This window comes from Leucopleurus acutus (assembly GCF_964270905.1).
Source record: "Leucopleurus acutus genome assembly, chromosome: 3".
Taxonomy (NCBI): Eukaryota; Metazoa; Chordata; class Mammalia; order Artiodactyla; family Delphinidae; genus Leucopleurus; species Leucopleurus acutus.
Genome location: NC_139145.1, coordinates 6,569,199 through 6,626,361, shown reverse-complemented (window position 1 = coordinate 6,626,361; position 57,163 = coordinate 6,569,199). Strand labels below are relative to the sequence as shown.

The 57,163-nt window shown below is 41.0% G+C and overlaps 3 protein-coding genes across 4 annotated transcripts; all 3 read left to right on the top strand.

Annotated features, from left to right (window-relative positions):
- Positions 1 to 18,044: 18,044 nt before the first annotated feature.
- Positions 18,045 to 18,762, top strand: LOC309959968 (olfactory receptor 7E24-like; the record flags this gene model as incomplete). The annotated part of the gene is given in 3 exon segments (XM_082836507.1): positions 18,045 to 18,062; positions 18,065 to 18,113; positions 18,116 to 18,762. Coding segments are annotated over 3 exon segments (714 nt in total).
- A 7,050-nt stretch (positions 18,763 to 25,812) lies between these two features.
- ZNF558 (zinc finger protein 558) lies at positions 25,813 to 44,667 on the top strand. Of its 2 annotated transcripts, XM_082837092.1 has the most exons (8): positions 25,813 to 25,874; positions 26,682 to 26,764; positions 33,409 to 33,534; positions 34,091 to 34,179; positions 35,125 to 35,251; positions 40,765 to 40,860; positions 41,374 to 41,456; positions 41,965 to 44,667. In XM_082837092.1, exons 3-8 carry the CDS (start codon positions 33,504 to 33,506, stop codon positions 42,745 to 42,747), a joined length of 1,209 nt encoding a protein of 402 aa, XP_082693218.1. In that variant the 5' UTR covers positions 25,813 to 25,874; positions 26,682 to 26,764; positions 33,409 to 33,503; the 3' UTR covers positions 42,748 to 44,667. The 2 variants fall into 2 exon arrangements, with proteins under 2 accessions (XP_082693218.1, XP_082693219.1); XM_082837093.1 differs by lacking the exon at positions 25,813 to 25,874 and having other exon boundaries at positions 26,492 to 26,764.
- A 4,697-nt stretch (positions 44,668 to 49,364) lies between these two features.
- On the top strand, positions 49,365 to 50,615 carry ACTL9 (actin like 9; the record flags this gene model as incomplete). The annotated part of the gene is made up of 1 exon (XM_082837090.1): positions 49,365 to 50,615. One exon carries the CDS (start codon positions 49,365 to 49,367, stop codon positions 50,613 to 50,615), a length of 1,251 nt encoding a protein of 416 aa, XP_082693216.1.
- Between the last annotated feature and the right edge of the window lie 6,548 nt (positions 50,616 to 57,163).

The following is a 57,163-nucleotide window of genomic DNA, read 5'->3' as shown; positions in this document are numbered from 1 at the left end:
ACCATAAGTACATTTTTAAGAGCTTTGTTGAGGTATAATTGATATACAGTAAGCCACATGATTTAATAAGTTTTCACATGTGTATATACTTATAAAACCACCACCTTGGGCCTCCCTGCTGGCGCACTGGTTGGGAGTCCGCCTGCCAATGCAGGGAACACGGGTTCATGCCCCGGTCCAGGAGGATCCCACATGCCGTGGAGCGGCTGGGCCTGTGAGCCACGGCCGCTGGACCTGTGCATCTGGAGCCTGTGCTCTGCAACGGGAGAGGCCACAACAGTGGGAGGCCTGCGTACCGCAAAAAAAAAAAAAAAAAAACCACCACCTTACTCAAGATAATAAACGTATTCATCAGCCCCAGAAGTTTCCTCTTTGTCCAACGCAATTCCTCCTTGACAACCCTCTGCCTTTCCCATCAGGCAACCACTGATTGGATTTCTGTCACTATAGATTTTTTTACATTTTCTAGAATTTTAAATAAATGGAATCAGGAGGAGCTTCAAGATGGCGGAAGAGTAAGACATGGAGATCACCTTACTCCCCACAAATACGTCAGAAATACATCTACATGTGGAACAACTACTATAGAACACCTACTGAATGCTGGCAGAAGACCTCAGACCTTCCAAAAGGCAAGAAACTCCCCCACGTACCTGGGTAGGGCAAAAGAATAAAGAAAAAACAGAGACAATAGAATAGGGACGGGACCTGCACCAGTGGGAGGGAGCTGTGAAGGAAGAAAGGTTTCCACACACTAAGAAGTCCCTTCGCAGGCGGAGACTGTGGGTGGCAGAGGGGGGAAGCTTCGGATCCGCGGAGGAGAACACAGCAACAGGGGTGCGGAGGGCAAAGCAGACAGATTCCCGCACAGAGGATCGGTGCCGACCAGCACTCACCAGCCCGAGAGGCTTGTCTGCTCACCCGCCGGGGCGGGCGGGGGGCTGGGAGCTGAGGCTCAGGCTTCGGTCGGAGCGCAGGGAGAGGACTGGGGTTGGTGGTGTGAACACAGCCCGCAGGGGGTTAGTGCGCCACGGCTGGCCGGGAGGGATTCCGGGGAAAAGTCTGGACCTGCCGAAGAGGCAAGAGACTTTTTCTTGCCTCTTTGTTTCCTGGTGCGAGAGGAGAGGGCATTCAGAGCAATGCTTAAAGGAACTCCAGAGACGGGCGCGAGCCGCAGCTAACAGGGCGGACCCCAGAGACAGGCATGAGAAGCTAAGGCTGCTGCTGCAGCCACCAAGAAGCCTGTGTGCAAGCACAGGTCACTCTCCACACCTCCCCTCCTGGGAGCCTGTGCAGCCCGCCACTGCCAGGGTCCCGGGATCCAGGGACAACTTCCCCAGGAGAACACACGGCGCCTCAGGCTGGTGCAATGTCACTCCGGCCTCTGCCGCCGCAGGTTCGCCCCGCATCCTTGCCCCTCCCGCTCCCCGGCCTGAGTGAGCCACAGCCCCCAAATCAGCTGCTGCTTTAACCCCGTCCAGTCTGAGCGAAGAACAGATGCCCTCAGGTGACCTACATGCAGAGGCAGGTCCAAATCCAAAGCTGAACCCCAGGAGCTGTGCGAACAAAGAGAAAGGGAAATTTCTCCCAGCAGCCTCAGGAGCAGCGGATTAAATCTCCACAATCAACTTGATGTCCCCTGCATCTGTGGAATACCTGAATAGACAATGAATCATCCTAAACTGAGGAGGTGGGCTTTGGGAGCAACAATATATATTTTTTCCCCCTTTTTCTCTTTTTGGGGGTATGTATGTGTATGCTTGCAGTCTGTATAGCTTTGCTTTTACCATTTGTCCTAGGGTTCTGTCTGTCTGTTTTTTTGGGTTTTTTTTAGTATAGTTTTTAGCACTTGTTATCATTGGTGGATTTGTTTTCTGGTTTGGTTGCTCTCTTCTTTCTTTCTTTTTTTAAATATTTTATTTTTAAAAAAAATTTTCTTATTACTTTAACAAAATTTTTAATAATTATTTTTTATTTTAATAACTTTTATTTTACATTATTTTATTTTATCTTTTCTTTCTTTCTTTCTTTCTTTCTTTCTTTCTTTCTTTCTTTCTTTCTTTCTTTTCTTTCTTTCTTCTCTCCCTTTTATTCTAAGCTGTGTGGATGACAGGCTCTAGGTGCTCCAGCCAGGTGTCAGGGCTGTGCCTCTGAAGTGGGAGAGCCAAGTTCAGGACAATGGTCCACAAGAGACCTCCCAGTTCCATGTGATATCAAACAGCGAACATCTCCCAGAGATCTCCATCTCAACGCCAAGATCCAGCTCCACTCAATGACCAGCAAGCTACAGTGCTGGACACCCTATGACAAACAACTAGCAAGACAGGAACACAGCACCTTCCATTAGCAGAGAGGCTGCCTAAAATCATAATAAGGCCACAGACAGCCTGAAACACACCACCATATGTGGACCTGCCCACCAGAAAGACAAGATCCAGCCTCATCCACCAGAAGACAGGCACTAGTCCCCTCCACCAGGAAGCCTACACAACCCACTGAACCAACCTTAGCCACTGGGAACAGACACCAAAAACAATGGGAACTATGAAACTGCAGCCTGCGAAAAGGAGACCCCAAACACAGTAAGTTAAGCAAAATGAGAAGACAGAGAAACACACAGCAGATGAAGGAGCAAGGCAAAAACCCACCAGACTTAACAAATGAAGAGGAAATAGGCGGTCTACCTGAAAAAGAATTCAGAATAATGATAGTAAAGATGATCCAAAATCTTGGAAATAGAATGGAGAAAATACAAGAAACAATTAACAAAGAACTAGAAGAATGAAAGAGCAAACAAACAGTGATGAATAACAAAGTAAATGAAATTTAAAATTCTCTAGAAGGGATCAATAGCAGAATAACTGAGGCAGACGAACGGATAAGTGACCTGGAAGATAAAATAGTGGAAATAACTACTGCAGAGCAGAATAACAGAAAAAGAATGAAAAGAATTGAGGACAGTCTCAGAGACCGCTGGGACAACACTAAACGCACCAACATTCGAATTATAGGGGTCCCAGAAGAAGAAGAGAAAAAGAAAGGGACTGAAAAAATATTTGAAGAGATTATAGTTTAAAACTTCCCTAATGCAGAAAAGGAAATAGTTAATCAAGTCCAGGAAGCACAGAGAGTCCCATACAGGATAAATCCAAGGAGAAACGTGCTGAGACACATATTAATAAAACTATCAAAAATTAAATACAAAGAAAAAATATTAAAAGCAGCAAGGGAAAAATAACACACAAGGGAATCCCCATAAGGTTAACAGCTGATCTTTCAGCAAAAACTCTACAAGCCATAAAGGAGTGACAGGACATATTTAAAGTGATGAAGGAGAAAAACCTACAACCAAGATTACTCTACCCAGCAAGGATCTCATTCAGATTTGATGGAGAAATTAAAACCTTTACAGACAAGCAAAATTAAGGGAATTCAGCACCACCAAACCAGCTTCCCAACAAATGCTAAAGGAACTTCTCTAGGCAGGAAACACAAGAGAGGGAAAAGACCTACAATAACAAACCCAAAACAATTAAGAAACTGGTAATAGGAACATACATATCAATAATTACCTTAAATGTAAATGGATTAAATTTTCCAACCAAAAGACATAGACATACAAAAACAACACCTGGATACAGGCTTTCTACAAGAAACCCGCCTCAGACCTAGGGACACATACAGACTGAAAGTGAGGGGATAGAAAAAGATATGCCATGCAAATGGAAATTTAAAAAAAGGTGGAGTAGCAATTCTCATATCAGACAAAATAGACTTTAAAACAAAGACTATTACAAGCGACAAAGAAGGACACTACATAATGTTCAAGGGATCAATCCAAGAAGAAGATACAACAATTGTAAATATTTATGCACCCAACATAGGAGCAACTCAATACATAAGGCAAATATTAACAGCCATAAAAGGGGAAATTGACAGCAACACAATCATGGTAGGGGACTTTAACACCCCACTTTCACCAATGGACAGATCATCCAAAATGAAAATAAATAAGGAAACACAAGCTTTAAATGATACATTAAACAAGATAGACTTAATTGATATTTATAGGACATTCCATCCAAAAACAACAGAATACACATTCTTCTCATGTGCTCATGGAACATTCTCCAGGATAGATCATATCTTGGGTCACAAATCAAGCCTTGGTAAATTTAGGAAAATTGAAATCATATCAAGTATCTTTTCCGACCAAAACGCTATGAGACTAGATATCAATTACAGGAAAATATCTGTAAAAACTACAAACACATGGAGGCTAAACAATACACTACTTAATAACCAAGAAATCACTGAAGAACTCAAAAAGGAAACCAAAAAATACCTAAAAACAAATGACAGTGAAAACACAATGACACAAAACCTATGGGATGCAGCAAAAGCAGTTCTAAGAGGGAAGTTTATAGCAGTACAATACTACCTTAAGAAACATCTCAAATAAACAACCTAACCTTGCACTAAAGCAATTAGAGAAAGAAGAACAAAAAAACCCCCCAAAGTTAGCAGAAGGAAAGAAATCATAAATATCAGATCAGAAATAAATGAAAAAGAAATGAAGGAAACAATAGCAAAGATCAATAAAATTAAAGCTGGTTCTTTGAGAAGATAAACAAAATTGATAAACCATTAGCCAGACTCATCAAGAAAAAAAGGGAGAAGACTCAAATCAATAGAATTAGAAATGAAAAAGGAGAAGGAACAACTGACACTGCAGAAATACAAAGAACCATGAGAGATTACTACAAGCAATTATATGCCAATAAAATGGACAGCCTGGAAGAAATGGACAAATTCTTAGAAAAGCACAACCTTCTGAGACTGAGCCTGGAAGAAGTAGAAAATATAAACAGACCAATCACCAGCACTGAAATTGAGACTGTGATTAAAAATCTTCAAACAAACAAAACCCCAGGACCAGATGGCTTCACAGGCAAATTCTATGAAACATTTAGAGAAGAGCTAATACCTATCCTTTTCAAACTCTTCCAAAATATAGCAGAGGGAGGAACATTCCTAAACTCATTCTATGAAGCCACCATCACCCTGATACCAAAACCAGACAAAGATGTCACAAAGAAAGAAAACTACAGGTCAATATCACTGATGAACATAGATGCAAAAATCCTCAACAAAATGCAAGCAAACAGAATCCAACAGCAAATTAAAAGGATCATATACCATGATCTAGTGGGGTTTATCCCAGAAATGCAAGGATTCTTCAATATATGCAAATCAATCAATGTGATACACTATATTAACAAATTGAAGGAGAAAAACCATGTGATCATCTCAACAGATGCAGAAAAAGCTTTTGACAAATTCAACACCCAATTATGTTAAAAACCTTCCAGAAAGTAGGCATAGAGGGAACTTACCTCAACATAATTATAAGGCCATATATGACAAACCCACAACCAACATCGTTTGCAATGGTGAAAAACTAAAATCATTTCCTCTATATCAGGAACAATACAAGGTTGTCCACTCTCACAACTGTTATTCAACATAGTATTGGAAGCTTTAGCCACAGCAGGCAGACTAGAAAAAGAAATAAAAGGAAACCAAATCCAAAATGAAGAAGTAAAGCTGTCACTGTTTGCAGGTGACATGATACTCCACATAGAGAATCCTAAAGATGCTACCAGAAAACTACTATAGCTAATCAATGAATTTTGTAAGGTAGCAGGATATAAAATTAATGCACAGAAATCTCTTACATTCCTATAAACTAATGATGAAAAATCTGAAAGAGAAATTAAGGAAACACTCCTATCTACCACTGCAACAAAAAGAATAAAATACCTAGGAATAAACCTATCTAAGGAGACAAAAGACCTGTATGCAGAAAACTATAAGACACTTATGAAAGAAATTAAAGATGACACAAATAGATGGAGAGATATACCATGTTCTTGGATTGGAAGAATCAACATTGTGAAAATGACTGTACTACCCAAAGCAATCTACAGATTCAATGCAATCCCTATCAAACTACCACTGGCATTTTTCACAGAACTAGAACAAAAAATTTCACAATTTGTGTGGAAACACAAAAGACCGCGAATAGCAAAAGCAATCTTGAGAAAGAAAAACGAACCTGGAGGAATCAGGCTCCCTGACTTAAGACGATACTACAAAGCTACAGTCATCAAGACAGTATGGTACTGGCACAAAAACAGAAATATAGATCAATGGAACAGGATAGAAACCCAGAGATAAATCCATGCACATATGGTCACCTTATCTTTGATAAAGGAGGCAAGAATATACAGTGGAGAAAAGACAGCCTCTTCAATAAGTGGTGCTGGGAAAGCTGGACAGCTACTTGTAGAAGAATGAAATTAGAAAACTGCCTAACACCATACACAAAAATAAACTCAAAATGGATTAGAGACCTAAATGTAAGGCCAGACACTAAAAACTCTTAGAGGAAAACAGGCAGAACACACTATGACATAAATCACAGCAAGATCCTTTTTGACCCACTTCCTAGAGAAATGGAAATAAAAACAAAACCAAAAACAAATGGGACCTAATGAAACTTAAAAGCTTTTGCACAGCATGGGAAATGATAATCAAGATGAAAAGACAACGCTCGGAAAGGGAGAAAATATTTGCAAACGAAGCAACTGACAAAGGATTAATCTCCAAAACATACAAGCAGCTCATACAGCTCAATATCAAAAAACAAACAACCCAATCCAAAAATGGGCAGAATACCTCAATAGACATTTCTCCAAAGAAGATACACAGATTGCCAACAAACACATGAAAGGATGCTCAACATCAGTAATCATTAGAGAAATGCAAATCAAAACTGCAATGAGGTTCACCTCACACCGGTCAGAATGGCCATCATCAAAAAATCTACAAACAATAAGTTCTGGAGAGGGTGTGGAGAAAAGGGAACCCTCTTGCACTGTTGGTGGGTATGTAAACTGATACAGCCACTATGGAGAACAGTATGGAGGTTCCTTAAAAAACTACAAATAGAACTACCATACGACCCAGCAATCTCACTACTGGGTATATACCCTGAGAAAACCATAATTCAAAAAGAGTCATGTACCACAAAGTTCATTGCAGCTCTATTTACAATAGCCAGGACATGGAAACAACCTAAGTGTCCATCTATAGATGAATGGATAAAGAAGATGTGGCATATGTATACAATGGAATATTACTCAGCCATAAAAAGAAATGAAATTGAGTTATTTGTCTTGAAGTGGATGGATCTAGAATCTGTCCTACAGAGTGAAGTAAATCAGAAAGAGAAAAACAAATACAGTATGCTAACACATATATATGGAATCTAAAAAAAAAATTGTTCTGAAGAACCTAGGGGCAGGACAGGAATAAAGACGCAGATGTAGAGAATGGACTTGAGGACATGGGGAGGGGAAAGGGTAAGCTGGGACGAAGTTAGAGAGTGGCACTGACATATATACACTACCAAATATAAAATAGATAGCTAGTGGGAAGCAGCTGCCTAGCACAGAAAGATTAGCTTGGTGCTTTGTGACCACCTAGAGGGGTGGATAGGGAGGCAGGGAGGGAGAAGCAAGAGGGAGGGGATATGGGGATATATGTGTACATATAGCTGATTCACTTTGTTATAGAGCAGAAAGTATCACACCATTGTAAAGCAATTATACTCCAATAAAGATGTTTAAAAACTGTTTTTAAAAGAGGAGATTTAAATTAAAGATAATCTATCATCATATTTTCCTGTAAAAATACTTAATAGGTAAAACAGATATGTTTGTGTCTCAAGTATTATTTTTTTAAATATAGATGATTTAAAATAAAAAAGAAACAATAGTGCAGCCTTTGAGCAGGAATATACATAACAATATCTTTGAGTTGTTTTGCAGATACTGAAAACCCCACCAGGTGGAAGAACTTAACTGTGTGCTGCCCACAGGCACATAGACCTCAGATCGATTGGAACCAGAAGGTTGATGACAGTGACTCTCACTTCACCGTCAACCAATCAGAAGAATGTCCAGGAGCTGATCATGCCCTCTTTGAACCATATTGTAAAACTCCTCACTACCCACTCCAGGTTGGGACACACAGTTTTGAGGGCATTAGCCTGCTGTGGCCCCCTTTGTCTGGCAAAGCAATAAAGCTATTCTTTTCTACTTCACCCAAAACTCTGTCTCCAAGTTTTAATTCGGTTTTCGGTGTACAGAGGTCAGATTCAGCTTCAGCAGCTCTCACCACTCATACCTGGTAGCTTCACTACTAAAGAGGAACTGGATTCAACTTAGCTGCTCAGGACTAAAAACATATATCTATATCTATATCTATATCTATATCTATATCTATATCTATATCTATATCTATATCTATATCTATATCTATATCTATATCTATATCAGAAAAGAATTCTGATTGGTACAATCATGTCCTCTTTCCACGCTGGACAAATCAACTGTGGTCAAGAGACAATGTGACTGGCAGCCCCTTCAGAGCCACATTCACTTATTCAATTTATCAAACCTATTTTTAATGAGTATTTACTATGAGTCGATCATTATTTTAGGCTCAACTACCACAGGATAAAGAGAATCAGGAGCATGGGGAGGACAGGTTGTCCTAGTAAAAAAAGGGTGGTCCTAGTAAACTCATTGAGAAAGTTACATTGGTGAAGATGGTGAATGACTTAGGTGAGTGGCATCTGGGGAAAGAGTGCCCCAGGCAGAGGGTAAGGTTAATACAAAGGCCCTGAGGTGGGAGGTTGCCTGGGGGGAATGTAGCTGGAGCAGAGCGAGTGAGGGGGAGCAGACACATGACATGATCAGGAATTTTAAAAGATTATTCTGGATGCTGGGTTGAGTGTGGATTGTAGGATGTGAGGAAGCCTGCTTGGAGTTTACCTGTAGGCAAGCTAGGTGAGATATAGGTGGGTAGGACCAAGGTGGGGATAGCAGTGTGAGGGTTGAGAATCGGTCTGTTGAGCTATATTTTGAAGGCAGAGCCAAAAGGATTTGCTTCCAGGCAGGATACATGTGTGAGAGAAAGAGAGGAGACAAGAATGTCTCCAGGGTTGGGGCCGGAACAACTGAAAAAATGGAATTGCATCTATTGAGACAGGGAGGGCTGTGGGTGGAGCAAATTTGGGAAGGAAAGGGGACATTAGAGATTCAAGTTTGAAATGTCAAAATTGAGATATTTCAAATGGATATATATTATATGATTCCACTCACATGAGGTAGCAAGAGACAGAAAATAGAATGGTGGCATCCAGGGGCTGGAGGAAGGGAGGAAATAGCATTAGCATTTAATGGGTACAGAGATTCAGTTTGGGAAGATGAAAAAGTTCTGGAGATGGATGGTGGTGATGGTTGCCCAACAATGTGAATGTGTTTAATGTCAAGTGTACACAATTATACATTTAAAAATGCTTAAGATGGAGATGGATCCAAAAAATATTGCTGTGATTTATGTCAAAGAGGGTTCTGCATATATTTTCCTCTAAAAGATTTTTAGTACCCGGTCTTACATTTAAGTCTTTAATCCATTTTGAGTTTATTTTTGTACATGATGTTCGAGAATGTTCTAATTTCATTCTTTTACATTCATGTTATGTAACTTTGACCACAATAAAAAACATTAAGTAGTGCAAAATAATGGAGAAAGATTGAGATTTATTTCAGATAATGTTTTCAATGTCATTATAAAATAATAGAGATTGATTGGAATTTTTTAGATAAAAATTTTAATATCATTCCTCAACAGTCTAGACCAGGGTTTCTCAACCTCAACAATATTGATATTTTTGGTCTGTATTCTTCTTCATAGGGGACTGTCCTGTATATTGTATGATATTTAAAAGCACCCCTTACCTCTACCCACTAGATGCCAGCACTGAGTTATGATAAGCAGAAATGTCCCCTGTTATTGTGGGGTTAAGACTCACAGACTAAAGGATGGGGTTTTAAAAGTTCTAAAAATAATAAAGGGATAAAAAAGTGAGTTTAGAAATTTCCCAATTACACATCAAAAAATTAATGTGAGTAGGTTTGTGTTCTTTCAAAGATACTCATCATGTGTGGAGGAATTGAGAAAAACAAAAAGAAAAATAACGAATTGTACTGCATAAACATCAATATCTGTTTTTCATGTACCACTTCTTGTACGCTCATCTTTGGCAGTGACCCTAATATCTGATCTTTTCTACTCACAATGCTATAACTTCATTTTAACATTATTTTTGCTAAGGTCCAAACACATTAAAGGACCGCAGCATTTACCTCCAGTCTCTCCAATCCACCTTTGTTCACTTGGTATTTGGCCAAGGATACTCACCATGGAGGTGGGGGGGGGGGAGGGCACTGGGAATTGGGAAAAGAACAAAGCATACATCACATTATAGGGCACAGACATAACTACCTTTGGTTTTAATATCCCAATTCCTATAAATTCAACTTTGTCATTGACTCTAGTAAGTTATTCATTTTACTCTCTATGAAATAACTGCATTTTAGTAAAACATTTTTGCCGGGGATGAATTATTTTAAATATGTCAACACATAGTCTCTCCCTCTCATATCCACCTGTACCTATCCACCATGTGCTCTACCCTAAAAATACCCTGTCACTTATCCCCACAAGGTAAATAACATCCTTCTCTCCATATCCAATTTGATTTTGTTATAAAGTTTTCTTCATATCAATGACAAACCAATCTCTGCCTTCCTCAGAAAGAGGTCTCTGAGTCAGGAAGGCTGCATGGACAGGATTTAGAAGGTTACATCACTCCACTTTCCACCTACATCCCACTTTATACAGTAGAAAAAAACAGGTGAACCCAAGCACATTTTACTTATTAAAGTCTTAAAGATCTAAAACCACAATGAAATCTAATGAAAATATATATTCTGGAGTGAGTTGATTCATCTCTACTTAGAAGAAATCATGTTCACTGGGAACATTTGTTACGTTTGGCCATGGAATAGCTGTGGATTGGCTTGGTGTTGATAGAGGGGCTCTCCTAGTGCATCAGAAACAAGGGGGTCTACTTGAGACTGCATGACCTAAAGCAGTAGAGTGGGGTCTGTCGTACAAAATGCAGTACCCAATGGAGAGAAAGTTCTACCCATATGCTAGTTTGTGTCCAGGGAATTTTTTTGAGATCATGGTGGTGTGACTAATTTGGGGATATGCTGAAAAGTAGATGGACAGGGCCTGAGTCTTGAATTGCTTGGAGCACATAGTCTTTACAGAGGATGAGCCCTGTGTGGTGGGCAGTATCTGAGATACTCTCACTGATCCCAACTCCTGGTTTTCATTGCTTTGTGTATCTTACTCCCATTGAGGGTGAGATGTACATAGAGACCCACTTCCAACAATGAGAATGTGGAAGAAAGGTTGGGAAGTCCCTGCTGAGAATAGAGTAAAAAAAAATCTGGCTTTCTTCTTGCTGCCTCTCTCTTGCATTCTTGATGGCTTATATTGATAAAAAACAACTGCCCAACCCAGAGGCCATGTGTCAAGGAACTGAAAGAATTCTCTGGACAATATTCTGTGAACAGGTGAATCCTACCAACAGCCTCGTGAGTGTGCTTGAAAGTGGACATCTGCTGATCCAGTTTTGAGATGCCTTGCAGCCCTGGCTGATGTTGACTGCAACCTTCTGGGAGGCCCACTGAAATATTTAATTAAAGTATCAGGTATTAAAGAATAAAAGTCAATAGTTTTCTAATATGCCAATGTAATTCATTTAGAGAAAAAACTTAGAAATGAAGATTCATTCAAATTAGCACACACACACAAAAAAAAAGGAAAGAAAGAAGTCCAACCCAGTAATCTCTACCATATCTAATGCCAGCTGAGCGAGGGTAAAGAAATGAAAATAAGAAGTTATCCTTAGAGACAAATATTAACTGTGAAAATGGAAAGTATCACATCCTTGGTATAGACCTAGTGCTGCATAGATTTCATGATCGATACAATGGATTTGTAGATAACAAAACCACACATTGAGTGGTTAAACTGAGAAAAAAAGTCTGAGTTTTATGTTAGAATCCTGCAAGTTAGAAGTAAGAAGGAAGAGTACGGGTGAATTTCCTCTTGAGGAGAAGAGGGACCTAGATCCTTCCCAGGACATTCACTTTTATCCTTTTTCTGTTCCGTGAATATTAGCAAGTCTCCAGAGATTGGGACAATGTGGACCAACTGGCTAATTATGAGCTTTGGACATTGAGCCCTAAGGTCATACCATTGTAAATAATTGGCCAGTGTCTTCAGCTCATTAATTGGCCAGTTCTAACATTGTGGCTCCCCACCTGTGTCTCCATCCTTTGTAGGAAGCAGTATCAGAAGGTCCCAGCCTGAGCCTGTCTTCCTGCCAGTCCTGAGGGCACACCCTGAGACTTCATCACACAGCAGGCAGGAGAGGGGCAGTGAATCTGTGCTCCTTGGTCATGCTCCAGCAGAGATGCAGCCCAGCCCAGTAAGTGCTGAGGGAGAAAGTGATGGATGAAGGGAGTGTTGGGAGCATGATTTTTTCCTCAACAAGACAAACATGGCAGTTGGGACAGACAGTTGGGGGGACACCAGTATACAAATTTCAGATTAGAGCCCTATGACATTTATGTGCTTGGTTCTGGTTGGGATTTCCTCCTCAAGAGGACAAATGTGATATTTGGTATAGAAAGATGAGAGGGCACGAATACAAACAGTTTTGGAATAACGGCTTTTGAAGCTTAACGTTCTTTGTTCTGGTTGGGGTGTGAGAACTCTCATTCAGAGATCTGCTTCCACCCTCACTGGTTCTGGCTCTGGCTGGCATCTCCCCCACTGTAGCAGCAAATGGGTCTCTGGAACCTTCCCCCTAAGCACTTCAAATAGTTATGAAAGTGGCAATAAGGATGAGGAGGATGACATGAACCATAACATCAGTTATGATGTTATGTTATGTTATGTTATGTTATGTTATGTTATGTTATGTTATGTTATGTTATTGAAGGCTTCCTAAGTGTCAGGCTCTGAGGTATGACTTTTATGTTTCTTGTTTGATTACACCTGCATAATTTCTCCCAAATTATAAGTGCACACCTAAGTATTATTATAGTAAGAGGAAAGAAGCACAGCATTTTATGTAACAGGTACCAGGTCATGAGTTAGAAAGTGTTGAAGCCAGTCATTCTGGGCAGACTGAGTCCAGACACAGGGCATCTGGGCAGTTTTAGCCCTGCCATCCCAAACAGTCATGTTACTTTCCTGTCAGTCCTGGTAGAGATTCCCTGCTCACTTTGCCCTTCCTATTTGGAGTTTTCTGGAGGACACAGGGGAGGGCAGTAGGTAGCACTTGCTGCATCAACTATAGGAAGGATGTCTAAGAACACAGGTGAGGTCATAGAAATAATCGGCACCTGACATTTCAGGGTAGGTCTCTCTGTTGACCCTGTTCCTGGATTTCACGTCACCTGTCCACCTTCTCCTCTGTACTTATAATCGTCTGACTCAATCATGAAAGGAGACATAAAATCAGAGTCTTAAGGTTCATTCCTATGCAGGAAAATGAAAACAGTTTTAAAAATCTGCCCAAGATGCGTCTGTGGTTAGACTGCTGTACCTCTGCTTAAAACTTTCAGAAAGTCTGAAAACAATGACATTTAGGGCATGGAACTTAGGAGAATAAAAACTTAATTTTGGAGCAGCTGATTCGGGGGCTCTGGCAGAAACTAAACACACCATTGTAAAGCAATTATAGTCCAATAAAGATGTTTAAAAAAACAAAACTTAATTTTGAATCGTGTATGCTCCACTAATTCTTAGTGTGTTATGGGACAATTTCTTAGAATCCATGAGACTTAGTATTGTCAACTGAGTCGATTCCTCATTGATTCAAACCCACTGAATCAGGACTAAAAAAATAATGGTCGCCCTCTATGCAATAGCTCTGTGATGGATGCATAAAGAAAAGGCAAAATACATTTTTGATATTTTGTTACTAATAATGATAAAGCTAATGCTCGTGTCATTAGACTTAAATATCTGTTGATCTGATGTTATGGTTTCCCTACATCCTTGACAGGACACTTTATTTTATTTTATACAAGTACATTCTTCATAGATGAAAAGAAATGACTGAGGCTCATTTATTTCTGATTCCCCAGAGCCTATACCTTGTTGGCACAGAAGAGGCACCAAGGATTTAAAAAAAAAGAAAACTGTTAAGTGTTGAATAAACCGTGTGGGCAATATAGTTTCCACACGGTGGACCATTCATGCTGGTGTTTTCATCTTTTTCAGAATGTCGCATAGGAATAGAGATAAGATAAAATAGTGCTTGTATCTGTCTATGTCATGGACTTTCTAAGGGACATATTTTCTTTTCATTTAATAGCATATGCAGGATTCAATCATTGAAAAGCCATTGCAGAAATTTTCATAAGTATAGGGAAAAAAGAGTCAGAAATGGAGGGGACGACACATCTTAATGCACGGGCTGAGACACATTTTAGGATTTCATATCATTCCATGCTCCAGTGTCCTGAGCCAGGAAAGGCTTCGATCTTTTCTGCCATATAAAACATTATTAAATTTTGGGGATTATATTTAATTAATAAACATACTATCTGAATAATGATTGACATTCTTTATAAAAATGACCCAATATTTATAAGTTACAAACATCCCTTAAGTGCCACACATGGTGTAGTGCTGGGTATTAGACTTTTTTTCCAGGAAGGTACAGAAGCATAGAGAGGAGGAGAAGTGTATACACACTCCACATACATGGGGTGAAAAATCCAGGACTCAATCCTTGATTTGCTTATTCCTGCACCAGTTCTCAGTCATCTCCACTGTAGCTAAATAGCGTTTCTTTTCTAACCTAGTTTGTTGGCTCAGAATGTGAAATGAAGGTAGAAGAATTGATTCATCCTCTTTGGTTCAGTGAGTCTATCTGTGAATTACAGGAAAGCACCAGTAGTTCACAGGGGCCAGAATGGCACTAACATGATGGATTATAGGATTTTCTGTAAATAGTGATGTTGTGCAGTCCAGTTTTGAAATCTAAGGTTGAAACAATTTCCTGTATAATATGAAAATGTCACGTGCAGATATCATAACATTGTCACAAGATAGACCTCAGGAATATTTTCAAATGATATCTTAACAAATGATGATGTGGTTGATAGAAAATGATATTTGCATTGAAACAAATACAGACAACATTAGTAAAACTGAACATGCATCAATTCTTAGAGACTGCACAACTAGCCACCACTCTCATATTATATACAAATTCTCATTTGTATGATACCATATGAGCAAGGTACAGAATTTTCATAGGATTGTTGTAAGAAGAAAATGATATAAATAATAGTATACTATAAAATATGTAATGTAAATTAAATATTTATTTAATAGTGAAAATACATTATATTATATTGTTACATTTTAAATATATGTGAAATATAAATTTGTTATAATTATATGTATAAATATAAATTTATAAAGTAAAGGATGTTTTCCCTTATGTAATAATGTTCATTGGGTAAATGTTTGAAGTAATTGTATGTACTTCACAAAGAGACTTAACCACAAAGCTGTGGTAAACAAGCACATTTCAGAGGAAATATGTGTAGTATTCTGTTTAGGGAAGATTTTAAGAATGCAGTTTAGATACATAAATGAATATTGACATTACAGAAGCACTGACAGGGAATATACCCATCAACTTCATGACAATGGTTGCTTTTGGGGGCCAGTTATATAGAGGAATGGGATTGAGCTAGATACCAAGAAAGTCCCTTTTTATGAGTAAATGTGCAAATCTCTATAAAAGCTGAGATCTGAAGGAAATATTATTAAATGTTTATATTTAAAAATAGGTGTTGGTTATTGATGAGACTAATAATAGGTAATATTAATGGAAATTTTTATAAGTGTTAGGCAATATTCTAAGTGGTATTTATCAAGTCCAGCTTGACATTAGGGTGACCAAGAAACGCACATGCAGAGATTCTGAAATAGGTCCTAGGCTGAGACCAGGGTACCTGTGAACTTTAAAATAAGCACACGTAAATTACCAATCAACTGGAGATGAAAACCATTGGTCTAAGCAATATTAATAATTAAAAAAAATCTTCCAATACTCCTACTAGGTAGGTTCAATTATTATCATAATTTCATAGATAAGGAAACTGCCCAACTGTGTTTACAGTACTTATTTTGAATAATTCTAGATTAAATCATAGTGTGACATGCCAAAATAATTAAACCGAGTTACCTTCAGGTAGGAGAAGACAAGGAATTGCAATCCCTGTATCAGGAAGAATTGACATGAAAATCTGCTGCATCTACATCAGAAGGCTGGGTTCAGACCCAGCTGTGGGACCTTCCCTGGTGCTGAACTCCTAAACCCTCCATAAATAGGAAGGTTTATGATGAGAACAAGACCACCAGGTATATGAAAAAGCGCTCAACATCAGTTAGTATCAGGAAACACAAGTCAAAACCTAAATCAAATATCACCTCACATCTGTTAGGATAGCTATTATTGAAAAAAAAACCATAAAGAATGTTGATGAGGTTGTGGAGTTTAAGGGAACTCTTCATTTTCTTGAAAGAAACTGTGGCGTGTATATATTAACAAAGGAATATTATTCAGCCATAAAAAGAAGGAAATCCTGCCATTTGTGACAACATGGATGGACCTGGAGAATATTATGCTTATTGAAATACATACACCAGACATAGTCAGATACTGTATGATCTCACTTATGTTTGCAAGCTAAGAAAATCAAATTCTGAAAACCACAGATTAGAACTGTAGTTGTGAGGAGAAGGTGGTAGAGAAAGTGGGGAGATGTTGGTCAAAGGGTACAAGCTTTCAGTTATAAAATGAATAAGTTCTGGGGATCTAATATACAGCCTGATGACTTGTTAATAATTCTGTATTGTAGTCTTGAAATCTGCTAAGAGAGATCTGCTTAACTGTTACTACACACACACAAGTAGAAACTATGTGAGGTGACAGGTATGTTAATTAACTTGATTTTGGTAATCATTCCCAATATCTATGTGTATTAAATCATCATTTTGAACATCTTTTAAAAACCTTCACAATCCAAATATGTACAATTTTGTTAATCATACTTCAATAAATTGAAAAAAAGGAAAACAATGAAGTAGTATTATCCTACTACTACTATCCCAGCACAGAATAGAGTCCACAAAAAGTAAAGTGGTCTCACACATCAGACATTTTACCAACATGGTATTGGGTTGAAACAAATAACCTTGTATAAAATAAAATATTTCAAGAGGGTTTCTTAAATTTTATTACCGTTTAATCACTGACAATGCTCTATACACTAACACCACATTCCAAGTCACCAATGCTGTATGATTGATCATGTGTACTTAAATAAACCACACTGATCAAAATTTGAAGTCCACCAAAGTCAAAGATATGAAGTATATACTTAATAACTTTTAAAACACAACGCTGATGTTTGAGTAATTACTTATTTCGTGAAGGAGGGAAGACAGAGAAACCAATGATAAAACTCTGAATATCACATAAAAATGTTTTCTGATTATGGACCTTCATTTTTAATTTAGAATCCAGATGACACACTCTCTCATTTCATAGAGATTTATAAATATTCTAAATAAAAGAAATATCTAGAATTTTATTTGAGTAAAATAAGATTTATATATCTATGGCTTAATTTCTTTTTTATGGCTTAATTTCTTAAATTCAAATTATATTTTTTCATAAAGAGGGAAGGGAATTTCACATTCTGTATTATTTCTAAAGTAGGTTGTATTTAACTGAGATCATGAATTTATTACCTCTAATGTTCTTGTTTCCGTTCACTTTTCAGTGAAGTTTTATAAAGAAAGAGTGAATAGACAGAGGTGAAAAACACAGAAACCGATGAGGAAACAGTTCTAAGCAGATAGAATTTGTCACACGGAGAAATATTGCTGAAGGTGCTGAGGTGTATGATCTTAGAAATGAATTGCTTGAATCCAAAATACGGACACAGTGCCGCATGCCCATATACTTGTTTCCTTTTTTTTCCAGCCGTCTTTTTTTTTCCAAAGGTGTCTAAGCTACACAGAACTGGAAATGTAACAAGTGTCTCAGAATTCTTCCTCACAGGCCTCTCTGATGATCCAGAACTGCAGCCTTTGCTCTTTATCCTGTTCCTGTCCTTGTACCTGGTCACCATATTGGGGAACCTGCTCATCATCCTGGCTGTTACCTCTGACCCCCACCTCCACACCCCCATGTACTTCTTCCTCTTCAACCTGTCCTTGGTTGACATCAGTTTCATCTCCACCACTGTCCCCAAGATGATCGTGAACATCCAAACTCATAGCAGAGTCATCTCCTATGAAGCCTGCCTGACACAGATGTCTTTTTTTATCCTTTTTGTGTGTATGGATGGTATGCTTCTGACTGCAATGGCTTATGACAGGTTTGTGGCCATCTGTCACCCACTGTGCTACCAGATCATCATGAACCCGCGCCTCTGTTGCATTTTAGTTTTGGTGTCATTTTTTGTTAGCTTTTTGGACTCCCAGGTGCACAATTTGATTGTGTTACAAGTTGCCTGCTTTAAGAATGTGGAAATTTCTAATTTCTTCTGTGACCCTTCTCAGCTCCTCAAGCTTGCCTGTTCTGACACTTTCACCAATAACATAGTCCTGTATTTTTTTGGATATTGCTTCTCTTTATGGTTTAATGTGACTGGGGGAGAATTCTAGGATCCTTTGGGTGTCATAATTACTCCTTGACTGAATTTCGTTACATCTATGGAAACTCTATAGTTTACCTTTGGTAGCCCCAGCATCCTCAAAAATGACTAATTTCCCTTTAATATATTGAAAATGTACAAGTTTTCCACAGCTCTTATGTATTCTCCATAGTAAATTCTATTTTTCAATCTGTGAATGCAGCTCTGTGTGAGGATGCATGTCACTGCTTCTCAACCTTGGCTTTCATCGAAATCATCTGGGAAGCTTAAAAGTACTGACCACTGGGTCTCACCACCAGATATTCTGATTTAACTGGACTTGGGTGTGGTCTGAGCATGAGGATTTAAAAAACCACTCAGGTGGTTCTAGTGTGTGGCCAAGGTTGAGAACTACTGATCCCAGTCAGATCTTTCACTCAAAGGTGACCTGTATGCCTTGTGTCCTAACTGCTCATGGACGAATGCCCAAGATCTGAAAGAGATCAGAGGTCAAAGGGGGAAGATATGAAGAGCCTACTGTAGTAACAGGCAATGTGTTTTCCCCGTTATTTCTTTTTTTTTTTTTTTTTTTTTTTTTTTGCGGTACGCGGGCCTCTCACTGCTGTGGCCTCTCCCGTTGCGGAGCACAGGCTCCGACGCGCAGGCTCAGCGGCCATGGCTCACGGGCCTAGCTGCTCCGCGGCATGTGGGATCTTCCCGGACCGGGGCACGAACCCGTGTCCCCTGCATCGGCAGGCAGACTCTCAACCACTGCGCCATCAGGGAAGGCCTTCCCCATTATTTCTGATTATTTTCTTCACATAGCTTCTCAACATCGTACGCATGGGCCTTGCTTTGGGGTGGGGTGCTTGAAATCACTGCTCTATGTTCCATCTTGTGCTCATCGTACATATTTTCAACAGTGGTCTGTAAAAGCCTTAGTGCCCCAAATGCTCAACTGACCCCTTTATACCCCTCAAGCCCTTGGTGGAGTAGCTTCTTCCTTCAGTTATGATTACTATGTTACCACTTTTTTCTTTCTTGCCTTTCAGTCTCTCAATAATGCTTTAACTAACTCTCTATATTAAATGTTCTTCATTAAAATAACTAATTGGCTTCTCTTTTTTTTTTGACTGAACCTTGACTGATATTGTAGCACAAGTTATAAAAGTGTGTTGTGAGGTGCCTGCAATTGCATGATTACAAAATGTGCACAGGTAAGATGGGTGGTTGTCAATAATACATCTTAGGCATGGGTATGCAACTGGAAAATAGGCATTGGTATTATTTTTCCTATTGCACTGGCTCTAATGATGCCTGAGGACCATTAAATCACCCAAGTCATCACAATAAATTTATCTTCTTTTACATTACTATAGGATTGCAAAGGATCATGTTGTCAGAATGGGGAGGTCTCTCCTTTAACTAGTATCAGCCTGGTTATTAGCACTTCACCATGCTTCACTGTCTTCAGTCAGGGTAACTCAGTCTTTGGGCTCCTTTTGTTTCCTACAAGATGGTTTTCCAATATTCCTTAGAGATGTCACACATCATTTTTGTGGTAGTTATCTTGGCTTTCTGAAAGCTTTCCATAACTAGTTTTATTGCTTTGTATTTTCTAACTGAGGATAAACAACTACTGCATTGATGGCAAACTTAGATATTAAGGGAATGCATGTGACAGAAGAGAATTACAATTATTTAGTGGGAAAAATATTGCTCATTAAAATTATTAATATTGCTAAAATATTATATAAATATATATCTTAAAATATTATATTTTATATCCATTTATGCCAGCTTAAAAGATAGCCAAGAAACCTTGGAAAGCACCAAAGGAATGTTGCTTTTTTGTGTGTGCATGGTTTAATTTCCAGTATGTTCCACTAAATTTACTACCTCTTATTTTCACATAGCACCTTCTTAAAATTTTCAAAGATTGCTTCCATGTCCTGGCTATTGTAGATAGTGCTGCAATGAATATTGTGGTACATGACTCTTTTTGAATTATGGCTCTCTCAGGGTATATGCCCAGTAGTGGCATTGCTGGGTCATACGGTAGTTCTATTTTTGAGGACACAGGGAGGGGGAAGGGTAAGCTGGGACGAAGTGAGACAGCGGCATAGACATATATACACTACCAAATGTAAAATAGATAGCTAGTGGGAAGCAGCCGCATAGCACAGGAAGATCAGCTCAGTGCTTTGTGACCACCTAGGGGGGTGAGATAGGGAGGGTGGGAGGGAGATGCAAGAGAGAGGGGATATGGGGATATATGTATATGTATAGCTGATTCACTTTGTTATACAGCAGAAACTAACACAACAATGTAAAGCAATTATACTTCAATAAATATGTTACAAAAAAAGAAAGATTTGTGCAGAAGCTAAAAAAAAATAAAAGTAAAAATAAATAAAATTTCAAAGATAAATGAACATAGGGATTTTTAAATCTGAAAATATTATAATAGAATATACACACTTGAGTATTAATCTTAGATTTTCTACGAATTCATGAAATGCCTTTCCATAATGTTCACTATTGGTAAAATGGTAATAAATGCACTTGCAGGACAAGATTGGGTGAATTTAAATGATTAAAAAACAATGTGAAATTGATTTAGTTTTAAAATGTTGCCTAATGACTAGAAAATGGGATAATTTAGACTTACATTTCACCTTGTCATTCAGGACAGCTTTTTCCGAACAAACCATTTCATGTCCTCTTTTCTGGCTGTTATCCCATTCCATTAATTCTTCTGGAACAGTGGTGAACATAACTACAGACGTTCTTCTAGAGGTAGATGCACCTGTTTCCCAACAAAAATAGAGCAGCGTTTTTTGTGTTTTTTCCCAGCGTTATTGAGACATAATTGACATATAACATTGTGTAAGTTTAAGGTGTACAATATGCTGTTTTGATACATGTATCTATTGTGACATGTTTACCAAAAGAAGGTTAGTTACCCATCCTTCACCTCACATAACTAGCATTTTGTTTTTATTGTTGTTAGGGTTTGAACATTAACTTCACTCCCATAATAAGTTTCAAGTACAAAACACCATAGTGTTACCTATTGCCACCATGATGTACATTACATCGCTGGAATCTGTTTCATCTTATAACTCTAACCAACATCTCCCCATTCCCATCACCCCTCAGCCCCAGGCAACCACCATCTACTCTGCTTTGATGAGTTCAATATTTTTAGATTCCTCATGTAAGAGAGAGAACACAGTTGTTTGTCTGACTTATTTCACTTAGTTTAATGCCTTCAAGTTTCATCCATATTGTAGCAAATGGCAGGTTTTCCTTCTTTCCCCTGCCTAAATAATATTGCATTGTATGTACTATTAGTATATCACATTTCTTTATCCCTTCATTCATCAATGGCCACTAGGTTGTTTCCATCTTTTTTCTGTTGTGGAAGATGCTGTAATGAACATGCAATGCAGTTATCTCTTCAAGATAGTTTTGTCATCACCTTTCGACATACATACCCAGAAGTGCAATTGCTGTATCATATGTCAGTTCTATTTAAAATTTTTGAGGAATTTCCATATGGTTGTCCACAGTGGCTATAGATTCCCATCAACAGTGCCTCTGGATTCTCCTTTTCTACACATCGTTGCCAGCATTTGTTTTCTTTGGCTTTTGGGTAATAGCCAGTCTAACAGGTGTAAGGTGGGAGAATTGTTTTCACGGTGTCAGATCCCACACTGAGGTGTCTAATATAAGGTTTAAACCCCTCACGCCCTAGGGAGATTATCCCAGCCTGTACTATATTCCCCTCCTTTTCTGTGTCCCCTCCTAGGGGCACGGGTCCTGACCTGATCGCTTCTCCTTTCCTCCTACCCAACTCCGTGTGGGTCCTTCTCTACAGTTTTGTTGTTGTTGTTTGCAGAAGAGTGTTTCTGACAGTTTCCAGTTTGTTTTCGGTGAGAATCTCTCCACATACAGATGTATTTTTGGTGTGTTCATGGGGGGAGGTGCACTAAGGGTCCTCCTACTCCACCATCTTGATCTCTTCCTGATAATGAAGTTAATTTTAAGTGAGCATTCCAGAATTCATAAGTTACCTGATATTACAAACTGTGATCTTGGGTATAATACAAATCATCTTTTCTGTTTAACTTCCTCATCTGTAGAATAGTGCTAAAAAAAATTCTTAACTGCGAGGGTGGTTGAGAGGAGGTAACCAAAGTACTTATTAGAATAGTGTTTATGACATAGTAATGGATCAATAAGTGTACACTATCATATTCACCACATTAATAGGCCAGTGCAGTGTTTCAACTAATGCACTTTTCAGACAGAAAATTTGATTTTCCCTATCACCTTTCTAAATTTTTAACCTTGTGGGACAGTATTTTTTTAATCTCAATGCAGTATAATTCTTAATCATTTTTAATCACAGAACTTAAAGCACTCCAGGAATAAGCAGATAATATATGCACATGGTAAGATATTAATAAAGGTTGATATCCTTTCTACCATCTATTATGAGGTTGGTATATTTCAAATTAATTGAATACCATTAGTACTTTATCCTGGATGCCTGACTGACCATTACATTTTTATTTTTATGCAATGAGACCTTGACCAGGTTGAGGTCATGGACTGATAAATATCATTTTTCTATATAGTAGAAGGTAGCACAGTGTAGGTGGAGATTAGGCACAGCTCTAGTTTGTGTAACACTGAATAAATTATTCACTACATTATGAGAAAATGTGAAGACAATTTACCATTTATTCATCCAGTACCTCTCTTCTTCCCTGGAACCCTCACCTTCTATAGACACCTCCAGGAATGCCTGAAAGAGAAAAAAAAGTATGGTTTCCTTGTGTTTATTATCAGGACCCTCAGTGGAATCTGTTTCTCTAATAGTCACTGCACGATTAAGAGTCATAGAATAAAGGGTGGGGTTTGAAAAGTTCTACAAATAATAAAGGGATAAAAAAGTTAGGATAGAAATTTCTCAATTACATGTCAAAAAGTGAATGTGAAAAGATTCCTATTTCCTTCACGGAATGTAGGAGGAATTGGGAAAAGGTAATCACTAGTTTTACTACATACACATCAATCTCTGTGTTTTTTCATACATCATGTCCTGTACATTGATATATTTAACTATATCAAAAGAAAACTGTAGTTTTATTAAACTGCTTTCTACTTACTGTTTGATTATTTGCTAGAATGAGATATTTTATTAATGAAAATAAAATTCAATAAATGATTTTGAAATAAAATGATATCTGTTGAAAATTTCAATGAAATATGAACATTTTAGCAATATGCTTCCATTGATTTCTTCATCTGTAAAATGGAGATAGATAATAGCATTTCCTTATGGGTTTCCATGAAAATACTCAGGAGTAATGTACATAAAATGCTTGTCATGTATTGTGGAATGTAATGCCTATTCCTTTTTCCACCAGGGTGATTATAGCTTTTTTTTTTTTTAATGCTTGAAGTCTGCGGTTCTTAAAATCTATTTTTGCAAAGTGAACCTTTTTTTTTAAATAAATTCTTCCTAGAGTTTGATGATCCCTTTGGAATAAAACTTCAGGTTTCTGTGTGTGTGTTTATGTATGTCTATACACATATGTCTCAAATAATATTTTAAGCCTTATGAAAAGCTACATCCCCCAGCCTTTATTCTGACTCCCACAAACAACTTATTTGTTTTTCTGGTTGTAATTCTGTATTTCTAAATTAGCTCCTTATACAGCTTTTTCATTTTTCAGCTTTTGATTTTTTCTAATTACCTTCTTCTCTGAAAAAATTAGCATGTAGTTCTCTTGCTATTTTAAAACATAATTCCCCTCCCCCAATATAATTATATAATAAATTAGGATAAATCGAAAGTCAGTGTCTATTGTTTTATTACATAGATGTTTACCATTTTATGCCATATGAGTTTGATCCAGATTTTATTTTATTTTATTTTACTTTTGATCCAGATTTTATAAATACATTCTCTTTCTCACTTTTTTCTTTGGATTTTTTAAATGGTAAAATTCCTTGTTTCTTTGTTTTATTTCTATCAATTCATCACTGGTTCATCCTCTCCGGCATAAATTTAAATCTCTTTTCAGTAGATCCAAATGAATGAGACAATTTACCAGCTTCATTTCCTGCTGGGGGGCATCCCTCTTGGGCCTGTACGTACATACACACATACATACATATACACACTGTATCTGGAAGGACAGAGGAGAAAATGATGTTTATCTTTGGGAGAAAGGACCGGGAGACGGTATGGGAGTGAGAATATTTTACTGACTACCACTGTTTGAAGATTTCCTATATGTGTATCTATGACCTAGCCCCCTCCCCCACAAAAAAACATTTAAAAAAATAGCGTTAGATCCCTATCTACTGGCTTGTGACAGCAAGTTAAAGAGAAAGGTGAATATATGATCCAATTTTTTAAAAAAATTTAAGAACATCAGTAAAAACAAGAAAAAAAAATCCTGAGCATGAGCATATCGTTTAATTGGGCTGTGTGAGGCTCCGCACTGAACATGGGGAAAGGCTTGAAGAAAAGTTGTTTGTTTAGCATCCGTCTACCTGTACAGGAAAGCCCCGTCTTCATCCACGTCCCTGGAGCTGATTCTCTCCCACTCTCCTGCCCGCCTACCCAAGACCCACCCCCGCCTTATCCCCACCCCTGGGCCTAGTCTCTGCCCACCTTCAGGCTGAGACTCTAGCACCGCCCTCCAGATCCGGTACCCAGCCACAGCCCCGCCCTCAGTCCCGTCAAGAAACGGGTGTCCGCCCACAACCCTGCCCTCTGGGTTTGGTTCCGCCCACAAGCTGGTACCATCCCACAGCCCCGCCCCTAGAGTGGGGTCTCAGTCGCTGGCGCTGACCCAGCCCACGGCCCAGCCTTGCACTCACTAAGCAAACGAGAACACGTCGTCGGAGGCTTGGGTGCGAGGCCGCCGCCCGGCCCGCCGCCTTAACCCAGAGCCCCGCAATGCCCCGCTATCCGCGTCTGCTAGGTACCGGAAACTGAAGCCCCGGGCTACTGCCCGAGACCGGAAGCGGAAGCGCCGGGCGGTTCTGAGGAAGGAGACGCGGGCGGCTCACTGTGCTGTGTGTAAAGTTTTCTCCGCGGGGGACTGGGTTCACGTGGTACGTTCGGCCTTAGTGCGAGGGTCAGGACTCTGTGAGCGGCGGGCAGTCCCGGGGCTCCTGTAGGAGTCTAGGGAGGGGCATGGGTCTGGGGCACCCCCGTCACAGGCTCCGGCGTTCCTCCCCCTTTCCCGCGAGCCGCGTTTCGATCCCTGAGGCTCATCCCTCTGGTTGGCCCAAAGCCTCCGTTTCCTCCTAGCTCTGGGCGCCGCCGTCCCCTCCTCAGAGTTCCCCCTCTCCCCATCACCTTTCCTCGGTGTGACTTTGCCTCCTAGGGGACTTCTAGTCACGTGTGGAGGCATTGTTTTGGTTGTTACAAATGGGAGGGGCTGCTACTGGCATCTAGTGTGTGGAGGCCACGGGTGCTGCTGGACATCCTACAACGCACTGAACAGCACCCGTGACAAAGCATTATCAGTAGTGCTGAGGTTTGGAAACCCTGCTCTAGGGTCTTACAATCTTCAAAGCCCTGAATGAACTTAAAGGTTAGCTGAGTCACTTTTAGCGCCCCTGAGTGACAAGCCGTATTAAAAGCGTCTGGAGTCACAAATCACTATCCAGCCAGAAGAGTTCAGCAAGGCGAATGAATGCACACCGCATGAAGCCGCCTTCTCCCACTTGGAGAGCAGATGGCTGGATAGGAATCAGGAAAATCCAGTCATAGCCAACAATTACACGTTCAATCAGTACAGTAAATACAAAAAAGAAAAGTGAGTGGTGTGGCCTTTGCATCCAGCAGCTTTATTATGCCCTATAAAAGGCCTCAAAAGAAATCTTTGTACCCTTCTTTTTTTTCCTACATACAAGTTATCTCTGGAGTTCAAGTTTAAGTTGAAACCAGCCTCAAGTTTCACCTGTCCTCACTGACCCGTGGATTTCTGCGTGACCAGGTGAGTACCGTGTGGAACTTGTAACAATAGTGCCAGCAGCCTCAGCTGGCAGAACTGCTACTAGGCCTTCCCTGTGCTCAGGTGTAAACACAAGGAGTCGCTAAGAGTGAGGGCATCTTAAAAAAAAATGATTTATTTTTGACGGATTATATTCAAGGGAAAGATAGTAAGGTGTGTGGTGATGTGAGTGTAAATAAGTAAATACAGTTATGTGCAAATAAATACACATTAAGCAAGCATGTAAATAACTGTAAATAAGTAACAAATATAGACTTACTTACATTCCATAATACTAAAAATTTTAGGATTTTATATATAAGTATAAATATATAAATTTTTTATGTGTATATCAGGATTACTGAACAACATTCCTCAGGCCCAGTTCAGTTTGACTTCTAAAACCCTATACATCTTCCACAAAGATTCAAAATAGGGGTACATGGGGGAAAAATAATTTGAACTTCTTTATATTGGCAACAGAAATTTAAAATTGAATTGACCAGCAACCAGATGTATTTTCTGCTTGCAAGTGTTTTCTGTTTGGTTTTGTTTCTTGTTTTGTTTTTTGTTTGTTTTATTTTTTCTTCATGATATTTAAAATCACTTGGAGGAGTACTAAGCAACAACTTGCAGATTGAAGGGTAGGGCAACAGTTTCCAAAGATTGTATTCTACAACTTGGCTTCTATAAGAATTAACTTTGTTTCTCTAAACTTTTATGAAATAACAGTCTGGTGATTCATATTGCAGAGAACCATTTTGAGTAATTTTATACTGTTGGGTTTTATCAATTGTGTGTGTGTGTGTGTGCATACGCCTTTTTCATTCTGTCTTTCCTTTGACATTCTTAAGGGGAATGTTTGCTTGTCATGCAATAGATATTCTTCAGGTGCACAATTTATGGTGACCAACCATGCTCTTTTATTCAGGACAGAGAGAGAGAGAGAGAGAGAGAGAGAGATCTTTTTGAATACTATTTTTGTTTTCTTCTGATAAATACCTGGAAGTAGAATTGCTGGATCATATAGTAGGTCTTTTTAAAAATTTTGAGAAACCTCCATACTGTTTTCCTGAGTGTTTGCACTGGTTTATATTTCTCACAGTGTCCAGTGGTCCTCTTTTCACCACATCCTCACCAACACTTATTTCTTGTCTTTTTCACAGTAGTCATTCTAACAGGAGTGAGGTGATATCTCATTGCAGTTTTGATTTGCATTTCCCTGATGATTAATGATGTTGAGCATCTTTTCATGTACCTGTTGGTCATCTGTGGAAAAATGTCTTTTGCCCATTTTTTAAATCTGATTGTTGTTTTGCTATTGAGTTATATGAGTTCTTTGTATATTTTTGTCATTAACCCCTTATCAGATATGTGATTTGCAATTGTTTTCTCCCATTCAGTAGGTTGCCTTTTCATTTTGTTGATGGTTTCCTTTGCTGTGCAGAAGTTTTTTAGTTTTATGTAGTCTCACTTGCTTATTTTTGCTTTTATTGCTTTTGGTGTCAGATTCAAAAAATCATCACCAAGACCTATGTCAAGGAGCTTACCACTTATGTTTTCCTCTAGGAGTTTTATGGTTTCAGGTTTTATGTTCAAGTCTTTAATCCATTTTGAGTTAATTTTTGTTTATGGTGTGAGATAGTGGTCCAGGTTCACTCATTTGCATTTGGCTCTCCAATTTTCCCAACAGCATTCTTTGAAGAGACTGCCCTTTCCTCATTGTATAGTCTTGGCTCTTTTGTCATAAATTAATTGGCCATATATGAATGGGTTTATTTCTGGGTTCTCTATTCTGTTCCATTGAGCTATGTGCTAATACCATACTGGTTTAATTACTATAGCTTTGTTGTATAGTATAAATCAGGGCGTGTGATGCCTCTAGCTTTTTTCTTCCTCAGGATTGTTTTTGTGGTTCCATACAAAATTTAGGATTGTTCTATTTTTGTGAGAAATACCATTGGAATTTTGATAGGGATTACATACTGCTTTCGGTAGAATGGACATTTTAACAACATTCATTCTCAATCCATGAGCACAGAATATCTTTTCATTTATTTGTATCTTCTTCAGTTTCTTTCATTCATGTCTTGTAGTTTTCAATATATAGGTCTTTCACACCCTTGGTTAAATTCCTAGGTATTTTATTCTTTTTGATGCAATTGTGAATGGATTGTTTTCTTAATATATTTTTCGGATAGATCATTATTAGTGCAAAGAAAGAACAGATTTTTGTGTATTGATTTTGTACCCTCCAGCTTTACTGAATTCGTTTATTAGTTCTAACAGTTTTTTAATGAAACCTTTAGGGTTTTCCATATGTAAAATCATGCCATCTGCAAATAGTGAAAAAGTTTTACTTTTTTCTTTCCAATTTAGACGCCTTTCATTTCTTTTTCTTGCTTAATTGCTGTGGTGAAGACTTCCAATACTATGTTGAATAAAAGTGGCAAGAGTGTGGGCATCCTTGTCTTCTTCCTGATCTTAGAGGAAAAGCTTTCAGCTTTTCAGCATTGAGTATGTTGTTAACTGTGGGCTTATCATATATGGCCTTTATTATGTTCAGGTGTGTTTCCTCTATACCTGCTTTGTGGAGAGTTTTTATCATAAATGGATATTGAATTTTGTCAAATACTTTTTCTGCATCTATTGAGATGATCATATTTTTTCTTTATTTTTTGTTTATGTGGTGTATCACATTGATTTGAACCATCCTTGTATCCCTGGAATAAATCCCACTTGGTCATGGTGTATGATTACACCATGGTGTATGATTTAATTTATTGTTGAATTTGGTTTGTTAATATTTTGTTGCATCTGTATTCATCAGAGATGTTGACCTGTAATTTTCTTTTTTTGTGGCATCCTTGTCTGGTTTTCAGTATCAGGGTAATACTTTCCTTGTAAACTGCGTTTGGAAGAACTACCCCCTCTTCTGTTTTCGGCAAGAGTTTGAGAAGGATTGGTATTAGTTCTTGGAATGTTTGGTAAAATTTATCTGTGAAGCTGCTTGGTCCTGGACTTTCGTTTGTTGGGAGGTTTTTGAATACTGATTCAGTCGCCTTGCTAGTGATCAGTCTGTTTAGATTTTCTGTTTCATCAGAGAAATAGAAAATACGAACTGCCGCGTTGGACAGAGCAGAAGTATAGAACATTTCCATCATACCTGAAAGTTCTGTTGAGCAACACTGGTATAGAGTGGCCCATCCTCTGACCCTCTCTCAACACTGACTCCAGGTGCAGGAGTCGCTGAATCTGTAAACTGAACCGAGACCCCTCCTCCCCTAATAGGAGGCTTCAGCTGCCAAAAGACCTGGAGAGGGTACTCAGGACCTGGGAGTGTCCTGGGCACCTTCCCAGCCTGCTTTCCTCTTGGGGCTTTGGGGGTGTCTGGATCCCACCCCTCCTGTCACTCCTCAGCTCATGACTGTAACTATTCCTAAAGGCAAATTGGGTTCCTGGTGGGAAGAATGTAGATTTCTTCTACCTGCAGAGAGTGGAGAAGATCTTCAGCAATTATCTGGGTCTGCTGGACTCACACTAAGACCTCAGGGAAGATTTGGTATGAGAGGCTGTTCAAGTTTCCTATGGCTGCTGTAACAAACTACCATAAACTTAGTGGCTTACAGTAACACACATTTATTTTCTTGCTCTGGAGATCAGAAATCCTAAAAGGGTTGGCAGGGCTGCATTCCTTTTCCATCTTGTAGAGACCACCTGTATTCCCTGGCTTGTGGCTCCTTCCTCCATCTTTAAAGCCAGTGAAAACATCTTTAAATCTCTCTCTCTCTCTTTTTCTCTGACCTCTGCTTCCATCCTCACATCTCCTCTGACCCTGACCTTCCTGCCTCCCTCTTATAAAGAAGAACCCTTGTGATTTCACTGGGTCAATATGTATATTCCAGAATAATTTTTTCCATCTCCAGATCCTAACCTTACTAACATCTGCAAAGTCCCTTTTGCCATGTAAGGTCACATATTCACAGATTCTGAGGAGTAGAGCATGGACATCTTTGGGGCAGAGGCATTAATCTGTCTACCCCACAGGCCCAGGAGTCAAAGACTCTCTGCAACAGTTTTTCACCTGGACACTCAACCGTAGTGTCCAGTGTTCCCCTCCCTGCACACACTCACTTTATTGCTTTTATCTTTTGGATGCAGGAAGGACACAGATAGAGACCTTGAGAAGCTGGTTTTATGGAGTTACGTTGTATTCTGTAACTCCAGGGAGAGGAGGCATTCCCTTATAGAAAGGAAACATACCATTTCTGTTGCTTTGTACCTTGATTTTGTTGTTGTTGTTTTTGTTTTTCATTTAAATTTATTGGAGATAAAACTGTCCATCAATACCTAGAGATCGTGTCTTTCTTTTTTTGGCTTCATGCTTTTTCATTATGAGGATATTCCGTAGTTTACTGAACCAATTTCCTATATATAGCAATTTGTGTTGTTTCCAATCCTTTGATATTATAAATAATGCTACAGTGAGTAACCTCGCTCTTGTCTTTTAGTATTTGTGTATCTTTCAAATAGATTCCTTGTAGCGTGATTGACAGGGAAATGATAAATGTTTTTGCATTTTGCTTGAGGATAACAAATTTCCTTCCACAGGAGTTCTACCCCAACAGTGTATGAGAGTGCTTTTTTCTACAGCCTTGCCAATGAAAGATGTGGTTGGTCCCCTGTGTCTTTGTTGATCTGACAGATAAGAAATGGTATCAGTGTAGTTGCAATCTGCATCTTCATCCTGTGAATAAGATCAATGATGATTCTACTGATTGAATTGGTAGTGGTGGAAACCAAATTAAACTGTGTCTCAGAGTGGGTGGGACATGAGGAAATGAGACAGAGAGTAAAAAAAAAAAAAAAAAATGATGAGGGAGACAGACTGGGTGGTAACTAGAAAGAAAACTATGCCCTTAGGATAAATGTGTCTCACTACCAAAAACACTTTATTGAATTTAAATGGTGTGAGGGAGTCCAGTAGAGTGGGAGAGCTTGAAGGGAAGGGTAAAGGAGAGAGAATCGATGGTGTCCAGCTCCTAAAAAGGCAGATGGAGTGGAACACAGAACAGAACTGCAGAGCCCAGTGTTATAGAGAAGGCAGGTCCTGGTTTATAACGAGAGAGGGAGGAAACCATGGTGCAGAATATAGTTTTGGTGGCAAGATACGAAGGTAGATTCCTTCTCATGGAGATGACTTTGAGAAGTAAGGTGCAGGACCATCTGCTGAAAGTGAGGGTGTATTTGTTATGTATTGCTGCATGACAGAGCATCCCTAACCTTAGTGACTAAAACAATAATCATTTGCCATCTCTCACAGTTTTTGTCATTCAGAATTCAGGAGCAGCTTAGCTGGAAGGTTCTGGCTTGGGACTTTCATGAGGCTGCAGGAGGTTATCAGCTGGGACTGCAGTCATCTGAAGGCTTGGCTGGTGCCGAAGGGTTCACTTCCAAGGAGGTTCCCTCACATTCTGGCACATCAGTGCTGACTGTTGGAGGGGACAGTTCCTTTCCAAGTAGGTCTCTCCACAGGGCTGCTTGAGTGTCTTTGAAATATGGCAGTTGCCTTCCCTTAGAGCAAGCAGTTCAGAAGACTAAGCAGAAGCTACAGTGCCTTGTAGGGATCTACCCTCAGAAGTCATCTCCACAATTTTCTATTGGTCACACAGGTCAGCCCTGATTCAGTGTGGCTGTGAATACCAGGAAGCTTGGATCATTCAAGCTATTCGGGAAGCTGATAACCACAGAGGGAAAAGGTGAGGCTGTGTGAGATTTAAAGAGATAAGAGAAGGGTTCACAAGTAGGAAGTTACACTGACTTATAGAATTGCCCTGCGGTGTTGAGGGCTCTTTTCACGTTGCTGACCGTGCTTTTCTAGAGGTGGCAACATGACCACTCTTGTGCAGGTTGGTCTGCCCAGATGTTGCCATGAGCAGGCAGATGATTGGAACCATGCCTGGTTGGAGTTCTGCTGGGCCAGAGTGAAGGTAGGAGGTAGGGGTGAGGAAATTTGTTGAAATGAAGGACGGTGAGACCCAAGCTGGGAAAGTAAAAAATGAGGAGAGGAGGTGGCTCTAGCAGGAGGGTGGGAGAGTGTGTGGACTGAGCCCTTTGCGTGGGAGAAGAACACATGTAGTGAAAGAAAAACATGAATGAGCAAGGTCGAAGTTTGGGAGATTGGCTTCAGAGAGAGAAATTTCTGAACTATTGTTGTAGGTGTAGAATCATGTCCGGTGATAACAAAGTCTAGGGTGGTGCCTGGGGAAGTGCGTGGCCAAGGTGGAATGAGGACAGACTCATAGTACTGTGAGGGCCACCCTCCTGGGCTCTGATGTCATTCGACTGCGGTAGGATGGGAGGTTGAAAGAATATTGGGAGTCAGGGGCCAGAGTCTCCAGTGAATGAGACTACAGCTACAGGGATTGTAGCTGGGAATGTGTTTGTGACAACCACGTGGATGGGAAGAATGTGCCCTGAGACTCAGTGAAGCTGAGGTTTTAAGATGGATGGAGAAGTAGCCACCATTGTGGGCAGAGGCAGACGCATTTTGAAGGAGGAAATGGTGGACAGACTAAAGATTTGTCCTCAGTACCCTGGAGAGGAAAGTTGGTTGTGAACACTTTGTGCTTTCCCGTTTATTCCAGAGCCCTGTCCTGAGTGCACTGTGGGGATACGAGGAGGAGCATCCTCGTTCTTCTGCTCCCTGTTGTTCAGGAAAACTTACTGTCTGAATCACAGGATGGCGACCATGGTTCTGTCCCCCACTTTTGGTGAGTTTGAGGGTCAGCCCTCAGAGCCCAGGTGTTAAAGGCCCCTGCACCACAGAGCAGGTAGAGGGAAGGGACTGAGAAGTTGAGGTGGGTGTGTTACCCCAGGAACCTGTAGGTCATTGGTGCCTGACTCTGTGGTTCTTGGGATTTGGGACTTAGCTGGTTTGAGTGTCTCTGGAGATGTCACCTGTGTGGCGAATGTGTGGGAACTTTTGAATTATACTTCTAATTCTTTATATAAATTAAAAAAAAAATAACAGTGGTATCCTTTGGGACTTCAGTTTCTTCATCTGCAAAATGGAAATAGTAGTCTTTTCCTCCAGCATGGGAGGGCGCTTGGCCCTATTCTCTGGCCCTGGGTGAGACAGTGCTCTGTTCCGTTTTTCTGTGGAAGCTGGGTGTGGGTGTTTGGATGTCGGTATGTGCTGTGTGTGGGAATAGTCATTTGTGTCTGTTGGGGATACAGTCAATCACAAGTAGGTGGGGGAGCCTCCAGATTTGTGAGTGTGAGAACAGGGGGCAATCCTGGATTCTTGGGACATTTCTTCTTCTCCAGCTCAGTCTTCCCCGTACCCAGCCTCTCACCAGAAAGGATGCACAGAGGAGGAAGGGTTGGCTAATGGCTTCCTGACAGACTGGTTACAGGTGAGTCAGATATTCCTGTTTCCAAATCATTATTCCTTTGACCAGAAGTTGGACTTGTTATCCTTCAGTGACCTGCAGCATCAGAGCCAAATCAGGTCTTTGGGCATCTGATGGAGGGTCTGGGGCAACCCAAACAGTGTTAGCATATGTCAGCATTTACTGCAATGTAGAGCCTCCTCCAGGGTCACTGTCTACACCATGTTCTGCTGAGAGGTTTTTTTTTTGTTTTTTGTTGTTGTTTTTTTAATTTTATTGAAGTATAGTTGAATTTCAATGTCATGTTAATTTCTTCTGTGTAGCAAAGTGACAGAATGTGTGTGTGTGTGTGTGTGTGTGTGTGTGTGTGTGTGTGTGTGTATTCTTTTTCATATTCTTTTCCATTATGGTTTATCACAGGATATTGAATATAGTTCCCTGTACTATACAGTAGGACCTTGCTGTTTATCCATCCTATATATAATAGTTTACCTCTGCTAATCCCAAACTCCCAATCCTTCCCTCCCTACTCTCCTCCCCCTTTGCTGAGAGTTTTAAGGGGAAGCTAAGGAAAGACATGACTGTGTCCTAAACTCAGGCAATTGGTGATGGCCATTAGGGCATCATTCATCCATTTACCAAGTACTTCTCTGATTTCTGCAATGTCCTAGGCCTATGCTCATCCTTTGAGATTGAGGGGAATTCGATTGCAGGATGTCACAGTCTCACTGGGAAAGAAAATCACCTGTGTGTTAGAGGTACATTTAACATTGGGGGTGGGCATGAATAGACAGGAGAAGAGAGTTCAGGGCTGACCCTAGGAGCAGTTGAGAGCAGAGATCAGAACCCTGCCCATACAGCTTCTGCTTTGGATTCCCTGTTCCTACTCCTCTCTCATCCTTGGCTCTTTTCCTGTCCACATTGGTGGGGTTGGTCCTTGGCTAAGCCATGATGTTTGTGGTGGTTTAGGACTTGGTGACTTTTGAGGATGTGACTGTGGAGTTCACCCAGGAAGAGTGGGCACTGCTGGACCCTTCTCAGCGAACACTGTACAGAGATGTGATGCTGGAGAACTGCAGGAACCTGGCTTCACTTGGTAAGCCTGACATCATTCCTGCATTTATTTAATGACTCAGGTAACAAGACTTTTTTAAAATTGAGGTATCATTCACATAACATAAAATTCACCATTTTAATCATTTTAAAGTATGCAGTTCAGTGGCTTTTTTTTTAATCTTTATTGGAGTATAATTGCTTTACAATGGCGTGTTAGTTTCTGCTTTATAACGAAGTGAATCAGTTGTACAGTGGCTTTTGATAAATTCACAGTGTTGTGCATCACCCCTAAAACCTGTACCCATTAAGTGGCCAGTACCTGTTACCTTCCCCACTCCCCACTACTGGCAACCACTAATTTGCTTTCTATCTCTATGGATTTGCCTATTCAGAGCAGTTCATATCAATGGAATCATAAAATGTGTGATCCTTATGTCTCATTTCTTTCAAGCAACTTAATGTTTAAAGGTTTAGCTATGTTGTAGCATGTATAGTTTCTTTATTCCTTTTTATGACTGAATAACATGCTCTTTTATGGGTATACCACATTTTGTTTATCCGTTCATTTGGTTGATAAACATTTGGGTGGTTTCCACTTACTGCCTATTGTAAATAATGCTGCTTTGAATATTTGTGTACAAGTCTTTGTTCAAACACCTATTTTCAGTTCTCTCCACTACGTATCTAGGAGTGGAATTCTGGGTTATAGATTACTATGTTTAGCTTTTTGAGGAACTGACAACCTGTTTTTTACAGCAGCTGCACCAATATATGAGCGTTCCAGTTTCTCCATGTCTTCCCCAACATTCGCTTTTTTGAATATAGCCATCCTCCTGGGTATGAAGTGGTATCTCACTGTTGTTTTGATTTGCATTTCCCTAATTACTAATGGCACTGAACATTTTTTTCATGTAATTGTTGGCTGTTTGTATATCATTTTTGGAGAAATGTCTATTCAAGTTCTTTGCCAATTTTTTAATTGGGTTATCTTTTTTGTTTCTGGGTTTTAGAGTTTATTATATTCTGAATACTAGATCCTATTTGCAAATGATTTCTTCCATTGTATGGTATCTTTTCATTTTCTTGGTAGTATCCTTTGATACACAAGTTTTAATTTTGACGAAGTCCAATTTATGTACTTTTTCCTTTTATTTCTTGTGCATTTGGTATCATACCTAGTTATTGGTCCTGAAAATTTAGCTCTATGTTTTCCTCCAAAAATTTTATAGTTTTACCTTTTCAATGAAATCTTTTATCTATTTTGAGTTAATTTTTATATGGCTTAGGAGAAATTGTCAGCTTCATTCTTTTGCATGTATTAATCCAGTTGTCCCAGCATCTTTGTAGTAAAGACTATTCTTGCCCCCATTGAATTGTTTTGGCACAATTGTCAAAAATTATTTGACCATAAAATGCAAGTTTATGTACTCTCAATTATTTTCCATTAATCTGTGTTTAGCATTGTGCCAGTACCACATTACCATTGCTTTGATGTCAGTAAGTGTGATTTCTCCTATTTGGTTCTTTCTCAGGACTGCTTTGTTTATTCAGGATGCCTTGCAATTCCATATGAATTTTAGGATCACCTTTCCATTTATGTAAAAAAACTGTTAGAAATTGGATAGCGATTTCATTGAATCTGTAGATGATTTTGGTTATTATTGTCATAACAATATTAAATTTTTCAATACATATCCTCTTTCTTATTTTTAATTTGCTTCTGTTGTGGTCAGAGTAGATACTTTGTATGATTTAATTGTTTTTAAATTTATTTAGACTTGTTTTGTGGACTAACATGTGCTCTTTTCTGGAGCATGTTTTCCATGCACTTGAGATGAATGTGTGTTCTGTTGTTGGGTGAAGTGTTTTATGTCTGTTAGGTTTAGTAAGTTTATAGGATTGTTTAAGTCCTCTATTTCCTTGTTGGTCTTTTAACTAGTTGTTCTACCCATTATTAAAAGTGGGCATTGAAGTCTGCAACTATTATCATAGAACTCTATTTCTCCCTTCAATTCTGTCAGTTTTGAATTTGTATATTTTAAGCCTTTGTTGTTAGGTATGTATATGTAATTATTATATCTTCTTGATTAATTGATCTTTTAATCATCATATATTTTGTTGTGTCTTGTAAGAATTTTCGTCTTAAAGTCTTTTTTGCCTGATATTAGTATAGTCACATTCTCTCTTTTTTATTTGTGGTTTATATGGAATATCTTTTTCCACTTGTTGACTTTCAACCTGTTAGTGTCTTTAGATAGAAAGTGAGTCTCTCATAGATAGCGTATAATTGATTATTTTCTATCCATTCTGCCAAAATCTGCCTTTTAATTGGACAGATTAGTCTGTTTACATTTAATGGAATTACTTATAAAGAAGGACTTAGTTGTGTCATTTTGCTGTTTGTTTTCTACATGCTTTATATCATTTTTATTCCTCAGTTCCTCCATTATTGTTTACTTTTGTGTTAGGTATTTTCTAATGGACCATTTTGATTCCCTTCTCATTTCTGTTTATATTTTTTAGTTATTTTCTTAGTGGTTGCCTGAGGGATTGCAATTATTTTAATTTTAAACAATCTATTTTGATTTCATATCAACTTATTTCAACAGTATACAAAAAATTAGCTCCTGTATAGCTGTGCCCCTCCTTATGCTGTTTTTTGTTTGTTTGTTTTTTACAAATTATAACTTTATACATTGTTTCATTAACATGGATTTATAATTTTTAGTTCAGACATTTCTCTTTTAAATCATATTAGAAAAAAAGAGGAGTCATAGCCAAACATACATGAGTTACAAACCAAAAATAAACAATTGTTTTTGACTTTTATATTTACCTATTTATTTTCCTTTATTGGTGTTCTTTATATCTTTGTGTGGATTTGAGTCAGTATTCATTGCCCATTCATTTCAGCTTGGAAGTCTCCTATTAGCATTTCTTGTAGGATAGATATGTTAGTGACAAACACTCAGATTTTGTTTATAGGAATGTCTTCATTTCTTTATTTTCGAAGGACAGAATTTTTGGTTCACTTTTTTTTTTTTTTTTTAAGCAGCTTGAGTATATTATCCCAATGCCTGTTGCCTCTGTGGTTTCTGATTCAAAATTATCTGTTACTCTCACTGATGATCCTGTGCACATGATGAATCTCCTCTCTCTTGCTGCTTTCAGGATACTCTGTCTTTGTCTTTCCAGAGTTTGATTATGTGTTTCAGGATGGATTCTGACTCTTTGAATTTATCCTGTTTGGGGTTTGTTAAGCTTCTTGGTTGTGTACATTTATGCCTTTCATCAAATTTGGGGAAGTTTTTAGCCATTATTTCTTTAAATATTCTTTCTGCCCGTTCTTCATTTAAGGGACTCCTATTATGTGTATGTTGGTATGTTTAATGGTATCCCATGGGTCTTTTAGGTGCTGGTCATATTTTGTTTATTCTTTTTTTCTTTCTGTTTTTCAAACTGAGTAATATAAGTTGTCCTATCTTCATGGCTACTGATTCTTTCTTCTTGCTCAAATCTGTTGTTGAACCACTCTTCTGAATTTTTCATTATAGTTATTGTACTTTTCAATTCCATAATTTCTGTTTGGTTTCTTTTTATAATTTCTGTCTCTTTAAGATGTTTTCTGTTTGGTCAGAATCTGTTCTTATGGTTTCCTTTAGATCCTTAAGCATATTTAAAACAGTTGATTTAAATTCTTGGTCTAGCAAGTCCAATGTTTGGACTTCCTGAAGGATAGTTTCTACTAAATTTGGGGTTTTTTTTTCCTCTAATGGGCCATACTTTTGTGTATTGGCCTGCCTTATAATTTTTTGTTGTTGAAAACTAGACATTTGGAATATTACAACATAGTAATTCTGGAATCACATTTTTCCCCATTCCTAGAGTTTGTTGTTGCTGTGGTATGTATGTTTAGTGATATTTCTGAACTCATTTTTGTAATGTCAGTATTTGTTGTATGTGGCCACTGAAGACTCTGTTCTGTTATCTTAATGGTTAGCTAGTGATTTATCAGATTTCCTTGAACACTTGGAACAAAAAATAAAAAACTCCTAGTCTCTCTATACAAGGGCATACCTTCAAAATCAAGCAGTTTATAACTCTGCCTTAGTTTTCACTTCCTGTTTGTGCAGAGCCTGAAGGTCTGCCAAAGGTGAGGACTTAGTGCCCTCTCATGTCTTTTCTGAGCATGTGCCCAAGCCTGGGTATGCACATGGCTTTCTAGATTCAAAGGAATATGAGGGAGCTTTTCAGAAAGCTTTTCAAAAATTCCCCAAAACATTTTATTCTATACTTTTCCTCCAGGCTTCTTGGTTTGCCTTTTGCTTTCCTTTGCTGTTTCCACTTGCCTCAGGCAATAGTGGCTAATATATTGCCTTTTAATGTCTTCAGCCCACTGGGTAACCAGCTCAGCCTTCGGAGAGTTTGGGGTTAGATAAGTAAAGGCAAGCCCTTTGAGCCAGTCCTTCAGGGAGCCACCAGAAAGGTCAAAACAAACAACCATAGCTTGTTGAGAATAAGGTCCATCCTACTCCCTCTAGTACTAGGAGTTGTCTTCAGTGTCACAGCCAAAGCAAGGAGTAGAGGATGAGGCAAGGGTCAGTTAAAATGTCAGCTGTTTTTTGTCTTTGATTAAGCATTGTCCTGGTTGCTGTAGACTTTTGATAAGTTTTCAGAGTTGTGATAAAGTTGTTCTGACAGTTTTTGCCAGCTTATTCACTGTTTTCATAGAGAGGGGGACTTCTGAAGTTCCATATTCCATGATTTTCATTGTCATCATTTCTCACAAGACGTCAAGCATGTGTCTGTTTCTGGGTCTGTTACTGGGGTGTAGGAGTACAGTGATGGAGACAGACATGGTCCTCATGCTCATAGACCTTTCTGTTTAATTCCTTCCCTATGAACTGAATATTTCCTTACCCTGATTTTATATTCTCCATATGTAAAAGCTTTATAGCTTTTGAAGTGTGTATTTAAACTTGGGCATGATTCCCCGCCACACACCACCACCACCAAATGGAAGATATTAACTACTTGATGACCATGAGCACATAGCCCCAGGCCTCCTGGAGCCTAAGGACTGATAAAGTTAACCCTTGTGACACCACCCTGTTCCCTCATCATCAGCCAATCAGAATTGTGCACGATCTGATCATGTACCTTGCAACTCCCCTGCCCCCCACCACCTGACTTTTAAAAATGATTTGCCAAAACCCTTCGGGGAGCTCGAGGCTTTTTAGGGCATGAGCCACCTCGTCTCCTTGCATGGCCTTGCAATAAACCTTTCTCTGCTCTAAAATAAATAAATAAATAAATTTTTTAAAAAACTTGGGCATGGACTTTGGGCCTGTGTGTGCCCTGTCACCTGGATATTGAATGAGTTGCTTGTATTTTTGTTTCCTGAGAGTTACTATATTCATTAGAATTTAGATGTAATTATTTCATTGCTCCCAAAGCCACACTTGCCCGTCTTCAGAATTCTTGGCTTCAGTTTCATGCAGTTGCTTGTCACTTGCACAGCCCCCCTATAACATGGCTTTTTTCCGCAAATAGGGTATCATGTTGATAAACCCAGTCTGATCTCCCAGTTGGAGCAAGAAGACAAGGTGATGACAGAGGAAAGAGGAATTCTTCCAGGCACCTGTCCAGGTGAGCACTAGGAAGATACGAGAAATAGTCTTTTTGAGGAATAGCTCTAGCCAGTGATTCAGGGCATGGGAGTATTACATTTGGAAATGGCAATCAGGGAACTTTGTAAAATGTCCTTTTTTTCTGACAGAGATGGCCATGAACATTTGTTATGAGCTTCCTCATGCACCTTCTTTCTTTCCTCTTTAACTTTCTGTTCAACATCTCATACTTTACTTTGGACTCAGAGGGGGAAAAAATAAAGACGTCTCCTTTCCTTTTTAAATTTAAGTCTCATATGAGCTCTTTGTCCAGCTCCTTCCTACTTTACCTTCCTGATAATTCCTCCCTTTGTAAATCTCTGATCAGTCCTAATCCTTTTAGAATCCTTTTTTAATACCTGTAATTTGAATACTCATATCCCTTTCATTGCAAACTTGCTCAAAAACCCTAATCCCTCAGTCTGTCTATACTCGTGTGTACTTTTGTGTTTCTTTTCTCCATCAGCTTAAATTTCTTTTCAATTTGTTTCAGATTTGGAGACGGTACTTAAAGCAAAATGGTTAACTCCTAAGAAGCATGTTTTTAGAAAAGAACATTCTAATGGTGTAAAAGTGGTAAGACTAACATGATTGATTGCTGTTTTTTCACAGTAGGAGAATTCCATAAGTTAGAAAAGCCACAGAATAAACAGGAGAGTCATTAAAGGGAAATGTCATTTACATATGAGATAATGGTGTCTCAGAAGAGATACTGTAAATCAGTTGTGAATTTGGAGAAAACTATAAATTAACTCCAGACTTGTTTCTTTACTGAGAGTTTCCACAAGTAAATATTTCCTTAAATGTGATTAAAATATTGACTGTCAAACTATAAAGTGGTCTTAAATTTATCAGAAAATGTTCTGTGAATATGATAAGGACTTGTGGCAATGTGTCTGTCTCTCTTTTTTTAACTTCTAAGAGCTCAAGCTGGGCAGAAGCCCAGTTTGACAGGCATTTAAAATAGGTAACCAAAACATCAATTATAATAATATAACAGAATTCCTGGGAGAGAGAATTTGTATAACAGCGTTGAATATTAAAAAAATATTATAAATTATACTTTTCATTCATCTCTTAACAGGAGAGAAGTCATCTGGGAGTGAAACTCAATGAATGTAATCAGTGTTTTAAAGTCTTCAGCACAAAATCTAACCTTACTCAGCACAAAAGAATTCATACTGGAGAAAAACCCTATGACTGTAATCAGTGTGGCAAATCCTTCAGCAGTAGATCCTACCTCACTATTCATAAGAGAATACATAATGGGGAGAAGCCCTATGGATGCAATGACTGTGGGAAAGCCTTCAATGATCCTTCCTCCCTCAGACTGCATGTGAGAATCCACACTGGAGAAAAACCCTACGAATGTAACCAGTGTTTTCATGTCTTCCGCACTAGTTGTAACCTCAAAAGCCACAAGAGAATTCATACGAGGGAGAATCACCATGAATGTAATCAGTGTGGCAAGGCCTTCAGCACGAGGTCCTCCCTTACTGGGCACAACAGTATTCATACAGGAGAGAAACCTTACGAGTGCAGTGATTGTGGGAAAACCTTTAGGAAGAGCTCATATCTCACACAGCATATGAGAACTCATACTGGAGAAAAACCCTATGAGTGTAATCAGTGTGGAAAATCCTTTAGCAGTAGCTTTTCTCTTACTGTGCACAAGAGAATTCATACTGGTGAGAAACCCTATGAATGCAGTAACTGTGGGAAAGCCTTTAATAATCTCTCAGCTGTTAAGAAACATGTAAGAACTCACACTGGAGAAAAACCCTATGAATGTAATCATTGTGGGAAATCTTTCACCACTAACTCTTACCTTTCTGTGCACAAGAGAATCCATAATAGGTGGATATGACTACAATAACTGGGAAAGCATTCACTGATTTCTTATCTCTCAGACAACTTGTGATAACTCACGCTTAGATGTATGAGTTATCTGTTGCTGCATAACAAATTTCCCTTCAAAACACAGTAGCTTTAAACAGCAAACATTTATTATCTATAGGTCAGGAATTCAGAACCAGCTTAGCTGTGTAGTTCTAGCTCAGGAACTCTCATGAGGTTGTAGTCAAGATGTCAGCAGGAGCTACTGTCATCTACTTTACTGCTGGCTGAGGAGTCCACTTCAAGAATAGCTCAGTCACATGCCTGGCAAGTTAGTGCTGGTTGTTGGCAGGGAACCTTCATTTTCTCACCATGTAGGACTCTCCACAGGGCTATGTGTCTTTATGACGTAAAAGCAGGTTCCTCCCAAAGCATTTGATTTAAAGAAGAGCTAATGCAGAAACCACAGTGTCTTCTCTGACCTAGTCTCAGAAGGACATATCATCACTTCTTCCGTATTTTAATGGTCACACAGACCAATCCTGATACACTGTGGGAAGAGACCATACTCAGTATGAATACCAGGAAACAGATTGTTGGGAACCATCTGAGCAGTTTCCCATGAAATCACTGATGTAAGGCCTTCAGGAGACCCTCATTCTTTCAGTCTGTTCAGTATGAAGTAATATTTAATAACTCTCATGTTAATTCACCCGTGAAAGAAACCTCATGAATCCAGTCTTTGTGATAAGCTTTCAGCTCAAATTCACCCTAATGTACACAAAAGATTAAGTATTGTGGATAAATCTGAGGAATACAGTGGTGATATCTAGGGAGTCATGTGACAATTCACACTAAGGGGAAAGTCCTATGAATATCATCAGAATGTAGAAGTCTTCAGGGACACTCATCCCTTAGAACACACATGAGGAATCATTACAGAGGAACACTCACTCATATAAGGAATGTGGAAAACCCTATAGCACAAGAGTTTACATTACTGAACAGAAGATGAAGAGATTCCGAGTGCAAGTACTATGGGAAAGCCTTCAGTGTTCTCTCAACTTTTAAGAGATACGATGATTTATTCTGGAGAGAATGTCCCATTGAATGGCATCAGTACTGGAAAGCCTTCCATTTTCCCACATTCCTTAAACTGAAAAGTCGTTGCAGAGAAATTTGTGAGTATAAAGAATGAGGGAATGCCTTTAATGATACCTCTTATGTTAGGAAAGCTATGAAATTCCTGGATGCAAAACCTGTGGATTAATTTTGGGAAATCTTTCGGTGAGTCCTGTCTGTTGACTTCTGAGAAGTCACGCAGGTGGGGAACCCTAGAAGATACTCAACATGAGATTGCCTCAGCTCTTCTCTGAGTGGCCACAGAATACTTTAAACTGGGAATGAAAAGTGTAGATATTATGAGCATGGAATTACCTTTATCAGTGTCTCATCCTTAGGGTGGGGCAACTAGCTCTTTAATTTTCAGTCTTTGCTTAAGTATAAACGTTTATATCTATAGCTATACCCTAAGATAAACCTTAAATTATGTTCCATAGTTTTATATGTAATATGTTTATCATCATTTACTCTAAAAATATTAACACATTGCATATTTATAAAGGTATTTCTGATTATCTCCTGAGTGATTTAGTTTATCCTAGTAGAAATTAGACTATATTTGCTACATACCTTTTTCCAATTTAATGACATTTTTATCAAGTAAGTGGACTTTATGATGTTCAGATATTGTATGTACATTCAGGTTGGTTTTTATTTTTCTTTCAAGCTTATTTAGTGATAGATGTGAATTAAAGTCTTCCACCGTTGTTACGGATTGACAAATTCTTCTTGGTAATTGTCATTTTTTCTTTACGTATTTTGATGTAAATAGGTACATAAATGGTTAGGTATTGTTTTGTGAATTGTTCTTTTTTATGTAGGGGCCATATTTTTTCATAGCAACGTATTTCAACACAATAATAAACGGTTTGGGGCTTCCCTGGTGGCACAGTGGTTAAGAGTCCACCTGCCAATGCAGGGGACACAGGTTCGTGCCCCGGTCCGGGAGGATCCCACATGCCGTGGAGCGGCTGGGCCCATGAGCCATGACCACTGAGCCTGCACGTCCGGAGCCTATGCTCCGCAACGGGAGAGGCCACAACAGTGAGAGGCCTGCATACCGCAAAAAATAATAATAAATATAATAATAATAAATGGTTGAACATTTATATAGCTCTTCCCAAAGACCACGCACTCTTCTAAATGCCTTATGGATATTAACTTAGTACTCAGTATAAGCGTAAGAAAGGTGGACTATTAATATCCCATTTTGCAGATGAGAAAACTGTCATGGTACACTTACATTACTTGCCTAAGTTCACTGGCTAGTAAATGGTAGAGCCCATATTTGAATCCAGACAGTCTGTGCTCTTAACCACTAGCCTATTTATTGAGTGTATTCTATATGCCAAGCACTGTTTGAGACACTGGTGTCTATAGCAATGAATGAAACTCAAGTTTTGCCATTAAAATACATCCTAATGGTTTTCCCTACAGAAAAATCAAGAAAGTATGTTGTTATAAGTGTGATGTAGAAAACGAAAGCAGTGTAAGATAGTTAAAGGGGATTGGGATCCTGCTATTTTATGTAGAATCGGAAGGAAAAGTCTCTTAGTTAAGGTGCACTCGCACAGAGACCTTAATGAGTTGGAAGAGTGAGTCACATGAATTCGTGTGGCAAGAGCGGTCTTAGCGTATGCCGAGGCCCGCACCACGGAGGCCAGTGTGAACAAGCTGGGGATGGTGAGGGGGTAGGAGAAGATGGACTGGCAGAAAAGAGGTGGTGGATCCTGCTCTTGTTGGGTTTTATGGGTTATTGTTAGGACTTTCCCTTATACTTTCAATGAGTTGGCCTCTTAAAGCCCCAATAGGAAACAGCTGAGACGTTCAGACTAGGGCAGTTCAAGTAGAGTTTTCATAAAAGGGCTACTTACAGAGTAGTGTAGGAAGGATGTACCAATAGAAAGACCACAAAAGGCGGTTGGTATCCAGTAGCTGGTAAAGGCAGTGCTCTAACACCCGTAAGCCTGAAGGGGCAAGGGGAGGGAATGATTATTGAAATCCAGAGATAAGAGAGGAGAGAATCATATTCCAGGAGCTGAGAGGATGACAGGGGTGGTGTCCAGACCCAGGTTCTGCAAGAAATAGCCAGTGCCAGACTTCAGTCTATTTCATCCTCCTGTTTCATGCCCAGGCTCCCCATTGACTAAACCCAACCAGAAGCTATAAGTCAAGAAAGCCCATTGGTACAGTTCATACTGACTAACCTTCTAAGGTGCAGCAAGGTAGAGTAAGTGGGTTCTCTGCGGGGGAAGAAAACCAGAACTGCTCACCCCTTTTGCTTCTTAGAATCTACTCTTAACAGTCACCTGGGTGGAAACTTCATGTCCCTACCCAGGAATTCCATCAACTACTCTAGCATCCTGGGTGCTGTCAAAGTGCTGATATACTCACATCTGTGGTCTAAACTAGTCTCCTCCACAAGTGTTCTTCAAGATGGATATGGGGTTCTTGGGAGGAAAGTGCAAAAAATAACCTAAACGTCCTGGTTCCCAGAAGGCGAACACTCCCACTGGGAGGCAAAGTAAGAACCCCATTGAACTGTATGGCTGCTATGAGGCCAGCACACAAGGAAAGACGTCACCATGGCTTTTGGCATGGGTAATTAGTCCTGTCACCCAGAAGATGTGGGTTTTCTGTTACACAGTGAGGGCAAAGAAGAAAACATTTGGAATTCAGGTAATCCAGTGAGATGTCTCTTGATATTCTTTTCCCAATTTTGTTGATGAACAAGTGTAGCAGCTCTATCCTGAGAAAGGTATGGTGACCAGGTGTTCAGACTCCTCGATGATCTGGATCATCCCGCCAGGTAAGCCACCTAGACCAGCGGAGATGCTAGTCAAGGGTGAAAGGAACGTAGGGTAGGGTAGGGTAGTAGAGGAACGTGATGTGTCAGTTGCAGCTGACGCTTAGAATAGCTGAGAATAGCTGCTGTGGACAGTTGTCTGTAGTTCGTCCCATTTATCTTTCTCTTGGAAATTTCTCCAGGCAACAAGAGCAACCAGAATTCTATGTGCATTCACTGTAAGAAGCAAGTACATCTGAGCGGCATAATTGGAGGACCATAAGGGAGACCAGTATATTTCCCAGTTTCTTCTTTTAGGACTAAGTCACTTCCCCAGCTGCTGGAAGTGTTGGCTGCTAATGGCTCATGCTGACAGCCTCTCTGGGAATTCCCTTGGGCCAAAGAAAGGGCGACACCTAAGATTATGGCAACTGTCCAGGGGCCAGTCCACTTCCAATGACTGGTTCATTTGGGGGGTACAAAGGTACAATTACTTTGCCTCAATTTGAGACACCCCTGAAGGGTCAGCCTCAGCTCGGGAACTCCCCATGGGATCAAGGGCAGTCTTCATTCTTAAGTTATCACAGTTCAGTCTCTTATTCTGCTCAATCCTGGTTCTCTAGAGATAGTTACCTTAGGCAAGTGACAAACTTTTCATGCCAAAGTTTTTTCATCTGTAAAATGGAAACAATAAGAGTGCCTACTTTTTTAGACATACACTAAGGATTCAATCAATACATGTAAAACACTTAAGAGACTTCCTGGTGTATAGGAAACATTGTATATTTATTTCATCTTTTATTATGAATTAATTAAAATTCACGGTGGGATTATACTGAGCAAAATAAGCCACACTCAAAAGAGTAAATATTGTACAGTTACATTTGTATGACTTTCAAGGACAAGCAAAGAATCTGTGATAGGAAAATAATCAGAACAGTGGTTGCATTTAAGCTCAGGTTGTGAGGGAGGGGCAGGGATTGACTGAAGAGACCTGAAGGGACTTCATGGGGTGAGGAGAGTGTTCTGTATCTTAGTAGCAGCATAGGTATATGCATTTGTCAAAACACACTGAACTGTACGCTTAAGGTCTCTACATTGTACCGTACGTAACATACCTAAATTTAAATCAGATTTGTGCCAAGTGAAAGGAGCCAGAGACAAAAAGACATTTATTGTATAATTCCATTGTATGACATTCTGGAAAAGGCAAAACTTTAGGGAAGGACAAATCAGTGGTTTCTAGGGGCAAGGAGTAAGAGAGGGGGGTGACCACAAAGGGGCAGAGCAAAGGGATTTGAGAGCGATGAAATTGTTCTGTCACAAATGTGTTGATGTTCATGTGTGTATCATGTTCAGTCGTGACTGTGTTGATTGATCCATAACTCTAGCGTTTGCCAAAACCTACAGAACTGTGCCAACCACCACAGAGAGTGAATATTACTGTGGGTTTCGAAAGAAAAAGTAATCCCCCAGATAGGGGAGGGAATGCAAACTATAACAAATGAACCTAACTGTATGACAAATGAATAACATAACCACAACGAACGGGGCAAAAAGGAAACCAGATTTACTTTAGAAGACTGTTTTGACTGGATACTGTAAGGTTGAATACAAAAAGAACTGTCCAGAAATTCTGTACTCTAGTTTTTAAAAAATTGTTTTTCAGATGACACGCATTAGCACTTCTGAGACTACTTTGTGTGTATACTAGTGTTGAACAACTAAGTAAATAGACAGTAGAAAATGAGAACTAATTAATCACTGTCAAAGAAAGATGCTTTAAAAACACATTAAACCGGGCTTCCCTGGTGGCGCAGTGGTTGAGAGTCCACCTGCCGATGCAGGGGACACGGGTTCGTGCCCCGGTCCGGGAAGATCCCACATGCCGCGGAGCGACTAGGCCCGTGAGCCATGGCCACTGAGCCTGTGCGTCCGGAGCCTGTGCTCCACAATGGGAGAGGCCACAACAGTGAGCGGCAAACGTACCGAAAAAAAAAAAAAAAATGGGAGCAGAGGAATTGAATAGACATTTTTCCAAAAAAGATATACAAGTGGCCAACAGGTATGTGAAAATGTGCTCGACATTACTAATTATCAGAGAAATGCAGATCAAAGCCACAAGACATCACCTCATACCTGTTAGAATGACTAGCATCGAAAAGAGATAACAGGGACTTCGCTGCTGGCTCAGTGGTTAAGAATCCACCTGCCAATGCAGGGGACATGGGTTCGAGCCCTGGTCCAGGAAGATCCCACATGCCACGGAGCAGCTAAGCCCGGGCGCCACAACTACTGAGCCCACGTGCCGCAAGTACTGAAGCCCATGCGCCTAGAGTCCATGCTCCACAACAAGAGAAGCCACGGCAATGAGAAGCCCGCACACCACAACAAAAGAATAGCCCCCGCTAGCCGCAACTAGAGAAAGCCCGCATGCAGCAACGAAGACCCAACGCAGCCAAAACTTAATTAATTTTTTAAAAAAGAGAGCGGAGAGGGGAACCCAGATTAAATACTCTGGGAGCTTTCTGGAGCAAGGAAGGGCCCACCCTTACATCCCACCACCCCACTCCTGCATTGTGAGCAGCAAAATGACGTCATAGACCAGCAGCCCCGCCCCCTCTCCCTGTCTCTGCCTGTGCTTGCCCCAGGCCTGGCCTCAGCCTTTTCTCTCCACACCCCCCTCACCCCAGAGGAAAGTGGGCTGCCTTGCCAAGCAACCCACGCGACCCCTTACAGCCATGGATCCAAATCGGGGCAACCCCCCGGGGCCCCAGACCTCCCCAGAGGCCCCCAAGCCTAGCCCGAACCCCTGCTCAATCCTGGCGAACAATACCATGCCGCAAGAACCCCCCAGCTTGGTGGGCGACAGGTTGCCCCCAAAGACCCGGGCGGTGGTCATCGACATGGGCACAGGCACCTGTAAGGTGGGCTTCGCGGGGCAGGCCCGGCCCACCTACACCGTGGCCACCGTCGTCGGCTGCCAGCCCAAGAAGTCGACCACCACCGGGCCGCCGGTGCTGGAGGCGTTCATCGGCGAAGCAGCCCGCGCTCGCCCTGAGCTGATGCTGGTGCAGACCGTGCGGAACGGCATCGTGGTGGACTGGGACGCAGCCGAGCTGATCTGGCGCCACATGCTGGAACACGACCTCCTCGTGAACCCCCGGGACCACCCACTGCTGTTCTCCGATCCGCCCTTCAGCCCCACCACCAACCGCGAGAAGCTGGTGGAGGTGGCTTTCGAGTCACTGAGCTCCCCCGCCATGTATGTGGCTTCCCAGTCAGTGCTGTCCGCCTACGCGCACGGGCGGGTCAGCGGGCTGGTGGTGGACACGGGCCACGGGGTCACCTACACGGTGCCCGTCTTCCAGGGCTACAACCTGCCTCACGCCACAGAGCGCCTGGACCTGGCGGGCACCCACCTGACCGCCTTCCTGGCGGAGATGCTGCTCGGCTCCGGCTTGCTGCTGGGGCAGCAGGACCTGGACACGGTGGAGAACATCAAGCGCCGCTACTGCTATGTGGCCTCCGACTTCCTGAAGGCACAGGCCCGGCCCGAGGAGGAATGCCGCCAGACCTTGAAGCTGCCTGACGGGCGGATGGTCACGCTGGGCAAAGAGCTGTTCCGGTGCCCTGAACTGCTGTTCAGCCCCCCCGAGATCCCAGGGCTGTCGCCCGTGGGCGTCCCCACCATGGCGAAACAGAGTCTTCAGAAGGTGCCGCTGGAGTTGCGGACCGATATGGCCCAGAACGTGCTGCTCTGCGGGGGCTCTTCACTCTTCACCGGGTTTGAGGATCGCTTCCGCGCTGAGCTGCAGCGCGGTCTGCCCCCAGAGGCCCACGTGGTAGTGGCGGCCCAGCCCACCAGGAATTTCTCCGTGTGGATCGGCGGCTCCATCCTCGCCTCGCTGAGCGCCTTCAAGTTCTGCTGGGTCTTGCGGGAGCAGTACGAAGAGCAGGGGCCCCACGTCGTGTACCGCAAATGCTGCTGACACGGCCAGGGGTGGGTGTGGGCGGTGTGGGGTTGGGGCGAGTTATGGGCAGTAAAGTTTTTGCTACCCAGACGGCTCCGTCCTGCCTTCCCCCAAGGCCGGGCCCAGTCCACTGCTGGACCCACCCAGATGCGCCTGGCTGTGACACCACAGACACACCCGCCCTGGTGGGCTGCCTCCCAAGACATCCCTGGTTCTGCCCTGCTTTGACTCACCTCCCAGGAGCCATCCCCTGAGACACCCCAGTTCTGACTCCCTGACCCTCCGTCCCCCACGATCAACCCCCCTACACACACACACACACACACACACACACACACACACACACACACACCCCACCATGTGCTAACCCTGTCAAACCCATCTCCCACAATCCTAGTCTCCCACCACACTCGGGTTGGGATCTCCTTCCCAAGCCCACTCCAAAGCTATCCCTGGTTCTCAGCACCCCAAATCCACCCACTCTTTGGTTTCCCGGGTCTGATTATCCAAAGTTCTCTGACACCCTGATGTTCTGAACATCCCCCCACAAGTGCTGCATCCCCACACCACCACAAAGATCCAGAATCTGACCCTCAAGGGTCTCCCCTACAACAGCACACTAAAGGATCCCCCAGTGTTCAAAGTCCATCCCCCAAGTTCCACCCTCCTCCAAAGCTCTGACCTCCCCACATGATTCGTTTCCCCAAACTCCTTCCATCCAGATGCTCCCACAACCCATCCCCCATCTTTACCCCCAAAGAACACCAAGTTCTGAGACCCCCAAATCCTCCAGGATGGCCCCCTCTGCTCTCAGCCCACCCCACCCCACCCCCCGCTCTGTAACTCCCCCAGAAATACTCCCACGTGATTTCTCAGTGCATCTCCTGACCCCATTCCTCAGCGCCTGGAATATCCTCCCAGGAAGGCTACGGCCCCCAGGACCATCATGTGATGAGCCCAGTAATGCACCTGTGTTCTGAATCCCCCAACTCCCTCCCCAAAGACATTTTCCCAGGGTTGCCCTCTGGTGAACCCCAGGACACCCCATCCTGGTATTCTCAGTCTCCCGGAACTCACCCCCAGGACCAGCCACAAGGTCCCATCCCATTAGTTGAGACACCAACAGCCAGTGACATTTACAAGGACTGCCCAGCGCAATGTGACCCTGAGGCAGATACCCCAGGTGGGGGGTCCCCCTGGACACTGGCTCCCTCCTGCCAACCCCACACAAGTCTCCAGTGCTAGCTGTCCTGGGCTGTCCATCCCCACCGCCTTCCATTCCACTAGTGTTTCATTCCAAGTTCACCCCATCTCCCCAGACCTCTCTCGGCATATTCCTACTATGCCACCCCAGGGGCTTTCTCTGGGATCTGCCCTGAGGATGTCCTACGAAGCCTCTACTACCCCACCTGCAGGGTGGAGGGGCTGGACATGCTCCCCACAGGGTATCCTCAGTCCCCTCTCCCTGCTCTGCCCTTATCCTCAGCCACCGACGCCCCTGCTGGAGGCAGGACCCTTTGCCTTTATGCCGTCTAGCCCAGCCCAGTTAATGTCAGGATCCCTGGCCAGCAGCCTGGACACATCCTCCCAATGTAGCAACAAAATAAGCCTGAGCTGCCAGAGCTTATCCACGTTCATGCTGGGTCCAAGGGATCATTCATTCATTCATTCAAACAGTCAATGCTTACTGAACTTCACTCACAGGCTTTGTCTCTCCCTGAGTCTTTCTGTCTCTTTGGTTTGGGTTTTCATTTGTTCACTTGATGTGTTTTTCTCTCTGACTCACCTGCCAGCACTAGTTCTTATGCAGGAATTTTCCAGCGTGGAAACTCCTATATTCATGGAGCGTGTGAGCCCACCCCACTCCCCCAGCTGCCATCAGGCAATGGGAGGGAGTGAAGGCCCTGGTCATCCCCACCCACCCTGTACCACTGTGTCCTGGGCAGTGGCTCCAGCCCCCTCACAGGCCAGTGGGTGGTCCTCAGCTGAGAGGACAGCCTCACAGACAGGCTCAGATCCCCATATCACAAGCATGCAAGGTTGGACCCCCTGCCTTGCCTTCCCTCCTGCAGGCAGCCTCAACCTGTAGAATCAGCAAGATCTCCCAGGAGGTTATGAAGTGGTGAGGGGAACTGCTCATTCTTCCCACCAGGGGGCAGCACCTCCAAGCACAAGACCTTAAGGGCAGAGCCGAATTTAGAACCACGATGGCTGCAGCAAACTTGGCATCCCAGACCCACCCCAAACCATGATGGCACTGCCAGCCACACACACACAGAGAAGGGATGTGGGACAGGCTGAGTCTCAGAAGTCACAGGAAGTGAGGAGGATGCAGAAACCCCTGCCACCCTTGGGCTGCTGGGAAACCCAAAGGACACTCACTTAGACCAGACTAAGTTTCCCCCAGCTCCAAACCTTCCCTGGGATAGAGATTTCCTCTGCAACCCTCTGGAAATGTGCCCCCCCATTTGCACACTCCCAGGGATGGGGAGCTCACTACTTCAAGTCTGTGTTAGAAATCTCAACTCATGGACTTCCCTGGGGACACAGTGGTTAAGAATCTGCCTGCCAATGCAGGGGACACGGGTTTGAGCCCTGGTCCAGGAAGATCCCACATGCCATGGAGCAACTGAGCCCGTGCGCCACACTACTGAGCCCGCGCACCTAGAGCCCATGTTCCGCAACAAAAGAAGCCACTGCAATAAGAAGCCCGTGCACCGCAATGAAGAGTAGCCCCCGCTCACTGCAACTAGAGAAAGCCTGCACCCAACAACGAAGACCCAACACAGCCCAAAATAAATTAATTAATTAATTTTTAAAAAAATCTCAAGTCATCCCAGGAGTCTTAGGTAAACCTCTGCAGTCTGCTTGCCACCCCCCATCCAGAGCACTGAGAGCACCAGAGACCCTGAGCCCCCCACTCAGGCCCACATGCACCCCTGGACTCTACTCTCTCCCAAACCCAACATCCTCAAGTTTTTCCATTTCTGGCTTTAAGTCACTCACGCACCCATTCCACAAACATTCATTGGCCACCCACTACATGCCCGGCACCGTGCTCAAATCTAAGGAAACCACAGCGATCAAGAAATGGGGTCTCAGGAAACCACAGTGAACAAGAAATGGGGTCTCAGCCTCCCAGACCCTCCTCGGAAGGTCTGACCAGGTCACTTCTTCCATCAACTTCCAACTGCCTGATACCTGTTCCACACACTGACCCACAAGTCCTTTCCTTCTTATGGCCTCAAAAGTACACACTTCCTTCCCACCCCAGCCCAGGCCTCTTCATTGCTCACCTGGAGGATTGTGGGAGCCTCCTCCCTGGTGCCCTGGTCACCTCTCTCACCCTCTGGAAGGCCCTTGCAGAGGATTTCTGCAAAGCGTAACTTAGAACCCTCTGGTGGAAAACAAAACCCAAGTTCTTATGATAGCTCTGAATCCTCTGCCAACCTCTCCAGACTTCTCCTTGACTTTCCCTCCCACCACCTTCACCCCCAACACACCAGTTGCCTTTCTGTTCCTCAAACATACTGTTACGGGCTGCATGTGTCCCCCCCCCCAGAATTCCTATGCTGGAGATTGGGCCCTAATCCAATATGACAAGTGTCCTTATAAAAAGGGGAAATTATGACAACACACACAGAGGGAAGGCCATGTGAGGACACAACAAGAAGACAGCCATCTACAAGCCGAGGAGAGAGGCCTCAGAAGAAACCAGCCCTGCCAACACCTTGATCTTGCATTTCTAGCCTCCATAATTGTGAGAAAATGAATGTCTGTTGTATAAGCCATCTAGTCTGTAATCTATTTTGTTATGGCAACCCCAGTAGACTAAGAGAGATTCTACCAAGTGTGGTTCGGAAGGTAGTTATAATGCCAGCTACAACCATGTGGCCAATTACAGAAATGAGGACTATAACTGTCATGAGTACTTCTCTCTTGTTTTTAATGAATATGTGTGTATATTACATATATACACACATATGTATGTATATATATATATATATATATATAAACCAAATATCTTTGTTTTCTTCCCTCTTTTATCTCCATATCATGTAACATAAGATGTATTGACTTTATAGCATAGTATTTAAATATTGTTCACTTTACATCCTAGTATTTAAATTAGGGTATCAAAGAGAAGGGTAAACGTAACTCAATTACTTTATCTCCTCACCCTGAACAATGTTAAGACAAACGACAATTCAAAAAATAAATTAAATAAATTATAAGTAATTTTTAAATGACAAATGGAGTAAACTACAGTTCATAACACAAAGGGATAGTGTCCATAATATATAAAGAGCTCTTGGAAACAATCAATAAGAAAAATATTACAACAGTCCATGGAAAAGTTAAAAAAGGATATTAACTTTGAGCTCACAGAGAAAGAAACACAAATGGTTCTTAGTCACAAGAGAAGATTCTCAATCTCATAAGGGAAATGAACTTTAAAACTACACTGCAAGACCATGTTTAATCCATCAGATTGGCAGAGATCAAAAGGTTTGATAACTCCCCAGGTTGGTGAGGCTCTGAGGAAACTGGCACTCTCTTATTCTGATGATGCAGAAGGAAACTGGTACAAACCCTTACGCAGAACAAATGGTAATATCTACCTAAATGACAAATGCACACACCTTCCAAGCCAGCTATCACACTTCCAGGAATTTCTCCTTCAGATACACTCACTCGTATGTGAAATGACATCAGTGCAGTTATCCACTGCACGGTGCAGCACTTTATTGTGGCAAAACATAGGAAAAAATATTATGTGTTGCCAACGTTATGTGACTATCCATGGGAACTGGTTACATAAATGTCATTCAAACATAGAGTAATACTACACAGCTCTTAAAAAGGAACCAGCAAGCTCTGTTCACTGACATGGACTGCAAGCCAACATATATTTTAAGTGAAAAAAAAGAAGGCCCAGAATGGTATGTTACCATTTATGTAAAAAAAAAAAAAAAAGGATTAAAGGGATATGTAGATATTTGCTTGGAAATGCCTAGAATATCTCTAGATGATCTCACAAGAAATCTGACTGGTGGCTGCTGCTAGACCAGATTTTTTCAAGTTTTATTTCATTATTACGCTTCAAGGAACAATCATTTTTAGACATTTTTTTCCTTAATTGTCCCGTACAAAAGTTTAACACAACAGAGGTACTATGTATCTATACTATATCTATACATATATAGTCTGTGTATACCTGTGCTTTATACATAAACAGGTTTTTTTGCACACACCCCTAAACCAATTTTCACTCCTTTGGGGACAATATCATCTCCACTGAGGATTGATGCTCTTGGGGAGGTGATCAGGGAGCCTTTGCAAAGTGGGGAGGAGACTGCTCACTGCCTGCCCTTGTGAAGTACAGTAAGTCCCTTACATACAGACAAGTTCCGTTCCGAGAGCACGTTCGTAAGTCAAATTCTTTTGTAAGTCCAACAAAGTTAGCCTAAGTACCCAACTAACACAATTGGCTGTATAGTACCATACTGTAAAAGGTTTATAATACTTTTCACACAAATAATACATAAAAAACAAACAAACACACAAAATAAAGGAAACATTTTTAATCTTACAGTATAGCACCTTGAAAAGTACAATAGTACCAGCTCCATCACCACTACATTTACGCTTGCTTCCGGACATCCTGGGCTTGAGATAAAGATACAGTACTGTACAGTAAAGTACACAAAGCACTTGTAGAGAATGAACACACGTGAATGAACACCCATGACAATGTACGCCAGACACGTGAACTAACTTACGTGATTGGACATGAGAACGCACGTTCGCATCTTTGAACGTTCCTTCGTACGTAGGGGACTTACTATATTAAAATTTTGAAACATGTAAATATGTTTTTGCTTTTTGTTTATTGCTTTGCCAGGTGAAGGGGGCCACAGGGGGCTAATGTTCTCAAAACTCTGTGTCCCTATGAATATATATTTTTTAATACGAAGATTTATTTTAGGTTCCTCTGGTGTCCACCCAGGTAGCTCTGTTTTCTTTCTCTCTCCCTAGCTGTGATCCTCTGATTTGTTTGATTCCTTGTCAGTGGATGATGTCAATGGATGGCGTCTCCCGCCTCAGCCTTGAGTTTTGGGAGGGCAGAGGCCCCATGTGTATCATGTACCCAGCGCACAGTCATGCCCAATAAACGTTTGTTGAATGACTAAATGAATAAGCTGTGACTTTGGCTGAGCTAAGAGGAATCCTCCTACATAGGGACCCCTCTTCCTCTCTTCCTCCTGACACTGGAGTCATAGAGACCAGGGTTCTAGCATCATCTCTTCACATGCTGTACAACCTTGGACAAGTAACCAGACCTCTCTGAGTCTCACTCAACGCACCTGTAAAGTGAGGGTGACATCAGTGCTCACTGCAGGGAGGCTTTATAAGGATTAAGTCAGATCACACAGGTGCTCTGGGAAGTATGGAAGGATACATGTCAAACTGCCATTGTCTTTGGGGCTGTGAGGAGGGACGGGAGTTTTTGCATTTACTCTGTATATCAATGCATTGTTTGAGTGTTTTACAATGCAGATGCC

What these genes read in the sequence shown, in the direction of transcription:
- ZNF558 (XM_082837092.1), top strand. Translation starts at nt 33,504, where the DNA reads ATGGCGACCATGGTTCTGTCCCCCACTTTTG. An exon ending in TCCTGACAGACTGGTTACAG is followed by an intron (nt 34,180 to 35,124) that starts GTGAGTCAGATA and finishes GTGGTGGTTTAG; the next exon opens with GACTTGGTGACTTTTGAGGA. An exon ending in TCTTCCAGGCACCTGTCCAG is followed by an intron (nt 40,861 to 41,373) that starts GTGAGCACTAGG and finishes AATTTGTTTCAG; the next exon opens with ATTTGGAGACGGTACTTAAA.